Below are 72,089 nucleotides of genomic sequence, written 5' to 3'. Positions count from 1 at the left end.
TTTGAATAAAAACCCTTCTTCCATGTAAAACAATGTATTCATGTATACTTAAATCCTGAAGTATTGCTCTATGTATTATAAATTATACATATTATAATTTATATGTACTTTATGAATTGGTAAATAACTATTATTGCATGTAATCCTTTGCTCAACATATTACAAAGGGTATTTAAACTGATGAGATAACTTTTATATTTATATACATATACAATTTTTTATATATGTAAAATTATGTATATTTGGGAAAAATATAAGTTTATAAAAGAGTTCAATATTTGGAGTATTTTTGATGCTTTAAAATCGTTTTATCGTGATTTGAAATCATTTATTTATAACACAAAGTTGTATTATACTTGTATTCCCCCCCCCCCCCCCCTTAAATAGTAGAAATTATGAAAATACGAGGGTATGAACTCACATGATAGGTGGTAATTTGGACAGAGTTTTGACAGGAAAGAGGATGAATTCTCAAGAATTTCAGGGCTTCAAGGCTTACTTCGGGCTCGAGTCTTGATACCGGGGCTTTAGGGGTTGTATATGAGCTTAAGGGAGTGGAGAATGTGAAAGAGGGTGAAATTTAGGGCGAAAAAGTGAAAAATCTTTGGAACCCTCGCATGCCTTATATAGGCCGGAGCCTCAGATCCGAGGCCATGCGAGGCTGCCGTGTGTCGGACAGGTGGTGAGGGGAGGGGACTTCTTCGGACCGGAGGCTCGCTGCTGGCTGGCTCGGATTGGACCGAACTTCGGTCCAATAGAAGAATGACACGTGCGAAGTGAAGCGTGTGAGGGGCGTCTCCGGTGTGTCTCCATGCGAAGCTGTTGGCTTCTTAGTGGACCTTGGCTTCGGTCCAATCAAGAGGCGACACACGAGGCATCGGTCCAATCAGAAGTCGCCACGTGGAAGCTCGCATGCGAGGGTGACGTGGCGTTACTGTTCATGCGAGATTTTTCGATTTTTGCTATTTTTCTTTATTTTTGTGCCAAAACTCGTAAAATTCATAACTTTTGCATATGAACTTTGTTTTTGACTTCATCGGCTAATTTTGAATTTATTTTTAATATTATTATTTTAAACAGACCGGTACGGGAATCCGTTATAAATTCATAACTTCTTCATACGACGTCCATTTTTGTCTGTCTTTTTACCATTGTACTACTAATGACGAGACCTTCAATGCTCGTTTAGGTTGTGTCGGCTAAAAAACACTCGATCTTTATTTCAAGTTTTTAGTTGTACACTGTTATACTGAAACTTAGAAAAATCATAACTTCCTCATACGAAGTCAGATTTTGACGTTCTTTTTATGAAAGTTTTCGGTTTAACATAAACTATAACTTTCATTTAGATTGTTAAGGCTAGAAATCCTTTTATTAAAAATTCAGTTTTTACACTGAACAGTGTTTTGCCGGTTTTGTCGCGGATTTTCGATTGGTCATAACTTCTTCGTTATAACTCGGATTTTTGGGTTCTTTATATTTTTGGAAACCTTGTTACAATCTCTATCACTTGGTTCATCCCAATTGAGATTATTTAATAATTTATTTTTGAGGGTCAATTATGTAAATATACATAGTATGCTAAAATTTCTCTTTATTAATTTACAAAGTAGTACAAATTGACCTACACTATTACATAGGTTTGAAATAACGATTTATTACAAAATCGTTTTTTTTTTTGAAAAAATTCATATAATTCTCTATTAATCTATTATTTTGTAAGATTTAAATAGTCAAAGGATCATGTTTTAACATTTTTAAAAAAGTTAAATTATATGCACTCCAACTGTTTGATGAAATGTATAAACTAAATTACCACGTTATATTCATATATGAATATATTTTCTCACCTGAATCAGTATATGATTATTAAAACAAAAAAACAAATATGCAAGTCTGTATGTTATTCATATGTGAGTAATATATAAAAATTATATATTTGTGAAAATACCTTGTAATATTCATATGTGAATATATTGTGTAATATTCATAAGTGAATATATCATCTAATATTCACAAGTGAATATAATATGTAATATTCACATGTGATATACAATGTAATACTACATAATATTCAAATATGAAAATATTATCTAATATTCATAAGTTAGTATATCATCTAATATTCACAAGTGAATAAACTATGTAATATAAAAAAAATACCTTGTAATATTCATATGTGAATATACTTTGTAATATTCATAAGTGAATATATCATCTAATATTCACAAGTGAATATATTATGTAATATTCACATATGATATACCATATAATACTACGTAATATTTAGATATGAAAATATTATTTAATATTCATAAGTGAATATATCATCTAATATTCACAAGTGAATAAACTATGTAATATTAACAAGTGAATGCTTCGTCTAATATTTAAATATGAATATAGTATGTTTATTATATGCTATATTCATATAAGAATGATACATAAATTGTAAAAAAAAAAAAATTAATCATAGTTTTTATTAATAAGTGAATAACGAATGTACTGTAGTAAAAACCAGATTCATTTTTATTCATTTATGAATAACGAAAACTGAAAATATAAAAAAAAAATTATTTTATCTTAAAACTATATCAATATGGATGTCTATTTGTAGAGAATAAAAAATCATGAATTTCGGTATATTTAAAATAATTTTTCGATAAAAATAGCGTCTTAAAAATAAAAAACAAAGTGAAAAAACTATGTTTTTGTATATATTAAGGTAATGCTTAACATAATTTAAGAAAAACATGTTTTGTTGGAAAACACATGTCTATTACTTTCACATTTCCACTGGTACGACAGAGTCTTTTGCCACAAAAATAAATGAGTGGTTGAGACTGATTCCCCCATTCTCAACCCTTTTTTTTTTCCTCAATTGAAGCCTTCTCTCTCTCTCTCTCACTTTATATATATATATATATATATATATATATATATATATATATATATATATATATATATATATATATAAAGGAAGCATTTTTCCTTTCACCACATTTATTTGAAACTCACATTCATTTTTTTTTCACCACATTCATTTGAAACTCCCATGACTTTTCAATTTCTTTCTAATAAAGATTATAAGTTGGTTAACCAGGTTAAATAAATATAAAACCTAAAGTTTAATCATATATAAACCAAACTTCAATAATAAAATAATATAAGTAATTAATAAGGTTTAAAAAAATATCAAACCTAAAGTGTAATCATAAATAAACTGAATTTCAATACTAAAATAATATTTTTACTTCTATATATAAAGTTATATCTTTAACTTTTAACTACTTAATTTATTAGATTTAATATGTTGTTGTATGTAAACCATTATCAGTATAAAGCTACAACTTTTGAATAGTTTGGACAAAATACTTAAATTGTTAATTTAAATATAACATTACATGGTTAACTTCAATATAAATTTCAGTTCCACTTAAAAAACCCAAAGAATATTTTGTGAATAGTGAAAAATGATAAGTTGTAGTGCTAAATGCAAAAACTAAATTGTAATATCAATTTAAATAAAATATTTTCTAAATATATTTTATAATCATTAAAAGTTTTCAAATAAGTAGGTTAAAATAACTTACAATAACAATAGTTAAAAATAACTCTATATAAATGATTATATTGTTACCTTTAAAATAAAATAAAAAATTGCTTGATGTTTTAAATATTACAATGATAGAAATTAAAACCTTAAGCAAATAAATTTTAAAAAATTAATTAACAATAAAAACAACTATAAATAACATTAAACCATACATTATATTTAACTTTCTTTATGAGTAACCCGCGTATAGATGTCATTCAAAAGATTGAGATTATGCGGTTTTAATAGATGTATATATTATGATATAATTCAAAATAATCAATATATTATATCAACTTAGTATATGAATTATTATATCAAGTTTAACAAGAACATTATTGTTATATTAAAAAAAACAATATATGTGTAGATATTTCATCTATATAGATGCTTCTGCGCAACGCGCCGGCACTCGCCTAGTCATTATATACTTATAAAGGAAGCATTTTTCCTTTCACCACATTCATTTGAAACTCCCATTCATTTTTTCTTTCACCACATTCATTTGAAACTCCCATGACTTTTCAATTTCTTTCTAATAAAGATTATAAGTTGATTAATAAGGTTAAATAAATATAAAACCTAAAGTTTAATCATATATAAACCAAACTTCAATAATAAAAGAATATAAGTGATTAATAAGGTTAAAAAAAATATCAAACCTAAAGTGTAATCATATATAAACTGAATTTCAATACTAAAATAATATTTTTACTTCTACTTATAAAGTTATGTCTTTAACTTTTAACTACTTAATTTATTAGATTTAATATGTTATTGTATGTAAACCATTATCATTATAAAGCTACAACTTTTGATCAGTTTGGACAAAATACTTAAATTGATAATTTAAATATAACATTACATGGTCAACTTCAATATAAATTACAGTTCTACTTAAAAAACCCAAAGAATATTTTGTGAATAGTGAAAAATTATAAGTTGTAGTGCTAAATGCAAAAACTAAATTGTAATATCAATTTAACTAAAATATTTCCTAAATCTATTTTATAATCATTAAAAGTTTTCAAATAAGTAGGTTAAAATAACTTACAATAACAATAGTTAAAAATAACTCTATATAAATGATTATATTGTTACCTTTAAAATAAAAAAGAAAAATTGCTTGATGTTTTGAATATTACAACGATAGAAATTAAAACCTTAAGCAAATAAATTTTAAAAAATTAATTAACAATAAAAACAACTATAAATAACATTAAACCATACATTATATTTAATTTTATTTCTGAGTAACCCGCGTATAGATGTCATTCAAAAGATTGAAATTATGTGGTTTTAATAGATGTGTATATTATGATATAATTCAAAATAATCAATATATTATATCAACTTAGTATATGAATGATTATATCAAGTTTAACAAGAACATTATTGTTATATTAAAAAAACATATATTTGTAAAGATTTAATCTATATAGACGCTTCTGCGCAACGCGCAGACACTCGCCTAGTATATATATAAAGCTAGCATTTTTTCTTGAATCTCATGCATTTGAAACCCTCATTCTTTTTTCCTTTCACCACATTCATTTGAAACTCCCATGACTTTTCAATTTCTTTATAATAATAATTATAATTATAATTTGGTAATTATGTTAAATAAATATCAAACCTAAAATGTAATCATATATAAACTAAATTTCTATATTATAATAATATCTTTACTTCTACTTATAAAATTATGTTTTTTATTAAAATAATATATTTACTTCTACTTATAAAGGATGCATTTTTCCTTTCACCACATTCATTTGAAACCCACATGCCTTTTTTCTTTCACCACATTCATTTGAAACTTCCTTGACTTTTCAATTTTTTCTAATAATAAATATAAGTTGGTTAATAAGGTTTATTAAATATCAAACCTGAAGTGTAATCATATATAAATTAAATTTCAATAATAAAATAATATCTTTACTTCTACTTATAAAGTCATGTTTTTTAACTTTTAACATATTTTAGTTAATTTATTAGTTTTAATATATTGTTGGATGTAAACCATTATCATTTTAAAGATACAATTTTGGAACAATTTGTATAATATACTTAGATTATTAATTTAAATAGAATATTATAAAGTCAACTTAAATATAAATTTTAGTTTAACTTAAACAACTCAAAAAATATTTTGTAAATAGTTAAAAATTATAAATTATAGTGTCTTTCTAATAATGATTATAAGTTGGTTATTAAGGCTAAATAAATATCAAACATAAAGTGTAATCATAAATAAACTAATTTCAATTTTAAAATAATATCTTTACTTATACTTATAAACTTAAGTCTTTAAGTTTTAACATATTATATTTAATTTAATAGATTTAAAATGTTGTTATATGTAAACCATTATCAGTTTAAAGTTACAACTTTTGAACAGTTTGAACAAAATACTTAAATTGTTAATTTAAATATAAAATTACAGGGTCAACTTAAATATAATTTTTAGTTCCACTTAAAAAAAAATTTATAAATAGTTGAAAGTGATAAGTTTTAGTAATAAATGCAAAAATTAAATTGTAATATCAATTTAAGTAAAATATTTCCTAAAGATATTTTTATAATTGTGAAAAAATTTCAAATAAGTAGCTTAAAATATTTTGTAATAAAAATAGTTATATATATATATATATATATATATATATATATAATTATATTGTTACCTTTAAAATAAAAAAACAATGTTTGATATTTTAACAAGTTATAATGATAGAAATTAAAACATTAAGCAAATAAATTTTAAAAATTAATTATTAATAACAACAACTATAAATAACATTAAACTGTGAATTATATTTAAATTTATTCATGAGTAACTCGCTGATAGAAGTCCTTCAAATGATTAAGATTATGTAGTTATAAAAGATTTATGTATAATCATATAGTTTAAAATAATCTATATATTATATCAATTTAGTATACAAATTATTATGTCAAATTTAACTACAACATTATTATTATATTAAGATAAAAAAAACATATATTTGTAAGACTTCAACCATATAGGTGTTTCTGCGCAACGCGCGGGCATTCGTCTAGTAAAAAAATGTGTCTCATTTTTTATGTGAGACGGCCTAATTTTGTAAGACCGTGAGACACATTTTTTTACTTTTTATTTATTTATTTTTAATTTTTTTTAGTTAGTTCAAGTTCCGAAAATAATATTTAAAAAAAGAATTTTTGCATTTTTCCTTTTATTTTGCATTTTAAAATTATTTTTTAGAATATGTACAGTGTAATAATCTATTAGAAATTTTTACGTATTTTTCAAAAAAAAAAAAAACGAGATTTTTTTATATTTTTTATATTTTTTTTAGTTAATTCAAGTTCCGAAAATAATATTTAAAAAAAATAATTTTTAGATTTTTCCATTTATTTTGCATTTTAAAATTATTTTTTAGAATATGTTAGTGTAATATTTTATTAGAATATTTCACGTATTTTTTTAAAAAAATGGGATTTTTTATTTATTTTTATTATTTTTAGTTAATTCAAGTTCCGAAAATAATATTTAAAAAAGAATTTTTGGATTTTTCCATTTGTTTTGCATTTTAAAATTATTTTTAGATTTGATCTTACGGTCTCACAAAATTAAAATGGTCTCAAATGAAGCTGAACATATATATATATATATATATATATATATATATATATATATATATATATATATATATATATATATATATATATATATATATATATATATATATATATATATATAAGTTCAATAGAGAACCATAGTTATTGTTTCTTCAAGGAACGAAATATTTTTTTCAATTTCTAAATCTTATTATTTATCGAAAAAATCTAAAAATATCTAAATTCATATACTAATATTATGAATGTGAAAAATATTTTTGGATTCACGTTGTGAATTTTCAAAAATTCACATTGTGAATTTGACGTAAAAAAAATCGAATTTGATATTATTGGAAAAAGAATAAAAAGTTATGAATTTCTGTACTTTTAGTTTTTTTAGTTTTTTTTTTTTTTTGATAAAAAATAAGTTCTAAAAGTTGAAAAAAAGATTGGTTCATTGGTTAATTATGGTTCTCTATTGAACCTCACCCTATATATATATATAAACACACACACACACATACACACACTAGTCGTTTGCCCGCGCTAAGCACCGGGTGCGAATAGTTTTTTAGAAATTAGTTTCCAGAGGTTGTACTCAAGTAGAGCTCAACATTTAGATGATATTTAAAAATCATCAACAACTTTGGGTTACGCAGGATCACTCATATGTTATCCATCTTATTGCCTCGTATGTCCACCTCTATACCATTATTTCTTATTTCTGTATACATGATGGTTTGCTTGTGATGTGGTTTCATTGAATTATCGAGGGTATATATAACGAGATTTCTTTTGCTCATGTTTCATACAAGGACACTCAGAGTTTATGCTATAGCAATGACCAACTTATGTCAATGTTTTGTCCAACTTGAATGTGTTATCAGCATACATTCTTAATTATACCAAACATTAAATGTAATTTCAATTATGTTTAAAAATTACAGAACAGATGTTCAAAGAAATATGTGTCTGGTTTATGGTTTTATTTATTAATTAAAACGATTATACTTATTATTTTTAATAGGAAACTTAAGAAATTGATGTTCTAAGACTTAGGTGCCAATATCAAGATCGAGTAACCAATTTTTAATCCAAAACTGTTATGCAACCGACGTCTTTCCAAACCGGATGCAATATGATTAGTTTTAGCGATAAAGACATTACATATACAATTAAATCACAATGTCCTTATGAACAATATCTTACCTGGATACTGTTCATCGGGTTAGTTTCCTCAACCACGGTTAACCCCAGCGATCCACCGCTAGCCCTCCTAGAACCTTCTTCTACCTTGCTTCAGTTTGAAAAACTCCATAGCCCGTTTCCTTCTACAATTTCTTCAGTCAGCTTCCAAAGTCAACAATGGATTTACCTACAGATGGAAGAAAAATCACCATCATCGCCATCGCAGTCTCTGTTCACCCTACTATTATGCCAACACATTCTCTTTTCACTCCTTCTTCCGAACCGCCTTCCAGTTCCTTCCACCGTTACCTTTTTCCTCTCTATCATTATCACTCTTTTTTTGCTCCGATTGAGTACTTGAAGAAACTGCCTCGGCGCCTCGCCGATTTCTTTGATTGGGATTCTCTTCAGGACATTGATGGGACCATGAAAAAGCCCTAAATCGTCGTCTACGTCTCATCTCCACTCTCCTCTGTAAATCATTCGACCACCGTTAAGGCATCGGGTCTGTGATCGAGCCCCTTACATCCTAACGCAATGTCTTCTCCTATGAACATCAGTTTTCTTGAGATTTTGGAGGTAGGAAGTTATAAATGAAGGAGACAACACAGCTTTTTTTTTTTTGCCTTTTTTGTTTATTCTTACATTTTTTCTGCATTTTGGGTTAGATTGGGTTTCTTGGAAGCTCGATTGAACTTCGTTTCTTCATTAATATGCGATGAAGATCAACAGAGGACAAGTAGTAGTTCTGGAATAAAATTGAAATATGTCTATGTCAGTGTGGAGCTCAATCTAAATTTTGGACTTATTGGATGTTTAATAAGCTCAGTAGAAGATTTATTATATGCCCTAATTGTTGTGATTTTACACATTTTAATTGCAAAAGTTGATTCTAACCAACTTAATTCATTTATGCTTGGGAGCAAAAACTACAACCATGAATTGATCCTTCGTTGCCAAATGATTTGTACAAAGCAACTTTCTATGAACACCTCTGTACACCATCAACTGGACAATGAATTAGAGAAAAATAAAGCAAGTTTGAGATGTGAGGTTTTGTAGGTTTAGTCTATGTATATTTGATAATGCAAATGATGATTAACATTAACATGACTTTTATGACATTTTCTGTGAATAGTTACTGAAGAACTGGACCAACCTTTACCAAAGTTTCATCCAGGTAATGGAAGTTCATTCATAATATTTTTCTTAACGATTGTATTAATAAATTACAATTTTACCCTTTTAGAGAAAAAAAAGGATTCCCCACTTTCTATCAAGTTCTCCTTATCCCTTCCAGTGTTTCTTTGAAACATGTTAGTAGCACCTTGATCCAATGTTGAATATGTTGACTGTTTTTATATTTAGTGATTGTCCGATTCAAGATATGTAGTCCGAATATAGCTGAAGGAACATCAGTAATTGTCTTCTTGCCTAATACAATTGTTCCCTTGATTTATAGATTCACATAATTTTCACATGAAATATGATATCCTTTTTGCAGATAAATGTAATTGGCAGCTCCGGATAAATGGAAGGTCAATAATGGACTTAAACTCAGTTATGTTCGTGAATCTATGCACAAGGTACTACTTCGATTTGGTATAACTATCTATGCATATCAATCATTGCAAAAGATCTTGTGAAAAGGATGCTAAAATCTCATCCTAAAGAACAAATTACAGCACTTGAAGCCCTAAGTAAGTGTTTATACTACATATTTATAAAAATAATATGGTTTGCTGTCAAATGAATAATTTTTTAATCTGTTGGGGAAAGAGGTTGTGTAGTACCAAAGGGCATTGTGATGGACTTAAACTTAATCTTTTTAGTTTATACTTTGTAATCCTAATGTATTAAGAATGTTTTTCATTTTAAGTGTTGATTTTTTGATAGAAGTGGAAAGAATCGAAGCTAGAAGCTTATCTGGAAATGACCAAAAGATTGATAGACTTACTTGACATGTCATTTGAGAAAATGATTATCAAATGTATATTTTGGTTAGAGTGATAAAATATAATTACTTTGTTTCTGTGTTAGCTTGGTGACTTAAGTCGAAGGTGCTCGGCTAGGATGATAGTCAAAGGCACACAAACTGGGAGAGATAGAAGAATAACCAGGTTAAGACAAATAAATGGCATTTTGCTAACCAAATTTAGCAGTGTACTTTTCATTCCTTTAGAACAGGCAAACATCAAAGATTATATTATCTACTTCATGTCGTGGTCTTTTGATATAACTTCAAATTATCAGACTGACCATCTGACCAGTGCGTTGGTCTCTACACTAGTTACTATTAATTTTATCATTGTTATCATTTATGCTTATTTAAAAAAAATAGTAAGAATTTTATTTTTATATTTTGAAGCTAGAGGGTTTTGCCCAAATAAGAATGGAATGTGGGGGTGAGGGCTAGAGTTTTCGTTCATTGGTTGTGATGCGATTTGAGAAAATGAGAATAGCAAATGAGAGAGGGAGGAACAAAGGAAAAGAATTATGATGAATCGGGGGAAGAGGATTGTGCAATTAATTGGTATGTAAATCGGTCCGAAACCGGATCGAAACCGAAAAATCAAAACCGAATAAGACGCAAACTAAGAGCCAAAAACCGGATTGGATACTACTAAATGTTTTCAACCGGTTCCCGTTTGGTACCAGTTCTACTAAGAGTGTTATCTAGATAGATGTTTGGAAGTGGGACCAACCCAAACCGAAACAGAAACTGAAAATCAAAAACAAAATAAACTATAAACAAACAACTCAGAACTGGATCGAATACAAAAGGCTCACCCCAATGATTAAAATAATACTTATAATTTTGAATCAGTTATATTATTATTATTATTATTATTATTATTATTATTATTATCAAAATGTACTATTTTGGAGAACAATTGAATCTTTAATGTGGTAATCTGAAAAATTCTATATTCTCTTGCTTATTATAATGGAAAAAATAAGCATTTTGTCAACTATAAAAGATAATTGTTACATATTAGCTATGAACTAATTTAACTACATGAAATACTATGGCACACACTTAATAATAAAAACATATTATAGATAATCTATGAAATATGATCACACACATCAAAGTCTAAGAATAATATACAATTCAAGTCATCGTGTTTGAGCTTAAATTTCATTAAATTTAAATCTAGCAGATATAAAGCGCACGTGTACAACCTTAATATAATGACATCTTCGAGCAGAGTTTGTTCCTAATATATCACCAAACTAGTTTATAACTGTGAGAATCACGGTTAAAAAATTAATTAAACTTTTTAAGTAAAAAATTAAAATTATTAATTAATAATTTTAAATAACTTATTAATTAAAATATTTTTTTTAGTTATATATAAAATTATAATCTTTGATTCAAATAAATACGTAAAATATATCATCTTATAATTTGTATAAATTTTATTTTATTATAATTTGTATAAATTTTATTTTATATTTATTCTAATATTATTAATTAATGTAATTAAAATGTGATTTAAAATTTGAAATTTAAAATTTAAAATTTAAAATTTGAAATTTGAAATTTGAAATGGAGAATCAATAAATTGACAAGTGTCATTATATTAATTACAAATGTCAATAGATTGACAAGTGTCATGATATTAATTACAATACCTAACATGGTGACATATGGCAAGAAAACTACTCTTTTATTAGTATAGTGAGATGAGATGAGATGAGATGAGATGAGATGTAGACCTTAATCCCAATGGTGACCTTGTTGGTCGTTTTCCATCAGATTAAAATGGATACCTACATAATAATCACATCATCACCACCATATGCTAATTTGAATAACCTTGTTTTAAGATATAGGAAGACAATGAATTGTTAAACAATGAGAACAGTTTCATCATTAGCCTTTTAATTAAAATTTTGTTCTTTTAGAATTCACCCTTGTTTCAATCAGAATTCACCTCTATAAAACAAAAAAATAAAGAAATGCCTTGGTAAGAAAAATTATCAACACACATTGATATACATATCAAATCATTATGTTAAGAGCCCCACCGGATCATGCTAAACGTTTCTATCAAATGAAGGTAACAGAATCTAACATAGCTTTTTCTTTTTAAACGACAAACTATCCTACTCCTACTTCTAATCCTAAACACCAACTAAGTCTCCAAGTGAGACTTGAACCCATGACCTCTCATTTGAGAGAGTCACTCCATACCACTAGGCCAAAGACGCTTTGATCAACATAGGATTAGTTATAGACCTTAACATTGTTTCATAAGGCAGTTTCCTAGATCCAATCAAATATATAGCAATAAAAATCAATTATGTAGACTCTCGCGACACACATAAAAAAATACCTTAAGGATTGATACCAACATGCAGCAACAACAACATACATGTACGCTTGAGTCATAACCATTGGTGGAATTTGTTTCCATTTAAGTTTCAACAAGTGTCCTCATGGGTCCAGGAAACCTAGAATTGTTCTGTGTTCCTCCGCTATCATAATCAATAAACCATGAAATCATTCTTGTAAAATTCCTACACATCTTCTTGCATGAATATGATAAACACTTGCCACCCTTGCAAATTGAAGTAAGGATTTAAGTCTAAGTAGTGTTTCCCTCTTACTAAGAGGTGAAAGATTGAAGCTAGGGTTAGCGGAGGAAATACACGGAAGACTCCAGATCTGAACATTAGTGCCAGTAGAATATATTAGTATTAAATTCTTTAAGATAAGAGGCTATCATGAATGAAAAGAAGTAATTTCTTTCTATCGCATGTAATTTACTTTAAAAATATATCCAAGTAAAGCATTATGCTTATCAACCTGATTACGAAAATATAAATTTTTAAAAACTTAAAGTGAAATAGTCACATGATAGCCGTATAAATTAAAAGATTGGTTAACAAAGGTGACATGAGTTATCAGGGGTGATGTTACCTGTTTCTTGCATCCACTCATTTGTAATAAATCCACATTGGTGTTTAGCTTCAATTACTTGTCTCTTGATGATCGTGTTCCATGTTCTCAGATTAATCTGGTAAATAGATAGTGGAATAAAGCATTGAAAATGGAGAAACATTCATCTATCGAACTGTAAAAAACATTCGTAACATCCATAAATTTTACGCCAAATTTAAACTTTTTCAATCATAAATAAAAACCAAATATCATTGTTTACAAAAAAATTTCAAATTATTTTCCATCAGAGTGTCCAAAAAATCATAACATAAGGATGAGGAGTGGTACGGTCACGCCTTCGCCTTTCCATGATCTCCTGAAGTACCTGAAACAATAAACTGACAATACCATATCGGTAATGATCAATCAATAAACATGCATACTGGGCCATCGGCCTGACTGTACCGCCCTACCGGGCCTACAGTCTGTCTGAATCTATCTCGAGCCTTCGGCATGATTGGTCCGCCACGTGAGCCTACAGTCTCCCCGGACCGCTCATATGGTATATTGGCCTTCAGTACAAAGCAGGACCGCCTCAACCCAACCACAAGCAAATAACCATGTGCGCATACTATCATATACTGGCATATACAAACATCAAACATATCTATCTCACTGATCATCAATCATAGAATTCTCTTGTAACTAGAGTACCGACATAGCAAGTCACTAACATACCAATCCATATGGATCATAAGAGCAGAACATATTGTCTACCCCGATTCCGATCTAACAGATCATAACCACATGTAGCATACCATAACAATAACAACTAAAGGGCCGACCTTGGTGTCGTAGACCCTATCGATATAGTGAGGATAACTCACCTCGTAGATGTCGACTCGAAAGGTAAACTCCAACTCTTAGATCACTTGACAAAGGCTCCACCACCTATTATCATAGTGCAACATACTCATAAGTCCTTAACCTTATAAGGTACTCCATAACCCACTAGTCAACCCCTGGTCAAAGTCAAAGTCCTCAGTCAAGGTCAACAGTCCATGTTAACCCCAACTCGTTGAGTACCCTCGGCTACTCGCCGAGTTCCTTGAATTACAATCTAACTCGCTGAGTCATCGGGGTGACTAGTCGAGTTCCTTCGATTATCGTTTAAACTTTAAGGCCACCCGTCGAGTTCCCTCCTTGCAACTCGACGAATACATACACATACTCATCCGACTTGCCGAGTTGGTCTTCAACTCGTCGAGTTTATGGCAATCTTCATCAGACTCGCCGAGTCCATTCAGTCATTTTTCCGTACAGACTTGTTTTGATCCATGCAACGGCTCCAACTCATAGATCCAAGCTTCTAGGGCATGCTTATCATGTAAAGTTGAAAACTTTACGTGCATGCTTGGCTATAAAGGCTCTAAATGCCTATTTTAAGTTCTTAATGGAACTTCATGCTCAAGAGGGACCTTAATCACAACCAAAACTATGACTTTATGCTTCTAAAATCCAAGGAGGGTCCAAATCTGAAGTTACAACTTCAGATCTAGCCCATAGCTCGTCATACAAACTTGAATATCCATAAAAATCCTGAGAAACTCAACAAAAGGGAAAAAGGGAAGTAAGGATGGCACTTTGATACCTCCAAAGGATGCTAGCTAAGGTAAATCTTGGTTCCCACGCCTTCCTTGCTTCAATTCCTTTGCACTTCCTAGCTTTCTTCCTCCACGATTCTCTTTCTAACCTTCAAACACCATACAAAGGCACTCAAACACGTATAAGGAATCTCAGGACTCTCTAGATCTGTAAAGAGACCCAAGTGAGGCTGAGGTCCCTTTAAATAGGGGTGCAAACCCCGGGATTTAGGATTTCCTCTGCTAGCTCCTACTCGCCGAGTCCCAATATGGACCCGTCGAGTAGGTCACTTAACATGCGATCCCATCCCGCTGCTACTCGATGAGTAGGTCAACCAACTCGTCGAGTAGAGCTTAACCCAATAAATCTTATTTAAGCAATATCTGAGAATCGGGGCGTTACAACATCATAAACAATACACAATGAATTGATGAATGAATTGATCCATTTATTGATAAAGAGAAAATGGTTATCCATAAATGGAACAGTGCTATCTCACTTGAATTAGAATGAAATTAGAAAGGACAAAAGGTCGCACAATCATCTAGGTTGGTAGAAAAAAGGTGATTCTTATATTCATTTAATCATAACAATTAGACTATATTTTTTAGTACACATACCTGAATATGAAAATCAAAATCATAGTTTCTTACCATTTCAATTAATGCTGCAAAGTTTATATTTTAATATGTTTATAAACTCAAAATATTTTATAAGGTATAAATGGAAATCAAAACTAAAATCAATGAGTAACTAAAAATTGAAATGTATTCAGACAATTTCCATTCTAATTCAAATAATTCACCAATTCAATAATTGAATATATTACATGCTTGTATGTGTTACACTATAGATCAAGATACATAATACCATGTTCATATAAAAAGGAATTTAAAAATGTAAAATCCTATAAATATATCAATATATTTAGAAACAATATCCAAAAAGAGTTGTTTGCCAATGTAATATCACAAACCTTGCATTTGGATGTATACAACCACAATTAGATTGTCATGTTCTTTGTGGAGAATTCAAACATAACAACAAATTTTGAAGAATTTCACTTGAGGAAGGTGGGCGGCTATCAGATTGCATCATGATTTCAATGGAAATCCATAAGTTATCGGAACACTACCCATGATGGCCAAATTTGGCGCCAAAGGGATCTGTTTTTAGAGAGCCTTCAAAGAAAACCATTAATTTTAAACATTTTATGTATCTCCAAAATTTAGAACTACTAAAATAAATTTAAAACAACGAAAATAGATTTGAAAGCTAATAGAAAACAGGAAAGATAAACTGATACCATCTTAAAAGACGAGAGTAGTAAACTTGGGTTATAGTTTCTATGAGACATTTCATCAAACACTTGGAGTGCATTGGAGTGCATGTTTGGGAAACCTATAGAAAATTGTATGCCCATCTTTTTGTATTAACCTGGGAAGAAAATAGAAAATCTAAGGTTCTCAAATTCACAAACCAGTTAAAACGAAAACAAAACAATGGAAATACCTGATTAAAGATGTAGAGCTTTCATCTAGAGCCATCACACAGATTCAACGTTTGATATGCTCCTGAAGGGTATCAAACTTCAGATAGATAATTACTTTCATCTGCTTTGAGAGAAACAAAGAGATGGGGAGAATAGTGAGAAAAACGATTTGGGAAATAAACTCGTAGATATGAGAAAGAAGATTGGTTATAGACGTATTAGAGAAGTTCAATTCATTACCTGATTAATAACCTGATTTTTGGGATAAACAATCTATTATATTGTGGTTTCTTGATTTTCAGAAACGAAATTGGAGTCAAGGAAGGAAGGAAAAAACAGGAGAAATGAAAGATAGAAAACTTGTGATGAAATAAAAATGTACCAACAGAGGGAGAGAACAATTAGACCATTACATGTGACCGTGGAGATGAATGTGTCAACTATTGGAACCCTACAAACACTCTGTGCCAATGTGCCAATTTTAGAATTGAGTGAAATCGATTGGCCCATTTTCCATGGATGCCCTTTAGCGAAACTAAAGATTAAAGAGGATTGAGATGCTATATAATGTTGATCTAACCAATTAAATTGGTTTTACCAATTAAGTTGGCTAAAATTGAGGAAATATTGGTTACATTTTGACTGATTCATCTTGACCAAATTGTATTCCGCATTTCTTTAATGCCTTAAATGGTTGTACATATTGCATTTGACCATGCAACTCTTAAAATTCAACACAACATGGTAAATGCTTTTTAAGGTACTAGCCGTTTACCCTTGCTAAGCAACGGGTGAAAATAATTTTCTTAGAAATTTATTTCTAAAAGCGATTAGTTGTTTTCTGCAATTAGTTTATTACATCTAAATGATTATTAATAAGAGTTATGTTAGTAGAAACAGAATCAATAAGAATAAAAAATGAAAAGTTGGGATTCTTTACGAATATAAATGAACATATGACTGATTGTGCATTATTAATCGTGCAACACTTTTATATACACCACATTTAATGTACAGACTTCACTGTTGATGAATTGTTCGTCGTGGTTTACTAAAACTTTTGTATTGATATGTGATATCCCTCGGCATAATGTCGCATAAAGTTGGTCAATCAAGAAAATCGATTCTAGAAGAAAAATACGTACAATTAGAATTGTTTGTTCCTGATCTTTATTGATTTTCATCGTGAAACATAATTGAATTGGAAAATGTTTTCTCACCGGTTTAAATATGAACATGTTATCATTAGACGAATAATTAATTTCTTTTTGGAAAACAGTTCCATCTCGTAACATGTTATGTTATGTTTCGAAGGAATAGGAATACAAGGCAATATTTTTGAGAAATTCTTTGTATTTTACAAACCGAGAAGAAGAAAACGATAACAATAAATAATCTCTTAATTTAAAAAATTAATAAATAAAATATGTAAAGATTAATATCATGTCAAAGAAGACATAATTGAAATTTGAAAAGGAACAAATGTAAATAAATAAGATGACCAAGACATAAAACATATTACACCACTATTGCCCTAATAAAATGCATGATTCATTAAAGGATACAAACACATTTCACCATTTTTGCCAATTAACAATTGATTTTTACTGTTACAAATTAACTTGAGGTTTACAAAAAATGTCTTAATAAAACTTTAGATACTTTAGATTGCAAAAATCTAAATCTATCAATCATAAAGTAATAATAATTTTTTTTAATAAAACTTTAATTAACCTTTTTAGATTATATAATTACTTAGGAGTGTTCCAAATTACCCAAAACCATAAAAGTGATCCGAAATTAAAAAACTTCCCAACTAAAATATCTTAGTGTCGATTCTCTTCTACAAATGAAAGGTAAAGTTTCGTTGTATATATATATATATATATATATATATATATATATATATATATATATATATATATATATATATATATATATATATATATATATATATATATATATATATATAGGGCTAGGTTCAAATGTTCTTGACATCTACTGTGTGCCCATATGCACAAATCTGGACCAACGGATGAAATAGAATCAATGATCTTGATCTGAGGATCTATGATTTTAAAATAGGGTAACATGTATCATATAATAACATAAATTTCACCATAAGGGTATTTTGGTCAATTAACATATATTAAAAAAGGAAATTTCCAGATTTTAAGGGATAATTAATACCCTTATTTTTAAAAATATGAATTTTTTAAATTTAATTCGAATATAATTTTTAATAATATCCGATTTCGTTCTGTTAGAATGACATGAAAATCAACCATAAACTAGTAAATATATTTTTGATTTTATTCTTGTAGAATATGATTATATTCAATATTTATATATATTAACATGCTTAAAGAATTATATAACATATTATCAACACTAACATTTTATAAAGAATACATGTCTTCTTGCACTAATAATATATCAAATAATTACATTGTATGATTGTGATACAAAGAACATTCTTGAATAACAACAAAATTCTGAAAGAATGACAAGTGTAATTCTTTAAAACATAACAAGATTCTTAAAATGTGAGTGTGATCAATCTTTGATTCATTCTTCAAGCATTTCCTATCATGTCTTCAAACCATTCTTCAATCAATTCCTATAAAAAATGCAACAAAAACTAAGAATGGTTAAAAAAATATCGTATTCTTTAAGAATGACTTTACTGAACATGTTCATTCTGTGGAAAAATATCATAGCAAATCTATTACAAAAAAGGCAAACACAAATTCTAAAAGAATCATTAACTCTAAAGTGCAATTACCATTACTGCACTACCATTAATCTGACAGAATATATATATGTCATTTTAAATTTTGGCAGAATGCATATAATATTTTAAATTGGCATTATGGGTTGTAATTCTGATAGAATATAGCAAACATTAAAAAAAATTGTAACTTATTCTAATAGAATGTAATCTTCAAAGTATAAATTTTGATAAAATTCAACATGTTCATTCTGTGATCAATCGGAAGACATGAATAAAAAAAATACCTAGATTTCACCGGAGAAGAAGAATCGCCGACCACCACCACATCCTCTCCACCTCCTGACCTGCTTCGATCGGAGCAACAGCCCCACCCCGTTGCTTCTCCTTTTGTTCTTCGGTCTAATCACTCATCGGAGATCGATACCTCCTCCCCTCTCTTTCTTTCTCTTCTGTTCCCATCGATCAAGGCCTATGAAGATTCGACTTCATCGTTGATTTCTTTGCCCCATCGGAACCCCTCCTGCCCTCTGATGCCCTCTGATCAAACGTCTAGCACATCTTCCCTTCTACAGTAGCCCAAAACCTCCGAAACCCCACTGAATAGCAGGGACCAATGCTAAGAAAACGAGAGGGAGGATAAATCGATGTATACGTGATCGGCTAGGGTTTTTTTCAACAGATTTTGACTACATCCCATATTTAAAGGAATAATAAAGAACATATTAATTATCTACCATATTTAAATATGTCAAGATTACTATAATACCCTTAAATGATTTATTTAATAATTAATTATTTCCTGAATTCTTATTGGTGCACACAGTCACACAATATTTGTCAAAAACATTTGAACCTATCTCTCTCTCTCTCTCTCTCTCTCTCTCTCTTTATATATATATATATATATATATATATATATATATATATATATATATATATATATATATATATATATATATATATATATATATATATATATATATATATATATATATATATATATGTATATTTGTTTTTTTTTAAGTAATGAACCTAACGATATCTTTGATTAAATACAATGTTCCGTTTAAGTAATTAATTTGTTGTGATTATATGTTATGCTAAGTGTGGGTTATTAGTCATGGTGTGGACTCTCATATCAAATAAAATTTTATATGTACTATTATAATTATGTCAAAGAAATTAAATAAGAACATCAAAATTTGATGATAAAAACACCAAAATCAGTCAATTTTATTACAAAGTGGTCGTTTATGGAAAAGCAATAGGAAAAACTCAAACCTAACCTTAAATACGTTTCCACTGTGATTAAATGAAACTTAATGACTTTATAGCTAATCTCTTTATATGCAAAATAGTTATATGCTCTGAAAAAGAAAATTGGACAACTCTAATTTGAATTGACCCCACCCTATATTGTCGGCTATCCTAGAAGGAATAAACTCTTATAACTTCATCCCTACATAGTTAATTTATACCTTTAGTGTAACACCGTAAATTTCCAAAACAATTTTTCGCATTTATAAAAAAAAAACATAATTCATTTGTAAATCATAAAAACATCATTGTTTGAAACTCAATTTATAACATATAACAATCCCAAGATCTTATAGCAAAAAATCCCGTGTGTGTACTGATCAAGCCGGCGTCTTCCCGCGATCCTCACTAGTACCTGAAACACATAACACAAAACAGTGTAAGCACAAGCTTAGTGAGTTCCCCAAAATACCACATATAACACATATTAGCCACTCGATGCTATAACTTTGTGGGTCTGTGCACACAAAACTCTGTGAAACCTCAGGTTCTAACTCTGCAACCATGCACATCATAAATCACATAGAAGAATGTAGTGCAACAAACAATATATATAAAACACTGTATCAAATAACTCTATTTACGTACTCAAGGTAAAGTATAGTGAGAAGACTCACCTCGCGGATCTCGGTAACTCGTAAATCCCTGAAAGCAGTAGTGGTCGATCTCTCGAGCTATAGTCCTCCTATAACACAATACATCTCTAATTAACACTTTCCCAACTAAGGTTGACTAACCCTATCAAGTCATCACCGATCAACTCTGGTCAATGGTCAACGGTCAACCCAACTCGCCGAGTCTGGCGTGGACTCGTCGAGTCTCTACGGGGACCCGATTCCTCTGAGTCCCTTCCGACTCACCGAGTCACTCACCCAACTCGGTTACTCAACCCTTGGTTCGAAATCCCTGAACAACCCGCACCAACTCGTCGAGTCTGCCAATGGACTCGGCGAGTGCATTCCATGTACAACCCCAAACGACCTTCTGAGGCCAGATCTGCTCCACTAACTCATAGATCTAGTCCTTCCAAGCTTATTTATCACGTAAAATTCATGTCTTGGCGCTCATATCACACCTAATGACTCATAAATGGTGTTTTGACCTCAAACACAAAGATCCCAAACCAAAACCTCCATGGATTCATAAAAAGCTTGGACAAAGGAACACTCTGGACCTCCAAGGGTCCAGATCCAGAACCTAACTCGCTTAAGGGACCATGGGAGCACTAGATCTAGCCACAAAAGGGCTCAATAAGCCCTAAATCAACATGAACATCACCTCAACAGAAAAGGGTTCGAAAATGGTACCTCAAACGTGATGCTCTGGACCTCAAATCTTCAGGAAGTTAACCCTCTTGCTTCCTCTTGGCTATAGCTTCCTTTCCCTTGCTAGACAACACCACAAAGGTTAACAATGGCTCCTTCTCTCACTCCAAACGCTCAAGCTCACTAGGGTTTTGCTCTGGGGACTGGTGAGCACAAATGACGACCATAAGGCCCTTTAAATAGGCCCCAAACCCAAGAAATTACAGTTTCATTAAACAGCACGGACTCGCCGAGTCCACCAATGCGGCTCGTCGAGTTCGATCATTAATCCGGATGATAAGTCGCATCTCTACTCGGCGAGTCTACGCACCAACTCGCCAAGTTCTTCCACAAAACTCAAAATAAAATGAATAAATATAATACCTGAAATTCCGGATGTTACATTTAGCCTTCAATTAATCATTTAAGGTTTGCTTCCCTTCAATGTATTAAAGTGTTCAAAAAATACATCAAGTTTAGTTCTTGGTCTTCATTTACGTTCAAACTTGTTAGCTTGATTGCAAAAATCATAAATATGAAAGTGGCTTGTAGAAAGTCACAAATGGAAGAGTTCACTTTCCGAGAAAAGTTTGAGAGCACCTAATCACGCAAACACACACTAAACCAAGTTAATGCTGGTATTAAATCTTCTTTTTATGCTACACTAGGTGTGAGACTCATGTATTACATGTGTTTAATTAAAAAAAATGAAATTTTAACAATTTGAAAAGTTTGAATTTATAAGAAAAATAAAAAAAATTGAATTATTAAAATTATTGAAACTTTAATGTATTGAATACATTACATATATAAACTCTTTCTAATAAATACTTTACATATATATTACATTACACATTAAATGTGGAATTTTAATTTAATAAAATGAAAAATACAGTAAAATGACAAGTGGAAAATAAAAAATTTAAAAATTTTAAAAAATGCCAAGTGTCAAAATTAAAGAGAAGAGGACATGTGGCAAAAAAACCTTCATTTATTATAGTAGACTAGGTATGAGACCCATGTATTACATAAGTTTAATTAAAAAAAATATGAAATTTTAACAATTTGAAAAGTTTGAATTTATAAGAAAAATGAAAAAGAAATTGAATTATTAAAATTATTGAAACTTTAATGTATTATATACATTACATATATAAACTCTTTCTAATAAATACTTTACATATATATTACGTTACAAATTAAATGTGGAATTTTAATTTAATAAAATGAAAAATACAATAAAATAAAAAAGGGAAAATAAAAAATTTAAAAATTTTAGAAAACGCCAAGTATCCAAATGAAGGAGAAGATGACATGTGACAAAAAAAACCTTCATTTATTATAGTATATATATATATATATATATATATATCATTTAACTTGTTGTGGAGTATTTTTGTTAAGAAAATGGAACAACCGGGCAATAGCATGGTGTAGTAATATGAAGATTAGCATGTTCATGCTTTTGATTTAAATTGTTCACAACTGACATACATCCCCACCAACTGATCCTACAATAAAGATTGAAAAGATAAATAAAAAAAAAAGTACATTTCTTGTACAAAAGGTACATGAGTTATGAATAAGTACAAAATTCATATGTTATAAACAAAATATACTGAAAAATATATTAGATCTTGACATAAAAAACTTTAAACTCACATATATAATCAAATACAAAATTACTTACATTCAAGTATAACTTGCACCGAGTGTGACTTGTCGGTGGTCGAAATCTGGCTACTCCGAATGCAAGTTTCCCTACCAACCTTCCTCACCTCTCAATTTCTTTTAAATTGACAATTAAATCAAGGAAAAACACAACCTATAAGCTTTGAATGTTACCTACTTCAGTGCTTTAACCGGTGCCAAATTAGCAGAAATTGCAACTAATTTTGTTATAATTGTTTGCCCAGATGCTAGTTTTATGGTAGCCCATCATAACTGCTTTTTGGCTGCCCAATCTGAAGAAAGTGGACAACCAACAGTTACTGAAAAGAGAAACATTCATCAAATCGGGATACACTAAGTTATGGAAACTAAAAGATCTTCCAACCATCCAATGAATTCTTGTGCTTGAGTTCCTGGATAGTGAAATCCATGTTACTTTTGGTTTCAGGGCCTCTCATCATTTTCTGTCCCAGCTTTACATTTTGGTGTTTCTGGGGTGAGTTGAATTAAAGTGAAAGTTTAACAATGTGAACTCAAGTGAAAGTTTAACTGATTTCATGGTATATACCAAACAAAAGAGGAAAATTAGAACACAACCAATAGTAATTTAGAAGAGAAAGATGGAAAAGCTTCATCGATTCGTAGCTTTAAATGGAAGCAACACACTAAACCTATCAATAAATCGAAGCAACCCAAAACCGTTGAAAAAATAATTATAAGAAGAAGTTGCAATTAAATATATGCCAATAGCAGCAAGGGCCATCATTTTTCCAATAAACCTTGAAACAAATAAGAAGTATTCATTAGATTATGTAGGTAAGTAGAGGAATGAAGAAATTAAGGGTTTTCATTAATCATCATTTTGATTATGCAGAGAAAGAAAGCGTTCGGGAAATCAACGGTTTTGAAAACTACCCACTAGGTTAGTCGATTCAATAAATAAAAATCAGGAAACCTCGATGGTAACAAATCTAGAATGGCGGTAGCAGTAAAGCATAGAGGTGAATGCTATTGATTTTTCACTGATGGTGGTTTTGTAATGTTTTGGAAAGAGGTAGACGATTGTAGGAGAGTGTGAGGATAGAGCAAGGCGTTGATTTGGTGGCGGTGCACTGGTGGTTCAATGATGAAGACGTATGCGGAGGAGGGTAGAGGACGGTCGTGGTCATGGTTCCAGAACTGATTGGAGGGGGTAACCTTTGGTGGCAACGTTTCTTTATAAACAGAAGAGAAACAACAGAAAAGGGACTCAAATCCCCTATTTCAGGGAACATATTTGGAATAAGTCATATTTTTTGACTGATTTAGTTTGATTCACATTAGTTAGGTCGATATTTTTTAGGGATATAAGTGAGACTATGTATTCAACGTTTGACTAAATAAGATTCAATGCATAAATTCATCGTACAACTTGAATTTGATCTTGTACCTCTTAGAATTCAGCGAAATCTTATAAATGCTTTTTAAGGTGTATACATATATATATATATATATATATATATATATATATATATATATATATATATATATATATATATATATATATATATATATATATATATATATATAGGGTTAAGTTCAAATGAGAACACTATTTAATGTGAGAACGTGAGAATACTACTTTATGTTACTATTCTACTATGAATTTTGTATATACAACGATATGATATTATTCATCAACAAATATACGAACAATTACAGATTAATATTTACAATAAAATTTTGTATGTACAACTTTATGACATTATTCATCACCGAATATATGAATAATCACATATTTAACATTCATATTAAAATTTACTAAATTACTACATATATATGTAAATTTTATACTAGAATAGCAATATAAAATTGCATATATTCATATTATAAATACTACAATACTATACATATAAAATTCATAGTAGAATAGTAATATAAAGTATTGTTTTCACGTTCTCACATTAAATAGTGTTCTTATTTAAACTTAATCATATATATATATATATATATATATATATATATATATATATATATATATATATATATATATATATATATATATATATACACACATAGTGTTGCTATTAAGATACTCTATGAACGCTTTATTAAAATTAACCAATAATAAACTGTTTATAATTTATTTTTCCATAAAACAATACAAATTCAACCATTAAAATAATCTTAAAAATCAAAATAATGTGTCTCTATGGAAAAAACACCTTCATTATTAATAAAACAATAAAAAAAACTGAATCAAATCTTCAATTAATTATATATTATCCCACCGCGTCGTTGTTAACCAAAACAATTTAAAAAAAGTCAATCAAATCTTCAGCTAATTATATAATATCCCACGCAATGTCAATCTTATTATTTTCAATAGGGATGAATGGAAGTGAGCTTGGTTGAATAATCAAACAAAAAACCTGTAAATACAGATTTAAAAAATAATTTATTTGAATTCTAGTTCAAAAAATTTAAAATTGGATGTAAATAATAGATTTAAAAGAAAAAAACTTGTTATTATATCAAATACTAGAACCAATAAAATTCATCACCAATTAAGGTTTTAGACTAAATACCAGAAACGTTCATCTTCCACTCGTCTGATTGGTTCACATGCTGGACAATTTCCTGTCCTTCACTGTTCGCTTGATTGCTAACTGTCTGAAGTTTCTTGTTAAGACGACAGTTTTTATTACTTCCGTTTCAGTTTCATGAGAATCCGTGATTCCGATGCTTAAATCTTTGTTCTGTTTTTGTTCAATTATTCATTTAAGAGCACCACCAAACAGCACCAGTTAAGCCAGATCCAAAATGAAAACAACAACAGCGAGAACATTAAAAAGTAACATCAAAGTCTTGAAACAATCTACGATATTCCACATTACTTATATAGAAAAATATAAACAGAAGTAACTATCAAAGGTGAGTTTTACTTTCAAAAACAAAAATCAAGCAAAAGATAACACAATTCCAGCAAAAGAAATTGAAATACACAAGAACACACCATGATAGTTTACAATACATATCTTCACACGCACTCAATATAATATTAATTACGATATAATATATATGTATCTGCATCATTTATTTATTGAACATATCGACATCATGATTACTTGAGAAAATGAGCATCCATATTTCCGGCAATTCCACAAAGCAAGTCCAGATACGATGTTGGATCGGGTATACTTTCATTCGCCTTCTCGAACTCTATAGTCCAGATAACAAGCTTCTTATCCCCCACATCTTCGGTCTTAAGGATGAAGCTAAAGGAATTATACACCTCCACGATATCTCCTTCAATCACTTTGAACACAATTTTGTGCAATTCATCATCAACTTCTTCAATGATTTCTTTGCAAGTTTCCTTTTTTCCATCTACAGAAAAACCATAATTAGTTTCTACAAACATTCATAGGTATGGGTAGAACATAGAACAAGTTAGTTTTTATGTTAAGTTAACACGAATGAAGTAGTTTACTATGATAGAAGTCCCAATGAATGACAGATCCAGGAACACCCCATTGGCCAGAAACTAAATGACAAGCTTCAACCTTCTCAGGGTCGGCGACTGATGAGTCGTGTGGTTTGTGCTTGTAGAGGTCATAAACCAAGTGACAATCGCATTTGATTTCAACTGCACGTGATATCTTTCCTGTTATAGCCATCTCTTTTTCTTGTGATCACTAGCTAGCTAGTCGTCCCCTCTAATGGTAGTACTTGTACAACTGATGAATGAGGCAATTATATAGGGATGTTGGTCATGTTTTTCTACTTATACCATGTGCTTGTATGCTTGTACTTTACATCTTCAAGCTTTACATGCAAATTTTAACCAATATTATAATTATGGAAATTGAGTAATCTAACCACTATGTATATTTAAAAAAAATATTCAAATTTCCATTTATTTACCATTTTTTTTGCAAAAATGATCACCTTATATGTAATGGGACAATCCGGACTAAAAACAAACATTTTTTACTAGTTTCTGAATGTCATTGTGAATTCTGAACTAAAATTTCGGATTTCGAAAAAAAAAAAAAATCTCTGAAATTTCAAAAAACAGATCCAAAATCCGAAGAATAATTAAGGAATTTTAAGAAAAAAAAATGTTTTTTACTTCAATTTACAAAAAGTTAAACAAATATATATATATATATATATATATATATATATATATATATATATATATATATATATATATATATATATATATATATATATATATATATATATTCCAAAGCATCATCAATACAATCTAGATAAAAATAAATTAATCAAACATCATCTTAAATCATAGTAAATCACAAAATACAGAAAGAAGTGGTGTGTGCTCTACAATCATCTTGAGGCATTCCCTTTGAATTTGGAAGTACATGAAATATAAATTGAAAACCATAAGCACAAAGTTTAATGAGTTCTTAAAATATCACATACCATACATAATGAACCACTACAAACAAAATGTCATTTAGTGTTTTTAATGGTACATATATGATTTGTCACTATATCCTGTTTTTAGGGTTTATCTATCTAAAAATTACATGTCACACCTATTCTCTCTATGCATCTTGTAGCCACCATAGATCACGAACCCCCACCCTTTCTTTGGATCGATTCAAAGCCTAGGATACATTGTGTATATCCCACCATCCTTCCTCGATCTAAAGATGATTGCACAACCAAACAATATCATGGATTAAGATGATCGTGCGATGTTGGCTGAAAGGAGAACTAAGGTTGTGACGTTGGTTAGGGCTGAACAAGATGAAGGCATAGAGGAGCTTCAAGATGAGGGCAGATGATGTGCTAGTTGTTTCAATCAAGTATCCCTCTATTAGTCTATTACACATGTACTTCATCAAGTATACCAAAGTCATCTTGTTTATTTGTGCAGGTGCCTTTATAGATCTTGAAAATACCATTTCAAAAAGGTATCATTTACTAAGTACTCTTTTGTGTTCTTATACCGTATTATAAATATAATATTATTCTAGAATTTTCAAGTACACACGTTGTCTTTATTAGAGATTGTAAGTCCCTTTTCTTCCATAAGTGTATGTATCTGCATATAATGTTGGATGGGTGGATTTGGTTAGTGTTTGTTTATGTTTGTTAGCTTGGAAGTAGTGATTTTATTGCATATGGTCTGATACCTAAATTTGTTGTATGGTTTCTAATTCTTGTCAATTATTAGCTCTTACAGATCCTCGATTTATCAAGATACCTTTTCATTAGTGGTAGACATTAAGTGGCTTTAATATGTCTGGTTATTTTTGTTCTCATTAAGTGTTGTATGACTAAAGTAAATTGGATGAATAAATAATAATTTTTGTAGGTGCTAACTAATCCAAAGAATCCGTTAGGGAAAAAATACAAGAAGTTATTTTAGATGAATGAAGTAAGTATTCTTTCATCTCAACACATTTACTAATGGAAAATGTTGATAATTGTATACTATTATTTTTATTTATAGGTTAACATACATATACAAAAAATGCTTTGAGATTAATTACAAGAAAATAAATAACTAAGAACACTAATGCTCATGGTTTGAGAGCCTTATTGGAAAATAAATTGACGGATGATATTTATGAGCTTTGAATCTAAACTCTTGTGCCTAAAATAAAACATTTTGCTTTTTATCAATTTATGAATATATTGCAGATCCATGATGATAGAACATGTAAAGAATAATAGATGGTGTGGTAGTTAATGAGGAGACAGTTGGAACTGAAGGACCATGTTGTGGTGCAAAAATCCTCCATGGGCAAGATTCTCTTGCCCATTATTTATCATAACATTACAGGTAACCTAAAAAGGTTACATACTATTTTTATTAATTAAAAATCTAAAATTGCTCCAATGTAACTATAAAAGATTTACGGTTGTATTTCTATGTATAGACGAGTATAGATAGGGAGGAAGATGGTGGAGATAAGGCAGAAATGGAGGTGGAGCTGAGGCGGAACTAGAGGTGAAGGTGGAGGTAGAGGAAGAGTTGCTTTCTATTGATGCCATGTAAATCATAAGACGTATCACCATGTGTATGTATAAGAGAATATGCACTAATTTAAGCTCTAATAATAAACATTAATTTAATAATTAAATTATGTTGGCTGCTTTCATCATTTTCAGAAAAAGTGGGGTTGTCATGATTTTTGACACATAAAAAGTGCAACAAAAGATTTTTTTGTTATGGCAAATAAAAAAGTGTCACTAAAAGTAGCATCAAATCTTGAATCAAATGAGCATTTAGTGGCACAAAATATGTGTCATAAGAAACTTTTCTTCTATTGTGACAAATACGAAATGTCACTAAAAGCATAAAAACTGTAGCGGCAAAAACAAAAAGTACCACTAAAGGGTTTCAGTGGGAGCGTTTTGAGTGGCACTTATTATACGTGTCGCTGATTAGCCGAGAAGCAATTAGTTGCATTTTTTTAAAAAAATTTAATGGCACTTTTTGTATGCCACTAAATGGCTTATTTTTTTGTGGTGAACACATAATGGGCCCCACCCGTTATCAGACCCTGCTCAGTACATAGATCTGGCCCTGCCCGACATACATATAAACATATACATAAACGCATACACATGCAATAATCACCAAGATACATAGCATACAAAATGGTCATTGGGCCCCGCCGGTAAGCATATGAGTACATAACACACTCTTGAATCACACTAAAAGATCTTTAGTTGTTGGTCTGACGAATCCCCGGGCTTTTAAATACTAAATAACATCTAATTAATGATTAGATTCTAATCCATAACCATCAGTCCATACTTAGGGTAAAAATACAATTTTACCCCTTACCTAGTTTGGTCCAAGACTAATCCAAAAGGCCCAATTCCAAATTAATCATCCAAGGCCCAATTATGGACAAATTTTCCAAATTAGGCTGAAATCCCATTGTAGACCCTCTCAATATAATTACCAGCCCAAAACCTGATGGCCCAAACATCTAAGCACAAAATATTGCCCAAACCGAATCCCAAACATCCAAAGTCTAATCTTGCTAAGTACGTGGGGCGTACTCAGCTATACGCTAAGCGTGCACGTTTTAGGGCTTGTACGGCCAACATACTTCCCCATTCACCCATCTTCCATTTTTAACCCTTAATTCATTAATACATTGCTCCAAAACGTAGGTCTAACTTCCTTGAGCTAGTCAATCACGTAAAGTTGCTAACTTTACGTTCATGCATAGCTAAATGAAGCTCTTAAAGCTCAAAAGGACTTAATAGATGAATTATTGCATGCATGAAACCAAAAACCCCATAAAGTTTGCACCTTTATGCTTAAGAGACTCCTAATAAGTTCATAACTAAAACAATATGCCCTTCAATCGTCCTAAATCATCAATCCAACCCAAAAAGGACCAAAAGTATAAAAACTAAGACATCAAAAGATCTAACCATGGAGTAGAAAAGGTTTCGACTTGATACCTCTAAAAGCTTGCAAAATGTGTGATGATGTAACTGTTGGATTAGTGTCTAAGTCCATAACTATTTTGGTATGTACTTGACCCGATTATGAGCATTGTCCTTTTGGGTTGCCTTCACCATAGCAATATGTAGGATGAATTAAGGAGAGAAAGGTTTAATTATGATTTATTAATATATTATAAGAATCATATATTAAAGGAAAAATCATAATGTAATTAATATTAGTGAAGAATTAATTTTGTAGCTAAAAGAGGTTAATTAAACTTAGGGGACTGGAATTGTAATTATAAGATAATTACAATTGGGCTATGGATCACCTTGGAATAATAGGTTGGACGAATTCTATAGGGAATCTTATTAGAAATTGTCCAAAGCATGTTCCAGAAGGGGTCCATGGGCTTCTTAGGGCTTAAGCAGTCAAGTTAGGGTTTCCTTGTTTGATAACCCTAATTGCCTAAGTATATAAGGAACCCTTGGGCACCAAAAACGTGGCTAACACTTCCTTTAGGGTTTCCAGCCAGTTTTGGTGACTTCCCTCTCTTCTCTCTTCATCCAAGTTGCTTAGTGGTGCTTGTGACTCCATTAGAGGTGCAACACTTGAGGCACTAAGCTTTCTGAAGCCAAGGAATTGACTGTTATTGCTACATAACAATCAAGATAAGATCTAAACCCTAATTCATATGTTAATTCGATTACTAGTATGCTAGATCTAGGGTTTGTAAGTCTTGGAAGTTTATTGCATGTTCAAAGTAGAAAAACTAGATCCAAGCACTTAGGGATGCATGAACACCATCGGATTGATGTTATGCTCAAAACCCATCAGTGATATCAGAGCCTAGGTCATTTTTCTGTTAAATAGATGCATAATTGGACTGCCAAAGATCAGAAAAATCGAAAGTTTTGCTGTCTGGAGCATGAACTCGATGAGTTCATACTGAACTTGATGAGTTCTAGACCCAACTCGTCGAGTTTGCTTGTCTGTTGCCGGGATTTTCGATTTTTTGAGCAGATTTTGCTAAGGATAATTACCAAAACTCGTTTTTATTGCCTAAAATCGATTTTTTTATGTTTGGAATGTTTATCCTTATCAAAATTAATGGATTTGGTTAAATATGGATAATATAGGATTATTATTAGATAAATATTTGACCTAGTAAGTTTGAAAAGTTACAAACACTGCCCCTGCCCACTCATCTGAGGTACCCCTCGATGATTCAAAATCACATACACACACTGACGGGGAGTCTCCACATAATCCACCCTCACGTTCATAAAAAGGTGATGTCGGTCTTGACCATAGTTCCTTGCACCCCCTGGAACACACCCACAAGTCACATTTGATATCCCTCTCGTTTCTTCCACATAAACAGACTCTAAAACCCCTGTTCCAGACCCTAAGAATTTCGTAGCTGGAGCAGTCCCTCTGAATTTGGATGCCTCAATTAGTATGATACCCAGAAGGAGTATAGGACGGCCAGATGCTAACGATCCCAAATGGGAAGATTATATGAACGTGGCTTTTTCCTGACGTCCGGATCTAAAAAGAGCTCAAGTGGAGGCCACACTTACTTCAATGTACAACAGAGATCTTCAAAGCAATTCTACGTGTGTACCTCCTATTGATGATGATGCTGATTTCTCCTCGAAATTCAAACCAATGTGTTAGAAACCATGCATAATTTCTCCTAATCGAAACATACGTAATAGAACTCAACACAAAAATGGATAAAAAGGTTTCTGAACTTGATTTCAAACTTGATGCCATCATTCAGTCTCTCTCAAATTAGTGCAGACCTTCCATTGTTGAACGAGAAGCCCAACTAGATCAATTGATCTCTATCCGACTCAAGCATTCTATTGAAGAAGTTAAAGCTAAGTATGATGCTTCGGTTGAACATTATCTCGACACAATCACCTCTATGCTCAGGGTCCATGATGACTTGGTGTCTGGTACCAACAATATTGTTAAGTAGACTCATGTGCGTCATGAGAAACAGATCCAATTCTTGGAGAAGGAGACCCAGAAGAAGGACGAGATGAATCTCATCATTCAACAAGTCCTCCTCAAGTCGATTCGATCCACTGGGAACATTGTCGTTGTTCTGAATCGAAAGTTTAATGAGATGTTAGCTATTCTTGGACATCTGTTCGATCATATTGCTACTCAAACCCCTACTTCCGAAGCTTATGATGCCCTCACTAAACAACTCAACACCGGACTCCAAAAGGTGTTTGAAAATTTTAATGGTTTACAGGAGTCACTGATGCTTGCACCGGTTCAAAGATTCACCGATGCAAGAGGGGGAGAAGGTCCTAGCCATACATGAAAGCCTAACTCGTAGTTCACACTATGGGATGAAAATGATTCTGATGAAGACGAACTGAAGATCCTTTCCATCTCCACTTCTAAAATCAATGATGAAGATAGTGATGAATAAGTGTTTGTTACAAAGGGAGTTCTTGGTATCGAGGCTCTGAAGAAGCTCTTTCCAAAGGTTATGACAGATGAAGAAAAGATAATTTAGTCTGCTGTTTCCTGGCCATCTTCTCTGCCTGATGCTCTTCGGATGGGTATCTAAATGGCCAAGGAAAAATCTCTACTTATTGCCCAAGCCTTCCGAGCCACTCCTTCAATGCTTCGTCCTATTCCGGCTCGAAAAATTGCTCCATTAGACGAGGGTTCCCCACTCCGGATCCCTGATGAAATTTTGAAAGAACCTCTTACGAACCCTACTCTGGAATTCATAATCGATGAGAACATGAAGCTTATCATGGATATATTGAAGAGAGATAAAGGAAAAAACCTTTAACAGTCGAACAAGCAGCTCACTCCGGACCTCCTCCAAAGAAAAAACATGGATGGTCTCAGGACGAAATCAACGGAGCACTAGAGGACAACATAAGGATCCATCTCTCAAGGATAATCTTGATCCGATGCATCAAGGCATTCTCAGTGATCATGAAATTATCCCGTTCATGTATTACGATGTTCCCAAAAATGACTCCAAGCAGTTTAATCTTCCTCGCTCTCCTTACAGTAAATACTACATCAAATTCGCTCCTCTTCACCCATCTGACAATCCGAAAGTGACTCTCCGGACTGAGCGAGAAAGGCTTGAAACGTTCTACTCCAAGCATGCACAACCTCTCAAGGAAGTGTGGACGAGGAAGAGAGTTACCAAACTCAATGGTTTCAGAAGAAAAATTCTTGCGAAATTCGAACTCAACTGCCCAGTATTTTGATTTCACATCTTCTGGAACAAACCAACACACATGAGCATTTATGATATTGATTTCCCTTCAATGAATCTGAATGACAGTCTCACACTACCTGCTTACTTCCGAGGAATTCAAAGAGATGATATCAGTATGGGTGCGTACCACACTTCTCTGAGTTACTCAAAGACTATGTCGCAGAATTTTGCAGATGTGTCTATGAGCTTGCGCACTTATACGGAACTAAAAACTTTGTAACGCCTGTGTTTCCGGGCTTGCCATTTTTAGCAATGTAATGGTCTAGGTTAACCTTTGTAACCCGTTTTGAAATAATAAGATTATATTATTTGAGTATTATGTGATTTGTGCTTAATTGCTTAATTATGTGGTTTGATTAATTAAGAATAAAAATAAGCGTCAAAATTTAAGTGTAAAATAAACTTGATATCTTTAGATAATGTTGTAGTAGTTGAAACAAGGTTTCCGAAGATATAAAGAATGCCGAAATCCGAGTTATAACGAGGAAGTTATGACCTGTCGAAGTTTCGTGACAGAACCGACAACGCTGAATAACGTAAAAAGTGAAATTTATGTTAAAGCGATATTTAGCCTTAGTGATCTAAACGAGAATTGAAGATCTTGTTGTTAGTATCAAAGCGATAAAAAGTTAGGCGAGAACGGACGTCAAATGAAGAAGTTATGAATTTATAACGAAAGTTTCTGTCCCGGCCTATTAAAAATAAATAATAAGAATAAAATCAAAATTAGCCGACGCAGTCTAAACGAAAGTTGTAGAGCGTAGTCTCACCTTTCCGTGGATATAAAGAACGTCAAAAACGGAGTTCGTATGAAGAAGATATGAATTTCCGAAGTTTATTAATTAATTTGTATTTATTTTTAAATCAAAATTCGGAAGCATTATCCGAAGGTGAGTCACAGGTCTGATCCGACTTACGCGCCGCGTAAGTGAGTACGCCCCGCGTACTCCAAAGAGTGTCGACACTTCGTATGACGCATGCGCTTACGTTTCTGAGGCACGTACGCCCCGCGTACGAGGAGCTTCCAGCCTCCTATAAATAGGATGCGAGGGGTCCGGGTTTAATTGCTAATTTCCTCTCGTTTTTGTGCCGAAGCTTTGCGGTTTTACCCCCGAAGCCATCCCGAAGCCCCGGTAATATTTCCGAGTCCCGAAGCGAGTCCCGAGATCCCGAAGATCCCGAGAAGTGCGGTTTCCGAGCCGAAGCTCTGCCCACGAGAAGTTCGATTTTCGTAGAGATCTTCCAGATCTGCGGAGGATTACTACTTCTGCAAGCCGTAGTGCTGTCCGATCATCTTCTGATCAAGTGAGTGTATACTACCTTTCATAAACGCAATAATAATACAAGTATGGTTCGAGGGTATTAAGTTTATTGTCGTTTATATGTGTGAATGCGTTGTTACTTTCTCATAACGTATAACTATGAAGTATTTTATACGAGATACGTGTTATATGTATATTTTGTTGTTATGTGTGTGAATGTATATTCACTTTCTTCTATCTTACAGATCTGATTATTTCTATACGAAATACGTGTTATGTGTGTGTGCCTCATCTGTTATATGGAAAATGTATTGATCAAGCATGCTATACAGGTTTTGAAAATATGTATAAAAATGTATGTTTTTATCTACTAATATGTTGGGTAGAACATGGGTAGATAGTTGGTGTGTAATAAACAGATGAGAGGCCTCGTTGTTGTTTTGATCCAGTCATCTAGCGAAATTTAGAAGACGACCACGGACTTTTCTAGACAGTCCAGTGGAACGCTAGCAGGCTCATAACCTGTAGGTGTTAATGAACTTCGGTGTTCATTCGTTGTATTCCATCCCCCTCATGGTTGCCTTATTTGACTTATATTGCTGAGGAAACCCCGCAGCATGTGTTGTCACCCCGATGAAAATATTCTTAGATTAGGTCCCTTGTGTTAGTTATTTTAGGGACGTAAAGTGAGAATAACGGGAATGGGTAACTGGGTTATTGTTGGTTGATAATAATTAATTTAATTATTTATTGTGGGTTGAAGACCCTATATGCTCACCAGGCTCCCAAGCCTGACCCACTTAGTTTTATTTGTATTACAGGAAGTGGCGCAAGGGCGTAAGATGGATGAACCATCAAGTTGTTTTGTTTACAAGTCTGTATATGTAAATATTTGTTGAATGACTTGTAATGTTATCGTTTATGCTTGTTGGTCTATATCGGAACATGACACCCCGAGTTTTGATTATATAATGAAAAATACATTTCTTTTATGAAATGCTTTGGTAAACATTGTTTTATCATGTTTTGTTTTTGGGAACAAATTCCGCAACTCTTTCAAATCAAAAGGGGTTACTCTGAATTTATTTTAAAAGCATAAATGAAAATCGGTCTTTTCTGGCCGAGATTTTGGGGATGTCACAAACTTTGTTGCGAAAATTGACTTCATTCTTCCAGAAGCTGAACTTCTTGCATATGTTCCAATAGAAGAACCGGTTCTAGGGTTTTTCTACACAACCAGAAAGAAAAACAAGAAGGACTTTTTCCGAGTCCTTAACAAACACCTAGTTCCTACCAAAACCCTGCAGAAGTTCATCTCACGTGCCTCCAAATCTGAAGCTCTGGAACAGGTCAAAGCAAAGTTTGTGAGTCATCTATCCTGGTATATTGAAGTCCGAGAATGGTTGTTCAGAGCCTATACCTTCATCAAAGAAGATGCTGCATAAATTGATTTGATTGCTAAGTTCACTTAGGGGGGAGATTATTGGAACCTGAAAGTGAACCTCTAGCAATCCTAAGCTCCAATTCCGAAGTGAATATGTTCCGAAACAATGAATGTTCTACAGTCGAATGTGAACAGTGGTCCAGAATCTGTCCGAACTGAAAGAGAAGAAGATGAGAAGCTTAAGTGAAGACATTCCGGAATGATCCTCATATACGGAATGTGTGCTGATCCGAAGTCACTACATTTTGTCCTTGTGCATTTATTAAAGTTTGTCTTTGTATTGATATGACATTTCATAGGACTTAGTCTTTTTGTAATAATAGACAATCAGAATGTTAGGAACATTTCTATTGTCCGACCCTAAGTTAGTATCCTAGTTCATTCAATGTAACCTTCACTGCTATTTATAGGAGCTTTCAATGCAAAGTAAAAGACAGATCTTTCACTCTATTTTTGCATTTTTACTAAATCACTTTAGTTCTATCAAAAACATTCTTATTGTTCTTCATTTAATATCTTTACACTGATCATTATCTTCTCTCTTCATTTATATCTTGAATACTTTGTTTGAAGTATTTATTCAGACTTGACTAGTCTTGCCAGACTTGACTGGAACACTTATTAGTAAGCAGACATTGATCTTAAGTATTCATTCAAGGTTTGAGTTTTCAAACTTTGTCCCTGCGCATCAGATCATCCTTGCTCTCACAAATACTCACTAAATAGTGTGACTAAACCCACTGAGGCACTTCCTAGGCTCTCTTAGGTTCCCGACCTCACCCTTTCGTCAGCTGCTGAAAGATTCCCATCAATGTCAACTAACTACCTCATGAATATAGTCACATGGAACAGAGATCAAATAACCCTTCAAGTAAAAGTCTCAACCCTAAAACAGTTGGACTCGAACAAGAGTTTCATTTTTTGTTTCAGTTACATCAGATGATCGCGGGAAGGCAAAGGCATGATCGTACAACTCCTTATATTTCTATGACCTTGTTTCTGGGATACTCTGATATTATATTATTTTGAAAATAAATTTGTAATAACCATTCGTTTTGAATGTTTGAAAAAGTTTAAATTTTCCATTATTTTTATGGATGTTACATCAATGAATACAATCACGGACCAATCCAACATCGATCTGCACATACGGTTCATGAGATCCATGAATGCGGTTGGAGCATTGGTGAGCCCAAAAGGCATCACCATGAACTCATAATGACCATAACCAATTCAAAAAGTAGTCTTTTGCACATCCTTATCCCTCACCCTGTATCTGATGATAACCTGATCGCAAATCATTCTTGGAGAACCAAGATGCACCGTGAAGCTAGTCAAGAAGATCATCGATCCTTTGGAGTGGATAACGGTTCTTCACCGTTACCTTATTCAGCTCCGGTTAGTCAATGCTCATACAATGAGACATATCCTTCTTCTGCACAAACAAAATCAGTGCTCCCCAAGGAGAATTGTTCGGTCGAATGAATCCCTTGTCTAATAGCTCCTGCAGTTGTGTAGAAAATTCTTGCATCTCGGTAGGAGCCAACCGATATGGTGCTTTGGCTATCCGGAGGCACCCCATGCAAATCCTCTGGAAACACATCGGGATAGTCCCACAGAATAGACACATCATCCACGGCCGCCTTACCCTTATCCCAAGTATCCATAACATAGGTGACATAATTGGAACAACCTTACTGAAGATAACATCGCGCCCTCGCTGTTGAACATAATATTGACCCACGTTGAGATATTTCCCCAAGAACCCCCCCCCCTTGGGGTTCGAACCCGAACTAACTTGTGCTCACAATCGATCACTACCTCATTAGGGCTTAACTAATCCGTACCAACAATAACCTTGTTCCCAGGCAAAGGAATATGGAAAAAATCCACCATATATTGCTCGTTGAATAACGGAAGCGTACAACCCTGATGAATCCTCGCAACTCGAACATATCTATCATCTGCAATCTCGACATCCAAGGGACAATCCAACTTCCCTGGAGCTCCTGCAAACCTCTTGCTAAGTGCAAGCGATACAAAGGTTCGGGTAGCCTCGAATAAAAAAAAAATACCAAAGCAGGAATACAATTCACAAGGAACGATCCTAAAATAAGACATAAATATAAGCAAGAATTCAATATAAATAAAGAAATAAGAAAATGATACATATCCGTCACCATATTTGGTGTCGTGCGAGCTTCCTCGGCTGTCAGCTGGAAAGTCCTACTCTTCACCACAGACTCAATCAAATCTTTGAACAAATTATATATTATCCCACGCCCTCATGATTAATAAAAACAATAAAAACAAAGTCAATAAAATCTTCAACTAATTATATATTATTCCGCATAGATAGGGTTGTAAACGAACTGAACAAACACGAACGGGGGCTTGTTCATATTTGTTCATTTAAGTTAGCCGAACAAATGAACGAACACAAACGGATAAACGAACGAGTTTTCTTATTCATGGTCGTGCGTTTAACAAATTACATTGTTCATGTTCGTTCGTTTATGTTCGTGAACAAGTTAAACGAACATAAACGAACAAAGATTAAAAAAACATAATTGAACATATATGAACATATAATATAGTAATGTAATCAAACACAATTAAGCATATATGAATATAAAATGAACTTATATAAACAAATATAAACGAACTTAAATGAACAACATAAACGAACGTTCACGAACATAATTGAACGAACGAAATCAGTGTTCATGTTCGTTCGTTTAACTAAACGAACGAGAATTTATGTTCATGTTCGTTAATTTATTAAATAAACGAACATAAATGAACTTCCCACCGAACTGTTCATGAACCGTTCGCTGAACGTTCAGTTCATTTACAACTGTACGCACAGACTATCGAACACTACTATAAGTCAAATTAATAAAATAAAAATAAAAATAAATAATAAAAAACTAACACCTTATTATTAATCAGAACAATAAAAAACTGAATCAAATCTTCAACTAATTATATATTATCCCACCGCTTCATTATTAACCAAAACGATAAAAAAAAAATCAAATCTTCAACTAATTATATATTATCCCACGCAATGTCAGCCATATTATTTTTTATAGGCATGAATGGAAGAGCAAAGGTTGAAATTTTTTACGGATAGAGGTGATTCATTTCTTGAGGATTTTCTTTTTAGAAATCTTTCCATTTTTCTGTTAAATAATCAAACAAAACACCTGTGTCAATACAGACTTAAAACATACTTTATCTGAATTCTAGTTCAAAAAATTTAATATTGGATGTAAATAATAGATTTAAAAGAAAAAAAAAACTTGTTATTATATCAAATACTAGAACCACTAAAATTCATCACCAATTCAGTTTTTAGACTAAATACCAGAAACGTTCATCTTCCACTCGTCTGATTGGTTCACATGCTGGACAATTTCCTGTCCTTCACTGTTCACTTGATTGCTAACTGTCTGAAGTTTCTTGTTAAGACGACAGTTTTTATTACTTCCGTTTCAGTTTCATGAGAATCCGTGATTCCGATGTTTAAATCTCTCTTCTGTTGTTGATCAATTATTCATTTAAGAGCACCACCAAACAGGACCAGGTAAGCCAGATCCAATCCCGATCGGGAATGAAGCAACATCGAAGTCTAAAACCAATCAACGATAAACAGAAGTAACTATCAAAGGTGAGTTTTATTTTCAAAAACAAAAATCAAGCAAAAGATAACACAATTCCAGCAAAAGTAATTGAAATACACAAGAACACACCATGCTAGTTTACAATACATATCTTCAAAAGCACTCAATATATATTAACCACGAATTAATATATTTACAGCATTTATTTATTGAACATATCGGGCGACATCATGATTGCTTGAAAAAATGAGCATCCATATTTCCAGCAATTCCACAAAGCAAGTCCAGATACGATGTTGGATCCGGTATACTTGCATTCGCCTTCTCGAACTCTATAGTCCAGATAACAAGCTTCTTATCCCCCACATATTTGGTCTTAAGGATGAAGCTAAAGGAATTATACACCTCCACGATATGTCCTTCAATCACTTTGAACACAATTTTGTGCAATTCATCATCAACTTCTTCAATGATTTCTTTGCAAGTTTCCTTTTTTCCATCTACGGAAAAACCATAATTAGTTTTTACAAACGTTCATAGATATGTGTGTGTGTGTGTGTGTATTGGCGGTATGGATAGAACATAGAACAAGTTAGTTTTTATGTTAAGTTAACACGAATGAAGTAGTTTACTATGATAGAAGTCCCAATGAATGACAGATCCAGGAACACCCCATTGGCCAGAAACTAAATGACAAGCTTCAACCTTCTCAGGGTCGGCGACTGATGAGTCGTGTGGATTGTTCTTGTAGAGGTCATAAACCAAGTGACAATCGCAATTGATTTCAACTTCACGTGATATCTTTCCGGTTATAGTCATCTCTTTTTCTTGTGATCACTAGCTAGCTAGTCGTCTCCTCTAATGGTAGTACTTATACAACTGATGAATGAGGCAATTATATAGGGATGTTGCTCATGTTTTTCTACTTATACCATGTGCTTGTATGATTGTACTTGTACATCTTCAAGCTTTACATGGAAAATTTAACCAATATTATAATTAAGGAAATTGAGTAATCTAACCATTTTTTAATGTATATCTGAGAAAAAAAATTTCATTTTTTTTCTTTTTTTTTGCAAAAGTGACCACCTTATTGGGAATGTTCCATTCGCAGACAAAAAAAAATATTCTGAAATTTCATGATAGTATCCGAAATCTGAAGAACAGTTTTAGAATTTGAGAAAAAGTTTGTTTTTTTATTTCAATTTTACAAAATGTTAAACAAATATAGTAAATGTGAAATATATATCTTTATATCTTAATAAACATTTAAACTTAAATGCTGAATTTTAAGAGGTACATCCCTTAAAACAACAATTACAACAACTTTATGCATTCCTGAAAAATCATATCGTATCCACTCCACCTTTGAAAATGTCAAAATTGAACCTGCATTTCCTCAATTTCATCCGATGGAATTGGTCAAAATAAATTGAATTGGTAAAGATCCACCTCCGCCCTATAATGCTATATCTTTGTTGGTCGTTTATATAACCCTCTCCCACCTCCACTCTTCTCCATTCCACTCCTATCTCACCTCTACCTCTGTTAATCCTCTTCACCATTCTATCTACAACCTACACCGGTCGCGACCACCACATAGAACCCACCATCTCACTTTTTCTTGATCCGGGAAACAAAAACTTTGCTACTCACCAAAATTGATTTTTTTTGTTTAACGGTTGCTGAGGGTCAAATCATTAAGAAGGTGAAGAAGACAAAGAACCGGATCTGTATTGGACTTCTTAACTCTATCGTCCTCTTTATTGCTTGCTCTGATAAAATCTAGGTAAACTTTTTCTCACTTTCACTCTCTCTATCTCACTATCTCTCTCATTACCGAGAAAATATATATACTCAAGGTAATTCAAAAAAGTTTATCGTAATAACGTTCTTATCTGAAAGGGCATCGGAGCTCTTGCTTGCGCCACTTCATCGACCTGAACAACCTCCACCACTCACGTTGATTGCCATCTTGATCTCCCTTTCTCTCCCTTTCCCCTCTATCAAAAACCCAACCACTATCCCTTTCATTTGTATACTCTCAAAACCACTACAAACTCAAACGTATATCAAGAACCGATTTCATATCTTATATTTTAATTTGGTATATATTGGAAACTGGAGGGAAATCATTTCTTCACCAATTGGTTCGATTTTGAAGAAAAGTCGATTTGCAGGTATCTCTTTCGGAAGAAGAAGTTGATTTGCAGGTCCATCTCTCTTAAAGTTACCACACAAACCCCCTGATGTACTTGTGTGTGTGTGTGTGTTTTGATATTAAAGGTTTATTGGTTGGCCCAGGTACTCCTCCACCATGGAAAATCATCACAAAAATGATTTATCTGTTTGTCACAAAGGTAAAAAAAAACAACTTTTATTATTGATTAACTCTCTTAAATTTCTAAATTTTACACATATTTGTCCTTCACAGGATCATGTGTTTGTGATGATTATCTGATATGCGAGGGTGAATGGAATTAGCAAGTGGAACTCATTCAATAAGTTCTTCATGGTTAAACAACCCAAGTATGAGATATACTCTGCACTTTTCAGATGCCTAAACTATAATTAAATTTGAATTTGTGTATATGTGTGTTTATAAGAAAGATAAATTTGAATTAAATTTTTTGGTATGAAAAAATAAATTCTTAGATGCGAAAAAAAAATACATTTGCAGTCACTATTATACTTTAGTAAGAAAAAAAATCTTAAATAAGAAAAGAAATGCAGTCACTTTTATGCTTTGGCAGATAAGTATTTATAATTTATTTACAGCAACAATATATTTTTAAGCTTGAGTTGATCATGTTGTTCTATATCTTTTATAGGTACATGTCAAGTGTATTTTAGCCTCATTTCACTCAATTATTTTATAATTTATGCAGGTTACTCTAGATGAAGTGCAATTATGTGTTGCTAACAAACTGTAAGTTAAGAACAAAACAAGTTGAAACATTTTTTGTGTCTAAAGTAGTAATCCCATGGTTTCATTGTTTTCTGTTAATAATTAACATTTGGTAATATTTAATTTATAGGTGACAACTTGAACTGAAAGTCACCTTGATTTATGCTTTCAGAACGAAGGTTGAAAACAGAATTATTGTGTTTTTAATGCTATAATATCTTAAAACTTAAACCATTGGTGGAAACATCAAAAAAAAAATTGAATCTTTGATGGAAATGAGAATCACAAACAAATATCAAGACTAACAGAACTCTCAGATTTCTCAACTCTCCAGGTTCTTTTTCTCATTTTACTAATCTTAAATCTAACCCTGAACGTTCAGTTTTCGAATCACCAAGATTAAAGAAAACTATTAAGATTTGATTTTAATCTATTATTTTCTCTCTCAATGGATTGTTTGAAGTTATCCTCTAGAAAGACCAATTTGATTTTAAAAATATAATGGTTTAATATGAAAAATACTTAAATGTTAAGAGAACATTGGATTTTATTTTCTTTGTAAAGCATCCTACCTCCGTTTCTATTCGTTTTGTCACATTTACATCATTGTTTGGTTAATGGTTCAAATAGAGGTTTAATCTACATGGAGGGGATATGGTTTATGATTCTAACTTGGACAACATACAAAAGCACGACTGCCCGAATGTGGAAAATTAGTGGGAGTTACTCATGCAGAGGTATCGACAGCCTTGATGGTGGTTAATACATTTTTTAAATCTCAGTAATTTCCATGTCAAGCGTTATAAATCTGAGAAATTTGCACAAAGTGGAAAACCTTTTTTTTTGCATATATTTGTTATAATTTAGTCTTTTATATTTAACTTTTAACTCTCTTTTTAGTTTCTTATGTTCTAATTTATTCTTAACCTATGTACATTCTAATTTTTTTTTTAACTCTTCTTATTCAGTAGGTCTTGGGGACAAAAAACTCTTTACTCTAACATTGTTTTTATTTTCTCAATGTTATCCAGTTTTTTGTTCCTATTTAATTCCATATGACACTCCACCATGCTACGAAAAGGCTTTAACCATTAGGCTTCACATAGACTCATTGTAGACATTTTTTTAATCAAATCTAGCATCATGTAATTATGTATGAGTTTGATCATTGCCATTACTTTTGCTTTTAGGAAGTTTTATCTTTTATGCATAAGTTTTATGATTTGAAAGCAATAAATCGAAATGTAATGTACTTTAGAGAATTTTATTTTCATAGCAATATACTGTTGTTTTTTGTCAAAGATAGGAACCTACTTCCATTTTATGTTTTTCCAATAGCAATGTACTCTTTTTTTTTGTCAAATATAACATCATGCTTTCATTTTCTATTTTGTCAAATATAGAAAAATGAAAGTAGAGTGCTATAAATTGGCATATAATCCAAAGTACATTGCTAATTTTCTTATGTATGATGGGCATGTGTGTCTGTATGTTGTGTGATGTGTGTGTGTTATTATGGATACATAATTGTAAGCATGTTGCTATTTATCTATAAGAAAAAATAACCATAAGGGTAAATAAATAAATATCTCATCCAACTTATTCGCCTATAAAATATTTGCAATTTTTAGCTACTCATTGCATCCGATTCACCAAGAGACTCATATATAATAAAAGGGTAGTAGCTCATGGAGACTCCATTGATGAAAAAGAAATACCAAAAGACAAATCTACCCCATCTCCAGCATATAGAACACAACTTGCAAATTGATAATGGTTGGATTGATATAACAAGTCTGGTTTTCGTCTGCACATAAGTACTCCCGATAGTTGTCTCGCATATGATACTACAAACATATGTAAAGACAATAACTACCACCTAGGATGAAAAGAAAACCAAGGGTTGTAGAAATGTATAAGGATCTAATTTAAAAATATGATGTCGATATGGTTTTGAAATTTTAGATGACTAAAAAAAAGCATAAAATATAACTACCAAAACGCAAAAATCTCATCCAAATAAAGAAAGGGAGTTGGAGGTTGTAATAAAAAAATATATGTCTTATTTATATATAATAATTATAAAAATTAGTTTTCGATAATTGATACCAAAAATATAAGAGGAATCAACGAAAGGAAACGAAATATACATAAAAAAGAAACGATTCCTAGAAAAGTAGCACGTGTTCCTTGAAATATAACATATTTTCGTGTCAAAACCCTCTGATAAATAGTTTACATAGATGGGTTAACTATTTGCGCAAAAAAATTAATCGCCTAAAGAAACTAAGTATATGTCTTTTGGTTCCGGACCCCATATATGTTTGGACCAGTCCTATATATATATATATATATATATATATATATATATATATATATATATATATATATATATATATATATATATATATATATATATATATATATTAGTGATTAAAATCATACATTTTATTGAAAAATTGTGATATTAATACTTAGAAAAGAACATTTTCAACATAAATGAGAATATTTTTTTCAAAAAGTGTTGGTAACAAACAAACAATAATTCCCGAATTTGAAGATCAAACCCGAAATGAAATACTTCGTAGTGGAGCTTTCTTTGAAAAAAAAAATTGAAATGTGGTCTTGAAGGCGAACAATAGTCCGGAATGAGGTGTTTAGGAGAAATGATCATTTTTTAAAAGTTGGAAATAATTGATTATTTTTTTAACAAGTTTATTTATAAATGTTAGATTAATCAATTTCCTTTATAAGTATATATAACATACCACTTCCAATGTCTAACCAATGATAACGGATGGCTATACAATTACATAAATGACTTTATATGAGGAAGGTTTAACATACCAACATTGAAAATACGGCTTAGGATAATGCTTCAAGTACTAGAGTACTAGACCAACCCTAAGACCGGACAGAGTCGGGTGCGGGAAAAGGGTCGGGACCTTTCCTGCTCCGATGAATACCGCATCGGCGGTGCGGGAATGCGAGCGCGGGAAAGGAGGTGGGGGTAGGGTTGATGTGTTGTCACTCCTCCTTGATTGGTTATTTATTTATTTTTTGTTCCAACAGCTACATAACGTTAATATATATATATATATATATATATATATATATATATATATATATATATATATATATATATATATATATATATATATATTTCCCTATCATACCTTTTTACACTCTCCAAAAAATATTAATCAAAATGTTGTCATCTTCATTATCCAATTCGATGGCTCAAGAGGGGGCTAAGTTTATCAGTTCCGTCATAGAAAAAACGGTTGCATATTTCCAAAACCGACAAGGCAAAACATCACGTGCACGATCAAAACCAAGAAACCTGTCGTTGCATAGAAATTGTTAGGGTTGATCATTATACCCAAAAGTTTGTGAGGATTATATGGTCTTAAATATGGATAGCACAAACACCCAAAAGTTTTTAGGAAGGCATAATCAAGGATCTTTTGATAGAGACGTTGGTATGGTGACTCATAATTAAGAATGGGAGTGATGGTGCGATTTTGTAAATAAGTAGCCGTTTTAAAAGCATGTTCCCGAAAAATTTGTGGAAGAGAAGACTGTGCTAAAAGTGTGAGTCATTTTTCAATAATAACTATATTTTGACGTTCCACAGCCCCGTTTTGTGCTGGAGTGTGTGGACATGAGACTCTATGAGTAATCCCATGTTGTGTAAGAAAAGATGAGACATTTCTATACTCCCCCCCCCCCCCCAAAAATCAGATTGCATACTTTTTATATCACATGAGAACTGAGTTTTGACCATTGTGCGAAAGTTTAGAAACAATTGATAAACTTCTGATTTTTGAGACATGAAATAAATCCACACAAACTTAGTACAATCATCAATGAATAACACAAAATATCGATGACTATTTATTGAATTAACTGGTGCAGGTCCCCAAACATCAGAATAAATTAATTCAAACGGTTTAGAGGATGCAACATGAGAATTAGGAAGATGTAATTTATGACTTTTTGCTAACTGACAAGAATCACAGACATTAGGAAATTTATTTGAAGACACTGGAAGTTGAAAAGTGGACACCAAACGATGCAGGATAGATTCATGTGGATGTGCAAGCCTCCTATGCCATCCATGTAGAGAGATGCGGCTGCTATTGAAGATCATGGGAGACTGTCGAAAAGAATAAGAAGGCAGCCTATATAAACCTTGATGTTTATCCCCTCGGAGGATTGTTTTCCCCTGCAATGTCTTAACAGAACAAGATTTAGGAAAAAACTCCATAGATACATTATTGTCTTCTGTGAGTTTTGAAACACTAAGTAAACTTTTAGTGAGATCAGGGACAAGAAGCACATTTGGCAATTTGAGATTAGGCAAAATAGAGGAACCAACATGAGAAATAGATAAATGGTTACCGTTTCCCACTTGAAGTTTATCATCTCCATTGTATGGCTCAGAAATGGTAAGTTTGGAGATGTCAGGGGTCACATGATCTGTTGCCCCAGTGTCAAAATACCTAGCTGGATCAAAGGCAGTGGTAGGGTTTTGCTGACGAGCCAAGTGGACTTGTCGTTGATTGTTGCGTGGATTAGGTTTTCGTGAAGGAAAGTCAGTTTGATTTCCACGTTGCCAGCAGTCGATTGCTTCATGACCTTGCTTTGAACACAGTTGACATGTTGGTCTGCGTTTTTTCTGATCATAATTTCGATAATTGTTGGAAGAGCTCGAGCCTTGAGTGGTTTGTTGACGTGGGTTGGAGCGATTCACATTAAGAGCCGTGGCAGAGGATTGTTGGGGCACCGCAAGGCGAAGATGCTCTTGTTCAAGTCGTGCTTCCTCCTTTAGTAGAAGACCTGTAAGATCATCAACAGTTAGAGAGTCTGTCTTCATCATGAAGGCAGTGATGAATGGCCCGTAAGACACATCAAGGCCATTTAGGATATAGGTAATTAAGTCTTCATCATGAATGGGACGAAGATTTGTAGACAAGGAATCAGAGATAGATCTTTTCTTTTCAAGATACTCAATCATGGACATTGACCCCTTTGTAAGAGTCTGCAATTGAGTCTTGAGTTGCATTCAAGATGCACGTGTTTGAGCTTGAAACAACGTTTCAAGAGTGGTCCATGCTAGGTGAGATGAGGTGGCAAGGGCAACCATAGCATAAGCGTGATCAGACAATGTGGATTTTATCCACAAAAGGACAAAGCGATCCCTTTTCTTCCAAAGGGTATAGGCCGGATTGACAGCAGTGGTGGCTGGAACAGCTTTGACTGCCGAGTTGGTGTCGGTGGCTGGAACTGCCTCAACGGCAGGTACTTCAATCGTTGTGGGCGGCGGATTAGGTTTTAGTACACATTCCTCCAGATCGAAGGTCTCCAAGGTGGAGATAATAGTGGTGCGCCAGAGAACGTAGTTTGATTGATCAAGTTTAACGGGTATTGTGGGAATCTGGAAATTTAGATTTGAGTTGGTGGTGGTAGCAAGGTGAAGAAGATTTGGGGCCGCCATGGAAGATAGAGGAAAGAAAGAGAAAATAAGCTTAGTGAAGCTCTGATACCATGTGAGTACACAGAGTAATGAATGAGTGAATTGTGTTCCCAATAAACAATACATTTGAATATATACACAGTAACCTGAAACTAAACAGGAGATAAAGGCTCATGTTCCTACGCTATAGCTGTTGACTCTAGAGTAATTCAAAATATACATTTATAATACTAAGTCTAATTATGTATAATAAAATATTAAAGCTATTATACCCCAACACATGAAGGCAAGCATGGATTCCCTAGAATGCTAGGTAGTATCGATTGCATGCATTGGAGTTGATCATTATACCCCAACGCATGACGTGGCCAGTACACGAGAGGCGACCACAAAGAGACGACGATCATTCTGGAGGCAATCGTATCACATTATATTTGGATCTGGCATGCATTCTTTGGTCCAGTTGGTGCAAACAATGACATCAATGTGCTAGAGCAGTCGCCGGTATTCAACGATATCTACCTTGGAAAGTCGCACGATGTACAAAGGTAAGCAAATATGATAGCATACAAGTGTGGATACTATCGTTATGACATTATATATCCTCCCTTGTCTGTTTTTGTGAAATCGTTTATATGTCCTAACAACCAGAAAAGGAAAAGTTTAAAGAGGCGCAAGAGTCAGCTAAGAAGGATGTGGAGCGAACATTTGGTGTACTTAATAGATGTTGGCAAGTACTAGCAATCGGGGCAAAGTCATATGAAGCGAAAAGGTTACAACACGTAATGTTTGCATGTATCATATTGCATTATATGATTCTTGAAGACAAAGGAATAGCGATATGTCGGTACAACGAAAATGAAGTTTTGCCAAATGTCGAAGGAGTAGTCGTTGGTATACAAGAATATAGGGCAAAAAGAAGAGAAGTACACAATTGCGACATTCATCACACCCTTTGTGATGATTTAGCGGAGCACGTTTATAGGACTCATATTCAGCCGCCGATAGAGTATTGTCATGATAATTTGTTTGGCGAATCAGACGAGGATTGTAATATGTTCGTCAAGTGCGAATATTCCGATGACGAGAGTGACATTCAGGAGAATGATGAAGACGATGAGGTTAATGATGAGTACGATTATTCCGAGTGATGTATTTTGGTTTTATTAAAATTAGGATAATAATTATGTTTTCTATGTTGTGGTTTGTTTAAGTTTTTTGTTTGTGATTTTTTTCTACTTATTGAAATATTAGGCGTAGTATAATTTTTATTTTAATTAATGAAATGCATTTTATTTTTAATTAAATTTTATGTTTATTATTAATTTAAAAATTATAAATTATAAAAAATAATTAATTTTATTTTAAAAAAAAATAAAAAAAAACAAATAGTGAGAGAAGTTTGGCATCCATTCTTTGGATTTAGGTGAGGGGAAAAGGAAAATGAAGGAAATGGTGTTGTGGATATATATATATATATATATATATATATATATATATATATATATATATATATATATATATATATATATATATATAGACAAAACTTCAAAAATGGTCCCTGTGGTTTTCGAAAATATCAAGTTTAGTCCCTAAGTTCAAAAAACCTCACAGATGGTCCCTATGGTTTCTTCACTTTTAACAAATGGTCCTTTTCGTTAACTCCGTTAGCTTTTATCCGTTAAGTAGAGGATATTTATGTCATTTCACTGCCACAGGGACCATTTATGAAGATTTGCCTTATTTTTTTTATAAAAAAATAAAAAATATAATTATTTAATATTAAAGGGTCCCACACACACTATTTGTCTCTCTCTCTCTCTCTCTTGTCTTCTTCCTAACCCTTTTGAATAATACAGTCAGATGAACAAATTTACTCCCTCCTTCTTCACTTTAATCTCCTCCACCAAAACCCAAACCAACAACATTACTTTAATCTCATCCCCCCTTCTTCACTTCATCATGTTTAGCTTAAAAAGCATGGAAATTCAACAATGAAAAGAAACCCCTGATAACCCATTTCTTGTTCATAGTCTATGATCACTAAAACATCTAATTGCAGTCATACAACTCTTGCTTATGGTAATTATGTTTTAATTACAGATTACAGTAAACCCTAACATCAACAAAATCATGAAAATCAGTAGTGAAAGTAAGACCCTAAAAATCAAATTGGTTAATCAAAACCAAATAAAGATATCAAAGAACCCAAACAAGCAATTCGTTTACTGCTTCGATATCTCATCATCTGCCGCCAACCTGCAAGAATCACAATCCCAAATACAATGCCCATCAGTATTCCTGAAATCAACCCCATTTTGTATCAACTTCAACTCTCCAAAAACAGAACTACAATCAACAATTCATCTAACCAGCTACAGGTTCAAGCCATAGGTTCGACACTCTCGTTATTCTAACCAAACCTACTGGTAGCTTTACTTATCCTTTATCCCTCTGTCCTTGATGTCCCGCCATAAAAACTGACGAGGAAAGATCTTCTAAATTAGCGTTCCTTTGTAGTAACCGGAGACACCAGTGCACATAGATTTTAAATTGGAAACAATAACGGAGAAGAGGTTGCTATAGAGGCCGAGGATGATGTGGCCAACGAGTTCGGTATCACGACAGAGGGCAAGATCTGATCCTAGCATTCGGGTTTGGAAGTAGCTAGGACAGATACAAAATCAATGAATATGTAGTGAGTAATAATGGTGTCAAGTTGTTTTTGTGGTGGTGAGGTTATGGAGAGGGATGGGAGGAAGAGAGCAGTGGTAGTGGTGGAAAGGAAGAGAAGAAAGCGACAGTGGAGGCGGAGTTTGGAGAGAGGGGCCGAAGGAGGATGATAAGGAGATCAGGGTGGTTGTGGTTGAGCACCCAATGGTGATGATGTATTTATTGAGAGAGAGAGAGAGAGAGAGAGAAAGAGAGAGAGAGAGAGAGAGAGAGAGAGAGAGAAAGAGAGAGAGAGAGAGAGAGAGAGAGAGAGAGAGAGAGTGTGTGTGTGTGTGGGGGGGGGGGATCTTTTAATATTAAATAATTATATTTTTTATTTTTTTATAAAAAAAAATAAGGGAAATCTTCATATATGGTCCATGTGGCAGTGAAATGACATAAATACCCTCCACTTAACGGCCAAAAGCTAACGGAGTTAATGAAAATGACCATTTGTTAAAAGTTTTGAAACCACATGAACCATCCGTGAGGTTTTTTGAATTTAGTGACTAAACTTGATATTTTCGAAAACCACAGCGACCATTTTTGAAGTTGTCATATATATATATATATATATATATATATATATATATATATATATATATATATATATATATATATATATATATATATATATATATATATTCTTTGATACGTGAAGTAGCTTTTTAGTAAAAAAAAAAATTGGTTTTTAACATAAAAAGCTAATAGCACCAAGCTATTTTAGGCGGATGACATACATCGTTATGTTATGATAATGACACATATTAGATCTTTCAAACATAAAAGGGAAAATGATTTAAGAGGGTAACTACGTTTTATCCGTGTTCACATATTGTCAACTTCTTCTTTTTTGTACATAATAAAGCAACTAACTTGTTTTAACTGTTTAAATTACACCAATATTACCGGCTAATACATGTTTTAACCGGTAATTCAAAAGGAAAATAACTTAGGAGGGTAACTACCTCTTATCCGTGTTCACATGTTGACAACTTCTTATTTTTTGTACATAAGAAAGCAACTAACTTGTTTTAACTGTGTAACATCCCAAAAATCATGACCAAAAATTTCGTTTTTAATTTAATACTAAAACCATAATTGTCAAACCATTAATTTAATACTCCGACATCGGGTACCGCCCAACATCAGGCCTTGCCTGGCATCGAGCCTCGCTCGGTATACAAGTCTATCTCTCTTAGGCCCCGCCTGTCTCCGGGCCCCGCCCGCGAAACACATACAATCATATAACATGCTAACACATAAAGAAACATACTCTACTATATCCTTGTCCTAAGAAACATACTCTGCTAATAATGAGATACGGAACATCGTCTGTACTCAGCTAGTGATGAGATATGGGACCTCGCCCACACTTATCTCCTTACTAGGCACATACAAGTATCACACAGACAACAAGTATAATCTAACATGCAAACATTCCTCAGGCACCCGCCCGATATCGAACCTTGGTCTAGAATAACATACTAGCATACAATGCCTAGGGCTAACCCCCGGGTCTTCCAACTCATAGACTACATGGGCTGACATTGTGGCCTTAGACTCATTCACACAGTGAGGAGACTCACCTTGCACTGCTGAAGCCCTGGCTGGAACTAGTTAAGTATGGACGAAGTTCCGTATCTCATTATTAGCAGAGTATGTTTCTTAGGACAGGGATACGGTAGAGTATGTTTCTTTATGTGTTAACATGTTATATGATTGCATGTGTTTAGTGGACGGGGCCTAAGAGAGACAAATCTGTATACCGAGCGGGGCTCGATGCCAGACGGGGCTTGATGTCGGGCGGGGCCCGATGCTGGAGTATTAAATTAATGGTTTGACAATTATGGTTTTAGTATTAAATTAAAAACGAAATTTTTGTTCATGATTTTTGGGATGTTACACAGTTAAAACAAGTTAGTTGTTTTCTTATGTACAAAAAATAAGAAGTTGACAATATGTGAACACAGATAAAAGGTAGTTACCATCCTAAGTCATTTTCCCTTTGAATTACCGGTTAAAATAAGTATTAACTAGTAATATTGGTATAATTTAAACAGTTAAAACAAATTAGTTGTTTTTTATGTACAAAAAAGAACAAGTTACCAATATGTGAACACGAATAAAAAGTAGTTACCCTCCTAAATATTTTCCTAATATAAAAATGTTGTGGACAGTTGCTATGGGAAATTTGTATAAATCATCAAAAGTACGAAGATTCAAGGAAAAAGTACGAGAAACAAAAAGTTTCTAGCCAAATATTATAATGTTACTATCACATGTTTAGCAGGCTTAGCATACAAGAAACAAATTTATCACTAGACACAATTTTTTGCATCAAGCATGATAGGATGTTGTTTAAGTTTTAATTATCACATCAAGTGATCGTGTTTATTTATAGAAGATTATATGAATTGCTATAACAATATATATATATATATATATATATATATATATATATATATATATATATATATATATATATATATATATATATATATATATATATATATATATATATAAAAGTACTGTACCCGCGCGATGCGCCGACGCTAAATACTTCATTTCGGTGGATAGTTTCCGCACGGTAATTTAATTTCTTTTAGCGACTCATTGTTCATTTTAGTGGAGATTTTCTATTTCTAAAAAGTACATTTATATTTCTAAGTTGATTGCTAAAATTTGCATTCGAAAATGCATCCCTATTTCTAAATCGTCTTTCCTTCAAGTTTGAAACTGGAATCGAGTATAATAAATGGGACTTGATTTGAATTGGTGAACATCAAATAGTTTTATTTCGACCCATTACTTTGTTTTGCCAAAATAGCATATTTTGTTGTTTCGGTTAAAAATAAATAGAGTGTATTGTCTTTTTGGTTAAAAATAGAGAATAAATTAAGCCGGTAAAGTCAAAAAATAAAATAAAAGATAAATCAAAGTGTAAAAAAATAAATTTTGAAAAGTTCTTGAGTTTCACGAATTTTTGATTATAAGTTCAAATGATTTTAAGTTGTTTTTTCGAATCTCGTATTTTATTTAAGCTTTTTTTATCTATATTTTTAAAATAATGTTGTAAAAACGTAGACATTACATCCAAAGAGATAATCTTTAGAAAGAATTTTGATGACATGTTGATACTACATCCAAAGACATAATTTGTAGACCATGATATGTTAATTAAATTTGAAGATATGTATGACTCTCTTTATGCTTTCGAAAAAATTGTGTTTAAGAAGCTCGCAAATGACAAAAGTAAATATTGAGAGTAAATAAAATTCTATTCTCTACTGAGAAAATAATTAGTCGGATGCATATAAAATATTGTATTTTAACGCTAAAAAATATTAAAAGTTTTAATTAAATTGCAACTTTTTGAAGAAAATATACTATATATCTTCCTATCTTACAGTTAATTATTTAATATTTTATTCGTGTAATGTTCAGAATATAATCAAGAAAAACGATAAGAGACTTTATGTGCTATATATATATATATATATATATATATATATATATATATATATATATATATATATATATATATATATATATATATATATATATATATATATATATATATATATATATATATATATATATATATAAAAGGTGAGGTTTAATAGAAAACTATAACTAACCAAGGAACCAATCTTTTTTTTAACTTTTAGAACTTATTTTTTATATAAAAAAAATAATAAAAACATTAAAAAACTAAACTAAAAATACAAAAATTCATAACTTTTTATCCTTTTTCCAATGATATAAAATTCGATTTTTTTAACGTAAAATTCACAATGTGAATATTTGAAAATTCACAACGTGAATCCGAAAAATATTTTTCACATTCACAATGTTAATATATGAATTTAGATATTTTTAGATTTTTTTTCGATAAAGAGTAAACTTTAGAAATTGAAAAAAAAATAATTCCTTGAAGAAACAATAATTATAGTTCTCTATTGAACTTTTTTTCTCTCTCTTTATATATATATATATATATATATATATATATATATATATATATATATATATATATATATATATATATATATATTAGTAATTAAATAAATATTATAATATTAAGACGAAGAAAGGGATACTAAATTAAAAATGAGTAAATGGATATTTAATATTCTTTATATTTCATGGTCCAAATTAATGTTTGTTTTGGATTTGATTTTATTTGAGACAGTTAAGCCCATAAACTGGTCCAGTTATGAGTAAATCTAGTTATGCCCATGCGTTCAAAATTGAAACAGAGATTTGTTTCATTTGGGTTTACACAGTCGCTATCTCACTGCAGCCTCTCATGTGTCTCCGCCCACCGCAATTCTTCTTTTCTATTGTAATAATTCTGATCTTAGGCTATGAGAAACAATTATAAGGTCGTTAATAATTTATATGCCTTTTGTTTTTGGTTTTGTGTCTTATATAGAATTGTAAAGTGTAAATAAATTTGTTTTTTCTTTATATATGATTCATTTTTTTTAGTTTAAAAGTCGCGTTGAAGTTTTTAGAGCCTTTATCTGGATATCAGATCTTCAATCTCGTTATATCTGTTCTACTGGGTTCATCTTTCATTTTTTTATTATTATTTTTTATATGTTTTTATTTTGATTAAAAAAAACTCGATCTGGAATAATGGCGACCAAGATTTCGATATGATCTATTTGACCAGATCATCTGCTCATGGAGCATATTATACATCTCTTTATTAGTTTTTTTCATCATTTCCGCCTCAGATCCTTGTCGATCTGGAATATGATGATCAAGATCTAGATCTAGTTTCACTTCCGCCTCAGATCCTTGTCAGATTGGTTCAAATAATTTTTCTTGACTTTTTTTTTTAAATACAAAAAATAAGAGTGTATCGGCTTTTTCTACTAAAAAAAACTTAAATATATATAGTTACAAAATATATATATATATATGATTACTGAACTGACATTTGTGTAGTAATCAACATGAATACTACAAATCTATATTTTATTTACACAAATGAGATCTACATTTAACTTCCTGAAACAAACCCTTGATCCTACATATTTGATGCTAATGTTTGTTGGTTGGAAGATCTGATAAGAAGAATGAACAGTGCAAAAGTGGTGGTGATAGTGCTGGCGTTAGGGGTGAGCATTTGGATCGGTGGACCGGACCGTTTTTTTTGGACCCCCGGGCCGGTTCTCGGTTCTAGGAATCCATCCCGGTCCGGTCCGGTTTTTTCCCGGTCCGGTCCGGTTTTTAGCGGGTTTAGAACCAGTTGGACCTGGTTTAAAAAAATTTGTAATTTGTGAATTTTTTTAAACAACCATAACACATTCATTTTAAGTCGGATTGACACGCGATTTTTTCCAATGTTTAATTTACAATTTGTAGATGAATTTAGACTATAATTTTGTTGATTTTGGTATTATATTCAATGAGTTACAGTCTTTCAAAGTTGAGCTATCAAAGCTGAAAATTTTCAGCTTTTCAGCAACATTTTTAAAACTTTGTAATCTATGAAAATTTTTAAACAACCATAACTCATTCATTTTAAGTTGGATTGACACATGGTTTTTTTCAAAGTTTAATTTATAGTTTGTAGATGAATTTAGATTGTAATTTTGTTGATTTTGGTATTATATTCAATGAGTTGCAGTCTTTCAAAGTTGAGCTATCAAAACTAAAAAAATTTAGTTTTTCAGCAAGATTTTTAAAATTTTGTAATCTGTGAAACTTTTTAAACAATCATAACTTATTCGTTTTAAGTCGGATTGACCTACGCGCTTTTCCAACATTTAGTTTACAATTTATAGATGAATTTAGACTATAATTTTGTTGATTTTGGTATTATATTCAGCGAGTTACAATCCTTCAAAGTTAAGTTATCAAGATTGAAATATTTCAACTTTTTAACTATTATTTTAGACTTAGACTATAATTATGAATTTTATGTATCTTTGAAAGATAAATCATATGAAAGGGATCATGGTGAACTTGATTTATATGTTAGTTGTTTTTATTTGGAAAATTAATTTTGCAAGTTATAATATTCTAACATCAAGGTAGATTAGTTATGCATGAAACGGAAACGTAATCATTTTTACAAGTTATATCGTATCAAACCCAATAACATATTCGTTTTAACGAGTTCTATCAAACCCAAAAACATATTCTAACGAGTTGTACTCTATGCATGAAACAGAAACGTAGTCATTTTTACAAGTTATATCGTATCAAACCCAATAAAATATTCGTTTTAATGAGTTCTATCAAACCCAAAAACATATTTTAACGACTTGTACTCTATGCAATTAAAGTTGTACCAGTCTAAACGGGTCCAAGAACCGGAAAACCCGGACCTGGACCCGGACACGGACACGGAAACGACTCATCCGGTCCGGTCCACGGTCCACAATATTATCCATAACCGGTCCGGTCCAAGAGCCGGTCTGGTCCGGTTCGGTCCAAATGCTCACCCTTACATTGGGCCCATTAGGGTTAAACAAGTAGGGCACCACACACTACCACCTCGGGTAATGGTGGTCAACGGCAACTCATGGCGGCGGCCACCACCTCATAGTGTTGGTTATGACTTTTGGCTAAAAAATATATATCTAGCATCCCAAAATAATAATCAAACATACAAAAGCACACAGCCACCCTAGGTGGCGGTTGGTGGCAACCACCACCTCATGGCGGTGACATGTTGATTTTTTTGCTTATCCAACCGTACAATACATTTTACATTGAATTACCCAAATAAACACACACACATACAACCACCATGTTGTGGCAGGCGGTAGTTAGAGGTGCTAGCCACCACTTCACGGTGGTGGTGGTAGTGGCCCTCTTGTGATTTCCAGCCAACCAACCTCACACATGCACACTGACACATCTTCTATGTGTAAATGAGTCAAGCCACCCACTTGCTGGCGTACGGCGGCGGTGAAGGCACTACTTGGCAGCGACTTCGCGACTAACAACGGAAACAACAACATTTTTGGTGGCAGCCACCATGGTGGGCTTCCATGGTGGTTCTTTATGACTTCTACTCAACAGAAAGAGAAGAAGAAGGCTCCTGAAAATCATCCTCATCGGCAACTGAAGCGTTAACGGCATCAGATGGAGACATGGCATCGGCGACTATGTCTTCCACCATTTCAACAGGCAAGGGGCAGCGGCCGGAGGGAGTAGGAAGGAGGGTGGCTGCTGGGAGGAACGATTAGAGTTAGGGTATGATAGGTGATGATGGTTTATAAACACAATATCAAGAAACTTCCATCCATAATGTCATAATTAGTCCCTCCTCTCTAAAATGGTTCTATTTTAGCTCCAAAATTTACCAAATACACCCAAGCTTCCATAATTCCTCTCAAATTCAATCCATAATTTACCGAACAGCCCCTTAGTCTCCAAAATCTGTTCAAATGAAGTCCTAGAAATTACCAAGTATTCCATGCCTTCATAAATATTTACGAAACCAATCCGAAACTTACACTTTTAACCCCTGACTTTGAAAATTGTGATGGTTTGCTCCTCGAGACCAACACCTTGCTATACAATTCTTGATTTTCGGGCTAGAATTCATTCACCAATTCTATGTATTTATTTATCTAACAAACGATGTGTCATAGATTACGAGGAAACATCCGCACCAATTGCAAGAGTATAATCAGTTTGTATCTTCTTGGCATATGATGCACATAAGAACATTGAAGTATATATTAGATGGATGTCAAGTGTGCCTTTCTGAATGGGGAACTAGAAGAAACAGTATATGTGGAACAACCACTAGGGTTCATAAATGAAAAGTATCCCAATCACTGTTACATTCTGGACAAAGTGGTTTTTGGTCTAAATCAAGCTCCAGGAGCTTGGTACAAAACTCTTACTTGCTTTTTAAAAAATGCTAAATTTAAACAAGGATCGGTCGAACCAACCTTCTTTCACAAGAAAAATGGTGACCACTTAATGATCCTCTAAATTTATATTGATGGCATTATCTTCGGATCAACTAACCCCAGCTTAACTGTTGAGTTCCAAAAGTTGATGGAAATTAAGTTTGAGATGAGCTTCATGGGTCTGATTCACTTTTTCCTTGGTTTAAATATAAGACAGAGTCAGGAGGGAATCTTTATCAATCAGGAGGCTTATACGAAGACCTTACTTGTTGTTGATATGTCACTCTATCCTCAAATGATAGGTTCATTGTTGTATCTAACCGCTAGTTGACCAGACATCATGTTTTCTTTTTTCTATTGTGCCAGGTTTCAAGCGAATCCTCGCGAAACCCACATAACAGATGTCAAGAACATATTCAGGTATCTCAAACAAACATCCTCACTCAGAATATGGTAGCCTTCAAGTTTAGTTTTCTTTGTGCAAGCATTTTCAAATGCTGATCTCGGAGGTTGTGGTTTGGACCGAAAAAGTACAATGGGTGGATGTCATTTTCTTAATGGAAAACTTGTAAGTTGGAAATCCAAGAAGCAAACTTGCGTCTCCGTATCAACTACTGAAACAGAGTACATAGTCATTGCCTCTTGTACTTCACATGTTATCTGGATTCAAAGTCAGCTTTGTAACTATGACATCAATATGAAGCGAATCCCCTTGTATTACGATTCTGAGAGCGCCATTCGCATGTGTCACAACCCAGTGCAACACTTAAAGAACAAACACATCACATTGATGTATCACTTCATTAAAGATCACGTGGAAGATGGAAATGTTGAGATACACTTTGTTAGATTCGTTGATCAATTGACCAACATCTTTACGACAACCTTACCTGAACAAACCTTCAATCACATTCTTCAAGGCTTACGAATAATAGAGGCTGGATCAGTTCTGAAATCTCCTTCGCACTCATAAATTTTTGGTTCACTTATGAATTGGTGCTAGTGCTCGCAGTGACTCGCAGTCAATTAATCATCCTGTGAGTTGGTGCGAACGCTCGCAGTCACTCGCAGTCCACTGTTCATTCTGAGGTTCGGAGCCCTGTATATCCTTTTGTATATTATGTGGTTATTTTTCTGTTTTTATTTCTTTTTCATCAAAATAAAAAATTCAAAAATATTTTCATTATTTCTGTTTTTATTTCTTTTTTCAAAAAAAAACTCAAAATACAAAAATATATTCTTTGTTTTTATTTCTTCTTTATTTTCATAAAAATATAAAGTACAAAAAATATTAGATAATTAGGCAAGACTGAGGGTACATATTCACCAATACTCTCAATTCTAAATGGTGGGACAGGTATAAATTCTGAATCTTTGCACTAGTTAAGTGTTCTTAGAAGCATGATGTTGCATGTTGTACGAAGCCTCAAAGACTCTATGTTCAAAGCCTTAATGAATCGATAATACCAATCATTTCTTCCCAATCAGGCTAAGAATTCACATAAGTCATGAGCTACCTTACTCTTCTCATATTGAGTTAAGAGTTGACTACTTGGTCACTTTTGCATAGCAGCGGTACATTTATCTTCAGAAACTACTCCTACTTATTCTCCATCACTTTCGTATTCATGAACATAACTCTTAAGTCTCTCAGAAATTACCACTGAGGTTTATGGTTACACAACATCTATGTTTATGATCTTAAATTTGTTGTCACCACGAATTGAGTTAAACCTAAAATCAAAAACATATTTACGAATTGACGGTGAACAATAAGCATGTTCTAGATTTTTCACCAAGGAATTAACGAATGTCCACCTTCGTGGTTTGTAACTTAAAATCTCTTTTTATTTTTGCGAGATCTTAATGAAGTGTTCAAGACCTAAGACACAAGATCCAGTTTTTATTTTTCTTGAGATTTCTATAAGTTTTCCGGTCACTCTAATATTTTCCAAAGCAAACTTGTTCTTATGACTACACTGGTCAGACAAGTACTTCATACGAACGTTCGGACTTATGTTGAGTTTCAAACTTAGTTGAAGAAGAAACCACCCCTTTTTGCCTTATTAAAAGAAACCGTTCAATGTTTCTCCACAAACAAATGATCGTAATTCACTAGGACACCACACAAGCACTTCAAAGTCTCTCTTGAATGCGAAGGAACAGATCGTTGCCCGGGATCCATTTGCTTTATGTCTTCAATGACTTCACTAGAATCCCTAAGAAAACTTGTTTTTATTTCTGTATATTTGGCACACTCTTGCACAAAGATCTTTATGATTTTCAAAAATCTGGTTCGTTGTCCTAATGATTACTTTCAGATTCAGAGTACTTTAAATGGTGATCAATTGCGAAAGTATGAAACTATGAAAGTTAGCAACCGAAACGATGATATTAAAGGGATAAAATTTGAATTTTGGTGCGTGAAAATTGAAACTGTTCTTGACATCACATCGTCAGTTTTTCCTCCTGACGCATGCTTGACACATGCCGACCTATCATGCTTTTTCAGGCGCTTTTTTAGGTATTCGAAGCGCAAAACGTTGATTTCTCTATCTCCTAGAATACTGTATAAAAGGATTTTGATGTTTCATTGTTCATTAACACTCTCAAAAGAACTCAAATTTCTCAGGTGATTTCTATCTACTGTTCATCTCCTTCTCCACTAAGTATCCATGGCAGCATCCTCATAAACCTCTTCCGATGCAGAACAAATGGTTGAATCTTTACTTCTCAACATCAAGGCTAACCATAATCTCATTTTGGACCTTGATCCCTCGAAATACGATGGTTTTCTTCAACCTCTCATCGAGAGTCTTTTCTATTCCCCACTGGTCATCGTACTGAGGAAATCAGAACTCGTACCTTTGGTTCATCTATCCAAGGCATATTTGATTGCAAACTATCTACAAGGGGAAGAATAGATCACTTTTGAAATTAACAATAAGAAAACCCGCATCACCTAGTCACGGTTCTATAGCCTACTAGGGCTTCCATAAGGGCATGACCTAGTTGACCCAGAATCCATCTTAAACTCTGCAATCTTGGAGATGTTTTACCAAATGGGATACAAGGAAGTTTTGGTCGCCATCTATAAGTTCAAGAAGCCAAATCTGCCACCAATGTGGAATGGTCTTTTTACCCTTCTCTTCGAAAGCCTCTCTGAGAGGGTAACCGGATCAAATTAAGCAAGAAAGCAGTTTGTGATGATAATGTACGACATTTACTCAGGAGTCAATCTTGACTACGGGACTTTGCTTTAGGCTCAACTGGTCCAGAGTACTCTTTCGACTACACAACACAACGAGATTTCCTGTTCTCATTTTTGGACTATCATGCATATATTAACAATATACGTATTGAAAAAGATCAAGATGTAAAATTCCTTTGGAGGAATCTTGATATTGTCATATGACACTAAGTTTTGAGCCAGGCTCAAAATGTTGTAGCTCATAGGTGTGAACTAGCTAAAATGATTTATATTCAAGTTGCTTAGCAAAGGAATCCATCATTCATGCAATATTATGCATAAGACCTAGGTTATGATCATTATATGAGCATATCATAATATACCAATTGAATACATGGTTAAGTCACCGGATGACTGTAGGAACATTCTAAGAGTGATTTAGAAGAACTAAGAGAATGTATGTGTGATACATTGTTCAAAAGGATCTTTATGTAAAGAGTTACACAAGCTTCTGATTTCTAAACAAATTTAGATAATTAGGAATTATAATTGGATTATGACTTCATAGTGGGATGAAGAGTAAGTTTAGTTGGAATGATGTCCAAGTACAACAAAATGACACAATCTACTACAAACTAAGAATACACTACTTTAGAAGTTGAAATCTAATATGATTAGATGAATGAGTTCATCGAAAAACTATGTTGATTTCTTTCATTCAAGGATTGCATAGAAATATTTATCACTTCAAGATTATACTTAATCGAGTTTAAAGGCTCTTTATCACCAAAGACCACCAATCATATACTCTACGATATTTAATTATGCCTAAAGTAAAGTCAAATATTGAGATGATAGTATTCCCATAATTCACACAAATTAAGTTTAGTTAAATGCAGTAGTAAAGTCCTTCTTCTAAGCTATGTATGAATAGTCACACTTTAACTATAAGACTTTATTGTTATAGAAATGGGTTTTCATTTGGATTTAGTATCTAGATATTAGAACATTTTAACAACTATTATAAAATGTTTTTATATACTGGAATATGATCATCACATCAATACTTGTTTTGTTGTATATTAACATGTTTAATCCATGAATAATTCATAGTCATTGTGGGATCAATTAGGAAATAAGACTATTGAGAATTGGATTGGTTGACTTTGACCGATGAAAATAGGTAATGGATTGTAACGAAGTTTCATGGATACTTCTCAAAGAACTAGTATTGAACTGACCTACATCAAGATCACCTTATGGATCACTATCATGAATGATACTTGATCAAAACGTATTATCTTTGTATCCTTAACACTTAAGATACATAGTGGGACTTAAGTGAAGGGAGTTCTATGTTGTGATAGGGTCAAATGTTAGTCCTTAATTGTGCAGTTATAAAATCCATCTACAGATATAGTGTTAACTATATAAGACACTTATATATTCAAGATGGAATTTGTTCATCTTATGTGTTGAAAGTTAGACATCTAAGGTGCCTTACCCAAAGTTAAACACCAGATAAGATTGATGGCAATTTGTATCTCATGTTCAACATGATGTCTGCGAAATAGGGTAACTAATAAGTTACCTTATATGCCAATTATAGCTTTGAGCTTCTAAGGAATTGGGTGTTAATAGAATGGAACAAATTCATATGTTGTTGGAGGTAGTGAGATGTTGCTAGACATTCACCACTATCTATATCAGTTTAATACGAGTCTTGCACGAGTGGGAGATTGAAAGATCTTGTATGCACAAGAGTCATATTAAAATGATATTATTAATTAAATATGATACTAGTGGGTCACACTAACAACAACTTGATATAATTTATTATTAATAGAAATTGATTTTAACAAGTATTCAGTTAACTCTTATAATTAATTGAAAATTTATTTATTTCTTGGAAATAATAATTTTCTATTAGTAGGTAAGATAATATATCATATGGTATGATTTATTAAGTTATGTACATTATTTTGGACTAGAAATTGTCTTTTAGCCAAAAGCCAAAATTTATATTTTATAAAAGAAGTTTATAAAATTTATAAACTTTTTTCATCATTTATATCTTTATAAGAAAGAATAAAAGAAGCATGGCCTTTTGAATTATTTAATCAAAAGTATGGCTAGTTCTTAAGGGCATGGGAGACAAGTTCCTTTTATGACATGAGTGCTTAATTGGTTAAGGAATCATGTGTATTGTTTTAGCTTTAAAAGAGTGCCTGAAAGGCGTTCATATTTTTACCTTTTTACATCTTATTTTTGCTTTACACTTGAAAGAACACTTTCACTTTTCTTTCTTTAGGTTCATACTCTTGTTATGAACTTAAAGCTAAAAAACTTTAAGAGATTTACAAGACTAGCCTCTTAAATAAAGTTGAGTACTTATTGGTGTGTCAAAGGTTTCCACATTCTCCATCAACATTCAAGCCTCCCAAGAGGACCTAAAGAGCTACAAATGTTGTTATTTCTTCATATCCTTCTTTGGTTGTGCTTTTATATTTTCATTACTTGGAAGATGATCTTTGGTGGGTGTAAATTTTTATGTTATTTTCAAAAAACACAAGCCTATCATTTTCCATTTTACTACTTTATGAAACTAATTTGGAAATCAAATCCAAAAAGTTCTTGGATTGTGTGAGTTATATTGTTATCTACTAGGCTGCGAGATAAGTTTTCTCTCCATACTTTGTATTGCAGTATGTATCCTTGTATGTAGGATGTTAGTATGATGTAGTAGTATTTAGGATTGGTAGATGCATTATAATTACATGTATCTTGTTGGTTATTGTTTATTAGTTTGCATATGTCGACATGTTGTGGTTGGGTTAAAGTGGTCCTAGTTTGTGTTGTAGGCTAAGATACTCGGGCAATCCAGGTGCACTATAGGCCTTGTGAGGTGGTCTAGTTAGAATTTAGGCCAAAGTGAGCGGTTCAACTACTATCGTCCGTGTTGGCAGTCCAGTAGACTGTAGGCTCAGTAGATCAGTCCAGGATTCTTGTAGGCCTTGCGAGGCGATTCAGGTATGTTGAATGCTTATGTGTACATGCATTGTATGTGTACTATTGTGTAGGGTGCTTTTTGGGAACTCACTAAGCTTTGGCTTATAGTTATGGATTTAAATGTTTCAGGTACTTCATATGGTTGGGGAAAGGTGAAGATATAATTGTACACATCATCCTATGGATTTATGTTGAGAGATGTTATTAGATACTCAAATTTTTATGGCTATGTTTTGGAAACAATGTTTTATATAATTCATGGTTTTTATGAGAACGGATTTTAAAATATCGAAATTTTTACTATGATTTTTGGGACGTTACACTTTAGAAAATGAATGAAGTGGCCCATGAATGGGAGATTTATTTAGAGCTTTAAAAGAAGAGGAAGAAGCCTTAGATTTAGACTATAAATGTTCTAGCCAAGAAATTCAAGGCTTTTAATACATGTTTTGGGGGTAGCAGAACCAAGGCCAATGTGGCAAGTATGGCCAGATGAGGCACTTTAGTAGGGACTGCTATTAGGGATATTGATATGTTGTTACTACAATCAGATTGGCCACAAGAAGGCCGATTGCCTGAGTTTACCTAATAAAGTGGTGAGGGCCCCCGCTCCATCCACCCTAAGGATTACAGATGGCTTCCAAGGCAACACGGAGGTGCCTATACTAAAGAGTCAATATTTTTAGCTAATAATAGAGGAAGCTAGAGCAACATCGGACGTTGTTATTCGTATGTATTTCCTATTTTACATTATGTTGCTACTCTTTTATGTTCTTCTTATTATAATTGTGATTAGATATGTTCCTAGTCAATGTTATGCTTTATTTTGTATTGTTCGATTCTACAACTAGTCTCTCGATTGTATCCCTTGCATTTGGTAATAATTTTGATATCGCTATGGGAGCGTTGGATCACTCTTTTGTGGTAGAGATTGAAAATGGCTACACTTTTAGAGCATCATGTAACATCCGGGTTTACAGGTATGGGATTTATTATTTTAAAAGTTAAGATTCCCTTGGAACTCGTCAAGTTGATGGCCTCAACTAGACATGTTGAAAGGCCTTGAGCCGCATTTTTGGACCAACTCGATGAGTTGGAGAGGCAAAGTCGACGACTTGGTGGCTGATTATGAAACCCTAATTTTTAGGGTGTTACACCCTATTTAAAGGCCTTAAGTCCCATGAGTGGCATCCTTAATTACGTCCTCTGTCCAGAAACCCTAATTTTTGTTCATCCTCTCCTAAGTTGAGTGTGTGGGCTTGAAGAGTTGGTCCTTTTTGGTGCTCTTTTGAAGGAACCTAAGGTTGGAAGTGTCTAAATTAAAGGAAAGGCTTTAGATCCAGAAACTCTTCGAGTATTGCAGTTCTTTTGAGGTAAAAAGTCGACAACTTCCTTATCTATTACTTAGATCTCTTCCTTGGAAGTTTATTATCATATTTGGGTCATTTTTGGGATTCTTCATGGGTTGAGTATTTCGTGAAGTTATCACTTCAGATCTAGACGTTTTTTGGCTTCATTGGAGTTCAAATTTCAAGCATTAATAAGTTCTAGGTCTCCTTCATGCCTTAGGTCCCTTATTAAGACTTCCTTGAGTTTTGGAGCCTCTTTGTGACATGCATGGACATAAAGTTAGCAACGTGGTTTTCTAACTCTTAAGTATTAGTTCTACATTTTAAAGCGTTAGACTTGATGAAAAAGGACTAAATGTGTTATGTTGGGAAAACTCAGCGAGTTGGCTAGGGTTTTCCCGATTCTCTGAATACTATAGGAACTCGACGAGTTAGTAGGTGCACTCTAAGAGTTAGGTCAACAAAGATTGTTGACCTAGACTATTGACTTTGACTTTGACCATCGTTGACCAAGTTTGACTTTTGATGGCATTTTGGGTAATTCGGAGTTTGATGGAACTCATCACATGGTGGTTGTAGGCATTTGAGTCAAGAGCTGAGAGTTAGGCGTACCAGTCAGACCGAAGGCCCGGAGGGCGTACTAGTTAGACTGAAGGCCAGTGGGGCATTCCAGTCTGGTTGAAGGCTCTATATGTATGCTTATTATTGGATTGTTTTGGTTTTGTTGTGTGCTGGTATTATGGGGGAAACTCACTAAGCATTGGCTTAAAGTTTTGGATTATGTTTTAGGTACTTTCGAGGATTGCAGGAAGGCGAAGGTGTGATCATGCACCTCCTCATGTTTTTATTTCACGATTTTGGGATTTCTATGATGTTGAAGTTATTTTGAAAACAATTTGTAAACAATGATGGTTTGTGGGTTATTTTAAAAGTTTAAATTTTCATTAAAAAAATCGAATGTTACACATCAAGGGTTTACTATGACTATGTTTTAGAGATCTTGATCATGAAGTTCCTAATCGATCTCATTCATATTCATATGGTGGAGTTGTGAGTCATTGTGGGTATGGATTTGCAAAACCATTTTGGGGCTATGATAAACTATGAGCATCAGCTAATGCGAGTTCGTACCCCCCAAGTGGAGAAAACTAACTATTTATGGAGAGGGTGTGTGTGGCAATCTCACCTTTTGCTTAGTTGCAAGAGTTAGGAAGTACTTATAATACAGGTGTATAGGAATTTTTTTTGCATATGTAGTTGAGACTCGGGTTGAGAAGAAGAAGATCATCACTAATGTACCCAAAGTTCTAAAAAGCTCGTCATGGCTCCAAGGCTTGTGTCTTCCGCCAAGCTTTACCTAAACGCCGCCTTAACTCATATATGTGTATAAAATAGAATAATAGTTGAAAATACATATAAAAATATTAATTATATACAAAATTGCCGCCTTAAGTCACGCCTTACAAACGACGTGGCTCACTAAGGCTCGGAAAAGCTTGATGTTTGACATTGCCGCCAAGTCACATCTTACGTTATTTAGAACCTTGGATGTACCTATACTTCGTGATTTCCTTGACGTGTTTGCTAAATATTTTATGGGAATGCCTCCTGAGAGGCATCTTGAGTTCGTGATCGATGTAGTTCTAGGTGTGGCTCTTATAGCCAAGGCAACCTATAATCTTACACCTCGTGAGATGCAAGAGTTGTCCATACGGATTCATGAATTGTTGGACAAAGAGTTTATCAGCTGAGTAATTCACCTTGGGGGCACTATTTTGTCCATCAAGGAGAAGGACGGGAAACATATGATTTGCATTGACTATTAGGAGTTGAACAAACGTACAGTGAAGAACCATTATCCACTTTTAAGGATTGATGATTTTTTGACCGTCTTCATCTAGTATTTCGTTTGCCAATATCGATTTCAGTTCAAGATATCAACATATGAAACTCAGAGACGAGGATATTAAGAATATGGCTTTCACGACTCATTATGAACATTATGAGTTCAAGTTAATGCCATTTACGCTCACCAATTCATTGATAGGTTTTATGGATTCGTCGATGATCATCTTGATTGATGATATCTTGGTCTATTATATAACCAAGGAGCAACATTAGGGGAACTTGTGGAAGGTTCTTGAGACTTTGAGAAGGGAGAGGCTTTATGCCAAATTTTCCACATATGATTTTTGGTTGTACGAGGTTTAGTTCTTGGTACTTCTTGTCTACTAAAATGGTCATTTGGTCGATCAGGCTAAGATCGAAGCTGTGATGTAGTGGGAGGTTCTGAGGTCTCCATCTAAGAATTTGAGTTTCCTTAGCTTAAATGATTATTATCCGATGTTCATCCAGGATTTCTTTAATATAGTATTACTTTTGAACCACTTGACGAAGAATAATTTTGTTTTTTGTTAGGGGACTGAGCAGCATGCAACTTTTGAAATCCTGAGGCAGAAATTATGCGAGGCACTGATATTGACACTTTTCAAGGGTGTTGGTGATTTTCCGGTTTATTGTGGTGCTTCAATCATATGATTGGGAGTTATCCTAATGCATTGATGTTGGGTGGTTATGTATTCTTTGAGCCAGCTAGGGGCTCTCAAAGCTAATTGTTTGACTCATGAATTAGAGCTGAGGGTAGTGGTTTTCTCCCTCATGATTTGGCATCACTATATGTATGGGATTTAATATACCATCTATATAGACCATAATAGTTTGAGACATGTGATGAATCATCTATATCTAAATATTAGGCATCTTTAGTGGCTTGATATAGTGAAGGATTAAGATTTCGGTATTTTGTACCATCTGGGTGTGGCCAATATATTGGCCAATGCTCAGAGTCGCAACGTAACTAACGCACCTACCTACATTTGTATTTGAGGAAGATTGTTGTTACTCTATTGTTGGAACTGATCAAGGTGGCATAGGCTGAGGCAATCAAAGAAGGAAATAAGAAAAGCATAGTTAGTCAAGTTTCAGTTTTTGGTATTGACAGTCGGGGTTTATTGACTTTACATGGCAAGATTTGGGTTCCTTATTTAGGTAGGAATTGACATATATTGATTGAGGAGGCATATAAATCTAATTTCTCCATTCATCTAGGGGCAACAAAGATGTACATGCATTTGAGGCATGATTATTAGTGGCCCCACATGAATTTTAAGATGTAGATTGGTATCTGAAGAGATGTTTGACCAGTAGGAAGGTCAAAAGCGACCTTCAGAGGCCTCACGACAAGTTACAACCTTTGGATATCATGTTGTGGAAATAAGATCAGATTACTATGGATTTTATTATCAATCTACCCAAGACTACTCATGGTTAAAACTATATTTTGGTCACTGTAGATCGATTGACTAAGAGTGCTTATGTTATTGCTATTAAGGAGAGTTCCTCGGCAAAGAAGTTGGCAAATACCTACATTCGTGAGATAGTTTATCACCATGACATGCTTGGTTTTTGTGGCTTCTGACAGATATGTTAGTTTTACTTCCAAGTTTTAAAGCGGTTTCATGAGGATTTGGGAACACAACTTCATTTCAGTACAACGTATCTTCCTCAGACTGACAGACAAAGTGAGAAGACCATTTAGAAAATTAAAGATATGTTGAGACTTGCATTTTCGACTTTGGTGGGAGTTGGTATTCATATCTTCCTTTGGCATAATTTTCTTACAACAATAGTTTCCATTCTAGCATTGGTGTGCCTCACTTCAAGCTTTTTTAAAGGAGGAATTTCATACCCTAATCTGTTGGGGTGAAGTTGGTAAGAGTGATAGAAAAGGTATGTTGATAGGAGCCATTCCGAGTTATAGTTTTAAGGGTGAACCATGGGAATGGTTTTGATCCTCTTTCTAAAGGGATTAAGTCATTTTGGAGTGAAGCAAGTTAAGTCGAAAATTACGACGCGAGGGATATGAGGTCAAGGTACGACCTTGGGCGTTTCACAACTATTTTGTCGCACAATGATCGTGGTATGATCATTAGAGTAGCTACCGTTGACCATCAACTTTTTAACCATTTGACTTTTGGTCAAATTAGAGATTATGAGTTATAGAGTGAGTTTTAGCCTATGATTGGTTAGGCATTTCACCTAACTGATTCGTTGGACTTCCAGTAGTTGATTCACAGGAAAAAAAAAAGATTAAATACTAGTTAAGGAACCAAACTCTAATGGGCTAAAAACTAAATTGTCCATAAACATGTTGCCTAATAACATATAGGTAACAATTTTCACTTGCTACAACTTTAAATATGTATCACTTTTTATACAAATTTTATCTTGAATTTCAACTATCCCTCACTACTATAAAACACATTATAGGACTCGCCAAATAGGACCCGGTTATTGGGCAAACCGGGATTTATTATGAAAGAACCGAGATTTATAGAAGAAAAAGCTATATGACCCGGTTCAACTCAAAAAACCGGGATATATGTTATATTTAAGTAATCCGGTTCCCAACATACAAACCGGGGCTTTTAGCTGTATGGATGTGACCCGGCCTCCAGAAAATAACCAGGTTCTATTACTAATTTACTATTACAAGAAGACTATGACCCATTTTAAAACAATCTGGCTTTTTTACTTGTTTCACCAAATATAAATGTAATTAATGATTGAGCTTAAATATACAAATACCACTCAAGAGTCGGAATGTACATAGTAGCAATTGTGGATCTATACTTCATATAAAAATTCTTGGATATTTCGCCCCTACCATCAATAGACCTCCGCCATATTTTTTATCTTAACTGGAATTTTATCTTGAATTTCAACTATCTCGTACTATCAAATCAATGTCACAAAGCTTTTAATTCACATCTTTATAAACAATGTGGTATCTTTAGCTTGGTTAAACAACTCGTATACCTAAAGCAATCGGAAAGAAAGGAATATGTTCCCTTAAGTGTAATCCATTGAAAACAACCTTAAAACATTGGAACCGAATGCAATTTGAGTTTCACCGTGCTAAGACATAGCTTCCATTATTTCATTTTGATAACTTCGTTTCTCCACTCTTCTCTAAAAAGGTAATCAAAATAGTAGTAATTACTGTAATCATAAACTGAAATTAAA

General features: G+C 32.8%; 2 protein-coding genes and 1 long non-coding RNA gene across 3 annotated transcripts in view; all 3 read right to left on the bottom strand.

Annotated features, from left to right (window-relative positions):
- Positions 1-26,341: 26,341 nt before the first annotated feature.
- LOC145035258 (kirola-like) lies at positions 26,342-27,159 on the bottom strand. Its single transcript, XM_078983831.1, has 2 exons — positions 26,909-27,159; positions 26,342-26,805 (listed from the first exon to the last, which is right to left on the bottom strand). The coding sequence occupies exons 1-2, from the start codon at positions 27,093-27,095 to the stop codon at positions 26,540-26,542; spliced, it is 453 nt and encodes a 150-aa protein (XP_078839957.1). The 5' UTR covers positions 27,096-27,159; the 3' UTR covers positions 26,342-26,539.
- A 13,348-nt stretch (positions 27,160-40,507) lies between these two features.
- LOC145033540 (uncharacterized) lies at positions 40,508-41,416 on the bottom strand. The gene is made up of 2 exons (XR_013677605.1): positions 41,101-41,416; positions 40,508-40,968 (listed from the first exon to the last, which is right to left on the bottom strand). It is a non-coding gene; the product is annotated as an uncharacterized LOC145033540 (long non-coding RNA).
- Positions 41,417-72,053: 30,637 nt separating this feature from the next.
- LOC145033539 (MLP-like protein 31) overlaps positions 72,054-72,089 on the bottom strand; it is a 784-nt gene continuing 748 nt past the window's right edge. Inside the window, exon 2 of the mRNA XM_078982132.1 lies at positions 72,054-72,089. This exon is cut by the window's right edge and continues 419 nt beyond it. The gene's annotated coding sequence lies outside the window, so the exon portion shown is untranslated.

The sequence above is a fragment of the Lactuca saligna genome, chromosome 3 (assembly GCF_052625555.1).
Source record: "Lactuca saligna cultivar CGN05327 chromosome 3, ASM5262555v1, whole genome shotgun sequence".
Taxonomy (NCBI): domain Eukaryota; kingdom Viridiplantae; phylum Streptophyta; class Magnoliopsida; order Asterales; family Asteraceae; genus Lactuca; species Lactuca saligna.
Note: the sequence above shows the minus strand (reverse complement) of the source record. Positions and strands in the feature narration are given on the sequence as shown.

What these genes read in the sequence shown, in the direction of transcription:
- LOC145035258 (XM_078983831.1), bottom strand. Translation starts at nt 27,095, where the DNA reads ATGGCTATAACAGGAAAGATATCACGTGCAGTTGAAATCAAATGCGAT. An exon ending in TCATTGGGACTTCTATCATA is followed by an intron (nt 26,806 to 26,908) that starts GTAAACTACTTC and finishes GTTTTTCTGTAG; the next exon opens with ATGGAAAAAAGGAAACTTGC.